The sequence below is a fragment of the Micropterus salmoides genome, unplaced genomic scaffold, assembly GCF_014851395.1.
Source record: "Micropterus salmoides isolate LMB-PRFRI ecotype aquatic unplaced genomic scaffold, ASM1485139v1 Ms_hic_scaffold_19, whole genome shotgun sequence".
NCBI classification, from domain to species: Eukaryota; Metazoa; Chordata; class Actinopteri; order Centrarchiformes; family Centrarchidae; genus Micropterus; species Micropterus salmoides.
The window spans coordinates 20415718-20487806 of NW_024041039.1; the positions used below are offsets into that span (position 1 = coordinate 20415718).

General features: G+C 43.2%; 2 protein-coding genes across 2 annotated transcripts; one reads left to right on the forward strand and one right to left on the reverse strand.

Annotated features, from left to right (window-relative positions):
- The first annotated feature begins 1626 nt into the window (after window positions 1-1626).
- eif2ak4 (eukaryotic translation initiation factor 2 alpha kinase 4) lies at window positions 1627-26776 on the forward strand. The gene is given in 40 exon segments (XM_038728156.1): window positions 1627-2025; window positions 2156-2271; window positions 4611-4713; window positions 4816-4989; window positions 5365-5445; window positions 5575-5726; window positions 5823-5923; window positions 6026-6183; window positions 6348-6886; window positions 7868-7983; window positions 9076-9230; window positions 9349-9794; window positions 9875-9947; window positions 10036-10125; window positions 10204-10326; window positions 10545-10649; window positions 10832-10895; window positions 10994-11073; window positions 11199-11244; window positions 11247-11299; window positions 11404-11454; window positions 11564-11800; window positions 12370-12445; window positions 12780-12901; window positions 13161-13210; window positions 13580-13748; window positions 14374-14490; window positions 14632-14697; window positions 14803-14973; window positions 15065-15199; window positions 15588-15695; window positions 16085-16213; window positions 19035-19121; window positions 20269-20381; window positions 20472-20530; window positions 20979-21082; window positions 21815-21883; window positions 22770-22814; window positions 23853-23968; window positions 26293-26776. Coding segments are annotated over 40 exon segments (4989 nt in total). The 5' UTR covers window positions 1627-1893; the 3' UTR covers window positions 26351-26776.
- A 744-nt stretch (window positions 26777-27520) lies between these two features.
- Window positions 27521-59333, reverse strand: crim1 (cysteine rich transmembrane BMP regulator 1 (chordin-like)). Its single transcript, XM_038728157.1, has 15 exons — window positions 58589-59333; window positions 54326-54487; window positions 53845-54018; window positions 47089-47331; window positions 43554-43733; window positions 40150-40353; window positions 39134-39262; window positions 38702-38855; window positions 36143-36264; window positions 34353-34571; window positions 33101-33316; window positions 31773-31994; window positions 30827-30949; window positions 30267-30445; window positions 27521-29937 (listed from the first exon to the last, which is right to left on the reverse strand). The coding sequence occupies exons 1-15, from the start codon at window positions 58884-58886 to the stop codon at window positions 29743-29745; spliced, it is 2820 nt and encodes a 939-aa protein (XP_038584085.1). The 5' UTR covers window positions 58887-59333; the 3' UTR covers window positions 27521-29742.
- Between the last annotated feature and the right edge of the window lie 12756 nt (window positions 59334-72089).

Genomic DNA, 72089 nt, shown 5'->3' on the forward strand with positions numbered 1-72089 from the left:
TATGTAGGCTTATGGTATAACACTCAGTGGACATTTTTCTGAATTGACATTTAGGTTTTAAAAATACTCCCCTCCCTTGAGTGCTCCCTCAAAAGCCATGCCCCCTTAATTACAAATCTCTAAAGTTTCCCCAGCATTGAAACCTTTTTTTATGCAGTCTATGGTTGAAACCAAGCGGGAACCTCTGGGTCTTAAAAGTGAAGCCAATGCAGAGGTGCCATATACCTGCATTCTTTCTAACTCCTAAGGTCGTAAAAAGAAGTCCATTAGAAATAATGACAAAATGAGCCTCCTTCCCACTTGATTTATTACATCGGTAAACACTTTCGTAATGAGTTTAGTTTGAATTAGTTTCAAATCTTCTTCAATACAGCATTATGTTAATTTATGTTCATTCAGTAAATTAAGGTCCCATTTAGAGGAAAATAGAAAATAAAGCAGAGTATGCTATAGGGTGGGACTACCTTGCGATTGACAAGTTGCTAACATGGCAACCTGTCAATCAGGCTAGAGGCGACTCATATCCACGGCACTGTGTAAATTTAACCAGTGCAGTTGAAAAAACTTATTAGGAGTCGGCTGTTCATTTTTTCCAGTAAGCACATTTTGTTTTAAGCCTGTTTTGGCTAGCCTAGATGAGCATCCTGGTTAAAATGACAGTTAACGTGAATTACTCCCTGCAAACATGCTAGCTAGCGATGACCAAAATGGCAAACTTTAAAATGGTAGTTCACAAACCAATAGGTGGCATCACAGTCACTACTTCCACTTCATGGTTAAAATGCCCTCACACTTGCCCTGTCAAATAACTTTCTTCTCTGTTTGTACTCTTTAGACCTTTTCCTCTTTTGCTGGTTCTTGGCCATCTCTCCTTCACAGGGCCTGGAGTCCAGCATGTTTGAATGTGCCAGTGTATAGAACTCTCTCTCCCACTGCCCCCTTCCCTTCATCATGCCACCTGTTGCTGATTGGCTGGAACAATGTTGGTGGAAAGGTCCCATACAGTCTATGGAAGGTCCACACCACTTTCTTTGTTTTCCATTTGGAAAGCCAGGGCTGTGTAGGAAAACCAGATTTTTTTTGAGCACACACAAAACGGAGAGCTAGCGAACCACAAGGACAGAAAATTTTTAATTTTTGAAAGAGTTCTTTATTTAGATTCACTGAAACGGATTAGATCTGCCTTTTATTTCTGTCTGTGTATACATCCTTACATTTGCACTCTCCATTCTTTAAGGCTGTCCATTTCTCTTCTATACGTTTTAACATATTCACTTACATTGTATAATAAATGTGCATGCACTGTACATAAGATATAGCATAACTGCAGTCATCTGTAGAAACAGTATAATTCTGCCCTTCTGGTGAGATGCTGACTGCATTTCATTGCTCTGTACCCATACTGTGCATAATGACAGTATGCATTGTATTGAATCTAATCTAATCTATTTTTTAAATGCATACATTTCTTTGACCTTTTATTATTTTTGTACTTGCACTTGTAATTTTCAGCTTGACTGTATTTGCTCAGTTGTAATCTGCAATATAAGTAAAATAAAATAAAACATTGGGGCACTTTACTTCCCTCTAGAGGCCATTTTCGAGAAGGCAACGTGATGACGTTTCACCTGCGACGCAGCTTGCCACAGCCATGCGCCAGTTTGCAGCGTTGTTGTGGTCGGCTGTGTGATAAGTTAACGTTTACTGAGTAGTTAAATGGCAGCGAGGTGACTTTCTGCTAAATTCAAGTTGACAAAGTGACGGGGGTGGAGCGGAGGGTGGTGGTGAGGGCAGCGGACGTGCTGAGACTGGAGCAGACCCTCTTCCTCCTTCTGTTTGACGGCTGTGAGTGTGACAGGACAGGACGGACTGCCATGTAGCTGAGGCAGAAGAATGAGCAGTCAGCAGCACACTCCAACAGACGGGACAGACGACCACACGGACCAGCAGGAAAATGAACTAGAAGCTCTCGCGTCAATCTTTGGAGATGATTTCCAGGATCTACGGAACAGGGATCCGTGGAAGGTAGCTAGAGATGTTAGCAGAGTGCGTTGTCTTTATAGTGAGCTGATGATGGGTAAAAGTTGACGCGTAACTATCTACTATTACCTGCAGATCATCCCCACCAATGAAGATTCGTTGACTGTATTTTCAGGTTAAAAGGCCCCCAGAGGTGTATCTCTGCCTGCGGCCCAACGGGCTGACCACTGGTGAGGAATGCTACGTGACTGTGGACTTGCAGGTCAAATGCCCACCGACATACCCAGACGTGTGAGTACTGACCTCTGACCTTTGCCATGTTTTCAGTATGGACATTATTGCCACTGTACTAATCATAGTTACCAGCTGCTCCTAAAAAGTGACTATAGTGATTACCCCTGTAATAAAGCTGTCTCTGAATACTGTCCTTATGTATATTGTGGAAACTGAGTTTATAGTGAACTTATTCTTCAGCTCATCATGCTGACAAAACTACTCACAGAAACTCACTGTTGAGAAAACATCTTCAAACTAGAGCTGAGACTAGAGATTACTTATCAACTGTTTTCATATTGGGTTTGCCTCATTTTTTAAGACAAATTTTCTGATTCCAGCTTCTTAAATGTAAACATTTTCTGGTTTCTTTACTCCTCTATTACAGTAACGTTAAACTGAACAGATTTGGGTTGGGGACAAAAACAAGAAATTTGAGGATGTCCGGCTTGTACCACGAGGGGAGTTCAACCTACTCAGAGTTAACTCGGGGTTATCAGGTAAACTCAGGGTTGACAAACTGACCGCTTACACTGGAGATAAACGGTACTACGAAGGTGGATAAGATGTTGGTTAGTTGAGTCCGTGTTAACCCCGTGTTAACTTAATCAGAGGTGGTGCGCGTTCGCATGAAAGGGGTGTGTTTGGCCGTGCAGGCAGAGTTTTTTCGCAACGGCGCATGCTCCGTATTTCTCCAGAGGAATGCACGTTGGTGGTGTCAGAAAATGATGATTGTAAAGACACGTTAACGGCTACATCTAATATCGTGGCGGACGACAAATCCAACGAGGCATTTTGGCATCGCATTGTGTAAATTTGTAGCCTAATTATCTTCACAGTGTTCGTATTGTAGATCAAATCTCTATTAGCCTGTGTATTTTATGGGCTCTTCTTTTATGTGTAATATGATTAAGATGTAAAGGTACAACTGCACATAAAGTCCATCGTAATAGAAAAAAAGGAGCCAGCAGAGAGGGGTAATAATCCGAGACAGAATTTTATTATTAAGATTAATCTACAAGTAAAAAACTTGAATATTCTCTGATATTATAGTCACACATTTATCAGAGAAACTTCACTTTGCAACTCTGCAACATCACACACACGTCTGTCGTGCATGCACTGGAAAGTTATATTAAACTTTGCAATGGGATTTAGCAGTGAGGAAATACTCCTGAGTTTAGCCCACATTCACTATTATGCACCTTAGAGACTTTGCCTTGGATTGGCGTATTCAGAAGAAAACACCAGAGTGATTTTCGATTTTTTATGACATTAATTTCAGGGAATTTCCGATTTTTCTTCTTGTAAATTTCACACTTTCATCTTGGATTTTTTTTTCTCTGTTATTACCCCTCACCCTGGCTCCCTATTTTTTGGACACTTAAAATAGTCTATATAAAGATGTGAAAACACTCAGGAGAATTCAGTTATAGACTACAGATGGGCTACATCTAAGAAACTATCCCGTTAATTAATTAAGATTCCTCACAGAGGCTGCGGGGCTCCTAATGCTGTTGTGTTCAGAACTTCATTGCAACTGCAGTGGAACAAACAGGATGAAACCTAAACACATTTTATGAAGTGGTGTATATTAATATCCTACTTTTCATCATTAACACTGAGTACAGATGTGGTGTGTAGCCCACGTGCAGGGTAACCTTGAGTTAACCACGAACAAAACCTGCTCGGCAAGTTTTCTATTTATAAATAGAGTCACTTTTTAGGGTCAGCTGGAGATGCTCGGGACACTTATCTTACCTCTGTACAGTTTCTGTAAAGAAACGATTATAAAAAGCAAGAGATATTTATGTGAATGTGGGATTATAACTTTGTGACACTGCAGGATTTTCAGTTAGATTTTGTTATAAGAAACTACTTCTGGCAACCTTGTTGCCGACCTCTTTTCTACAACTCTTAATTGGTTTAATTTCTTTCTTTTAGGTTCTTTGTCCTGTACACATATTCGCAATATTAATAATACAAAGAGAAAAACAGCAGCTTGGAAGCAGTAAAATGGCACAACAGATGCATCAGCATTGTCAAATATATTTATTTTTATAGTTATAGTCTAAAGATAGCTTCACACTCACATGATTTAACACAAGAAGCAAAGTACCCCTCAGCCTAAGAGCCTAATGTTTTGTCTTGCATGTGAAACAGGGTTGTCTTGTGACAGATTTCAGAGGACTCTTATGTTAGTTGTTATCTAATCAATAAATCCAATCTAATGTAATAACCAGCAAACCTGCTTGATGGTGATCCAGACACAGTCAGTACAAAGTTTCAGTGTGTTGTTGTAAGAGTCATATCATTGTTTAGTGATCATGGTCACTAGTGTGTTGGGTCACCAACAGGCCTCCGGAGCTGGAGCTGAAGAATGCCAAAGGTCTGTCAAACGAAAACCTCCAAAACCTTCAGAGTGAACTCACCAAGCTGGCAGCAGTACGGTGTGGGGAGGTGAGGATGCATAAACACACACACACACACACACACACACACACACACACAAACGCACACAGATACATAGACTACTTTTAACCTACCTACTTGTCCACCTAGGTGATGATTTATGAGTTAGCAGACCATATCCAGGGCTTCCTGAGTGAGCACAACAAGCCTCCATCACGCTCCTTCCACGAGGAGATGCTGAAGAACCAGCGGCGACAGCAGGAGAAACGAGCCCAGGAGGAGCAGCAGAGGATGGACCAGCGGCGCAAGCAGAAGGAGGAGATGGTTAGGAAGAGAGACAAAAAGCCATTCATGCTGGATTCATGTCATTTGGGGTTTTTGGGGTATTTCTAAGCGAATTGTCCGGCCCATTCACAAATCCTGAATTTCCTCTTGTAGGAGCAATAACATTTAGCTTATCTTTCTATGTAATTTCCTGTAAATCATTAGCACTAATACTGTGAATAAGAATCAGCTAATTAATAAGTGAATGTAACTGATCTAACTATACACAAAGTGCCGAGTAACTAAACATCGGTGTCTGTTTGAACCGGATTGCTTTTGCTGAAAGACCTCTGAGTTTGGGAAATGATAGACCCAACAGCTGACAGAAGCTGTAGTTGAACAGGATATTGACAGAAGGATTTTCCGTTCTTGCAGGAAAAAGAGATCATGGCTGAAATTCAAAGAAGAGAAGAGGAGAAACGAGAGGAAAGGAGAAGAAAAGAGCTAGCCAAACAGGTGTCTGTGCTGCACTAGTTCTACTGATCTCCATAGAAAAGCTTAGTTTATGTTATTTTGCTTGCAGAAAAATCACAGGAACAAAAACGGTGTTGTTGTTGACCTTTTTGTGTGGCGTTCTATCCTCAGGAGCGACTTGAGAGCATGGAGCAGCCAGTCCCTGCCAACTCCTCCCTGTTAGGGAAGAGCCCGCCCAGCCCAGGTGGAACTCCTTCTGAACTGACAGAAGCCAAGAAAGCAATCGGTAACCGACGTCGGACTACCTCGAATACACGCCACAGGTATGCAGCAAACCAGCTGACCACTTTGACAAATACAGTGCTTCTCACATTAAAGGAGTATTGTCATTATGCTAAGAGTTGGATTTGTTTTCCCAGGCGAGAAACGGTTAATGAAGACAACCATCGCTCGCAGGAGCTTCTTCACTTCAACAGCAGCACTTTTGGAGAACTTGTTGTCCACAGAGGGAAAAGCTTAGGTGAGAGCTGTCTGACGACGCAACTTGTCAGGTGCAAAAGTCGCGCAGTCCGCCCTAGTAACCTGTTTTGTGCATTTTTGTCTGTGTTCATGATTCTGACAGGTGTGAGCGAGAGGCTCGGCCGTAACGTTTATTATGGATTTGAGGCAAACTCAGGAGACTTTGCTGTGATCTACGAGTGGTCGCTGCACTGGAACAGGAAGATGGGCAAGTTCTTCACCAGCCAGGAGAAAGGAAAGATTGATAACTGCAAAAAGCAGGCAAGTAAAGAAGGAAGCAGTTATTACTATTTTGACTTTAGTGGTTAAATAATGTATGTTGTTTGTTTTTAGAGCATGAAAATCTGTAAAATACTTACACTAAACTCTATAACTATATATTTGCTTAAAACAAATTACTTCTTGCAACATGAATGTCTGTGTAGATCCACGGAGCAGAAAATGAGTTAAACTCCCTCCTGCGGCTGGATCACCCAAACATGGTGCACTACATGGCGCTGAGCTCTACCGAGAAGGAGGACTGCCTTGTGGTTAACCTGCTGGTGGAACATGTGGCCGGCATCAGCTTGAACCAAAGCCTAATCTCCCACACTCCGGTCCCTCTGGATAAACTGTGCCATTACACGGCCCAGCTGCTGGCTGCTCTCGACTACCTTCACTCCAACTCTGTGGTCCACAAGCAGCTGGGGTCTTCCAGCGTGCTGGTGGACTCAGAGGGCAACATTCGATTGACTGATTACAGCTTATCAAAGAGGTTCGCGGATATCTGCAAAGAAGACATTTTTGAGCAAGCCCATGTGCGTTTCTCAGAGGACACAGTGATGCCAACAAAAACGGGCAAAAAGGGGGACATTTGGAACCTGGGGCTGATGCTGCTGGCTCTGAGTCAGGGGAAGGAGGTGAAGGAGTATCCAGTGACAGTGCCAGCCAGCCTGCCTGCTGAGTTCCAGGATTTCCTACACAAGTATGTATGGATGGATACCTCACCAGCTTCTTGCATATACCAGTGTTTCAGCCCATTTACTGTTAATCATATGCTGCATAGTTTATATTGGTGCCGTGTTTTAGATTTCTGTTTGTCGGCCATGGAACCATTTTTGTTCATCTCGCCAAACTGCCAACATTTCTACTGCTTTCATTGTTGTCAGTCCTGTTATCACTATGTGGAAATGAGAAAATGTACCGAAAACAGTGAAAAATGTCCATAATATTCCAGAGCCTGAAGTGAAGTCATCAAATGTCTTGTCCAACCATCAGCCCAAGCCCAAAAACATTTAATTTGCTACAATGTAAGACCAAGACAAACAGCAAATCCTCAAATTTAAGAACCAGGAACCTTTTGCTTAAAATATGACTCACTGACTAAAATAATTGCGGAATTGAGGAAAACACATTCAAACCTCTGAAACACTGCAGAGGATTGTGTCCTGGAAAATGGTTGGCAGTAATGTGATATATAGTTGTTGTAAATAGGCTAAAACATTATGTTTTATAGGCTATCTGTCAGTTTGCTTTGCTGGCTGTTTAAACATGGTTTTCAGATTAAGCTGTTTAATAACAGTGTAATAGAAGCTAACTAACCTACTCAGACATTTTCCTTGTTTTTAAGTCCACTTTGTGTTGTCAGCAGACTGCCAGCACAATGTGGATTAGTTCAGTAGACTAGATTGTTCTAGCCAGAGATTGCTGCACTGTCGAACCATCTATTATATGCATGTGGTGGGGGGTGGTGATGGAGCAGTGGATAAGACACATGCCTTGGGTGTGAGAGATCTGGGTTTGAATCCACTGTGAGACACCAATGGGTCCCTGAGCAAGACACTTAACCCCTAGTTGCTCCAGAGGTGTGCTACCTCTGATATACTGTATATAGCAATTGTAAGTCGCTTTGAATAAAAGCGTCAGCTAAATGAATAAATGTAAATGCATGTGTTTTTTGTCATAGGTGTTTGTGCCTGAATGATGCTGAACGCTGGACAACCCAGCAACTTTTGGACCACTCCTTCCTCAAGCCACCATCCCCTAAAAACCTGCTGCAGTACCAGGATGCCAGCCCAGAAGGTGATAGTCAAACGGGACAAAATATTAGAAACACTTTTTGAAAACTCAGAAGAACAAAACCATTAAGTACAACCCAAATATCCTAAAACTGAGTCAACAAACAAACACTTACACTATTGGTCAAAAGTTTTAGAACACCCCCATTTTTCTAGTTTTTATTGAAATATAAGTAGTTCAAGTCCAGTGAAAAACTTTAAATGGTACAAACATAAGCAGCAAACTGACAAAGTTTAAAACAATGTTTATGTCACTAAAACAGACATTTTCAGAGAGAGATAAAAATTAACGATTAAATAAAGGAATTGTGTTCATCATTTCACTGTAGGATCAGCTGATGACTATCTGGTATGTCTTCCTTCATTAACTGCCTTTTTAGTTGCAATTTTGTACAAATAAAGCTTCTGAGGGTGTATTAACACAGGCTGTTCCAACTTGTTTACAAATGGTGACACCTGTAGAAATTTGTTTTTGCATCAACTGCATCAAGGCTTCATTTACTTCTATTGTTGCAGAATAACCAAAGAAAGTAATGGCAAAGTTTTTTTTATTCTCCTTAATTTAATTTGTTAATTAACAGTTAATTGACAGTGTTCAGTTTAGGTGACGTAAACGTTTTTAACTTTGGCAGTTTGCTGCCAACATTTAAGGTTGTTCACTGGACTTGAACTACTTATATTCCAATAAACACTAGAAAAATGGTAGTCTTAAGTTAGAGTATTTATTACAGCTGCAACTAATGATTATAGTAGATTCTTTATTTGTTTTGTTTTTTCAATTATTAATTTAGTGACTAAATTGTTTAATGTTTGGACATTTTATAGACTTTAGTTTTAGTCTATAAAATGTGCAAAAATTGTGCGTCCCAATATTGTTACAGACTAACTTTGTCGATTTTAATTGACAGATATTTTCAGCACTGGTATTTATTGCAGGGTTATATTTATTGTATCTGGTCAGTAAGTGTATATAGTGTAAATTAGTGATGCCATGCTGTTTTGCACATAATTGACAAAACAATTAGAAATTTCAACTTCGACAAGACAGCCAGTAATTGGTCACATATTTTTATTTATTTATTTTTTGTCATCTCAGATCTTGCTGTGGACTTTGCATCATCAGTCATCCCACGGAGCCACATCCTCAATGCTCCATTCAGCACAGGGGTGCAGAGGGAGTTTTCTCGCTACTTCAATGAGTTTGAGGAACTCCAGCTTCTTGGAAAGGGAGCCTTTGGTGCTGTAATTAAGGTAAACTCTTTTCTTTTTTTACAGACTAGCTTTAAGGGAGATGATGTTACACTGGCAAGAAAGCTGGCTGTGATTTCTTTGTGTCCACATTTCCACTTTCCCTCTCTGGCACTTCCAGGTTCAGAATAAACTAGACGGTTGCTACTACGCTGTTAAGCGCATCCAGGTCAACCCAGCCAGCAAACAGTTCAGACGGATAAAAGGCGAGGTGACACTGCTCTCACGCCTTAACCATGAGAATATCGTCCGCTACTACAACGCATGGATTGAGCGGCACGAGATGCCCTCGGCGGGGCTTCTGAGCAACACTGACAGCTCTGAGCCATGGAGCTCCGCCGACAAGCCTCCTCACTGCAAAGAGCCTCCGCGGCACCTCAATGAGCTGGGCCTGCCTGATGACGTGGAGGCCGTCGCACCGCCTCCGGCCCTGTCGAGCTCAGTGGAGTGGTCCACCTCCATCGAAAGATCCTCCAGCGCCAAGTGTAGCAGACACCAGTCAAGTGATGAAGAGGACGATGATGATGACGACGACGACGAAGAAGATGTGTTTGGCGCTTCTTTCCTGTAAGTTTTTTTTTTTTAGTGGCAATCCAGAAAGACTTTCTCTTGCACACACTTTATCCATCTCTTTTTTTTGCTTTTAGGCCATCAGATAGTGACTCAAGGAGTGACATCATCTTTGAAAACGGGGATGAAAGCACAGACGAGATCTCAGTGGTTTGAATATTTACACATCATTATTTATTGACTTGTTTGTGTCAGTGTCGAGCACAGCGCCACAAACTGATGGTGTTTCTTCTCGCAGGTTGAGCCTAGCAAAAGGCCAGTGATCAACACAATAGAGAGCTCAGACTCTGACCGACCTCTCCTTATAGCGCATCGCTTGTACATACAAGTAAGCTTCCCCTCCATGCTCCATTTTTACCACTAGAGGCCTCTGCCTTTCAACTAATGCATGTTCTGCTCCTGACAGATGGAATACTGTGAAAGGAGCACTTTAAGGGACACGATAGATCAAGGCCTTCACCAGGACCAGAATCGGTTGTGGAGACTCTTCAGAGAAATACTGGACGGCCTTGCTTACATCCACCAGCAGGTGTTAGTCTGTGTGTGTTTATGTGTTTGAGTTCACACCCTCCATTTAAAGCTAATTCTCCTGTTTGCCACAGAAGTGTAAAAGACCACACTTAGAGATCTGATCTGACCGTGATTTTTTTTCATACTTTAGTATCTATTGTTTTTTGACAAGAAGGAAGCTGTGTTTTCCGTTCCATGAGGGAGCAGATCGCTTCATCTGTCCTCCTCTCTTTTTAGGGCATGATTCACAGGGACTTGAAGCCTGTCAACATCTTCCTTGACTCGCAGGACCATGTGAAGATTGGAGACTTTGGCCTGGCTACAGACCATCCCGCTAATGTGGTAAGCAGTTAACAGCTTCACCCTGCTACCAGGCTGCACTGTGGACTTAATGAGAAGGACTATGTTGTGAAATATTGAAACTGTAGCTGTGTCTCATTGCTTAGCTTAACAGTTAACCACATTGCATGTTTCACATTATGAAGCTGTTATGCACTTATGGAGACACTGTTTATCTTTTTCAGGCTGCAGGTAAATATGAAGTGGAGGAGAGTGGCTCAGCAGTGGTGACCAAACCAGACCCAACAGGTATAAGAGAGTTTTACAACATTCACACGGCATAACTTTGTCTTATGTACATGTTCTTCCCTGACACTTTGTGTTGCTTTTGCATCACTATTATACAGGCAACATGACAGGCATGGTTGGTACTGCCCTCTACGTAAGTCCGGAGGTTCAAGGAAACACCAAAGCCACCTACAACCAAGTAAGATGTCAGATTTTTATTAAAATAGAAATATTATTGAAGCTTGTGTGAGTTTGCTGTGCTCCTGTTATACAAGAGTTCTGCCACTGCGTTTTTGAGTGTCAGTCCACTCTTTCTGTCCTCAGAAAGTTGACCTGTTTAGCCTGGGTATCATCCTGTTTGAGATGTCCTACCGCCCATGACTACTGGGGCCGAGCGCATCACCGTCCTGGGCCAGCTGCGTGTGGTACGTCCATGTTCAGAACTGGGAGCAATCTGTATAGGTAATTTGGGCTTGTGTGGGGCTTTATAACTGGCTTGTTACTTACCTCATCTCTTTTCACGCTGCAGGAGCCCATCATCTTCCCTGAGGACTTCACTGCGTATGAGCAAGGAACACAGGTGAGCACACTGAAGCGCAGCGTTTGATATGAAACTTTCTCCTCTTGTGTTTTAAGTCCCAGCTTAACAACAAAACGCCAAATCTGTGTCTCTTCTTTGTGTCTGCCAGAGGAAAGTGATCGAGTGGCTGTTAAACCACGACCCGGCCCTGCGCCCCACCGCCCAGGAGCTGCTGAAGAGTGAACTGCTGCCTCCGCCACAGATGGAGGAGTCAGAGCTGCATGAGGTGCTGCAGCACACCATGGCCAATATCAACGGCAAGGCCTACCGCACCATGGTGGGTCAGCTATTCGCCCAGAACACCTCACCGGTCATGGATTACACATACGACATAGACCTACACAAGGTATGGCTACTGCTTGAGTTGAATTATGTTGTTTATGTTTAGTTATTTGTTTTACTTTGTACCAGTTCTGTGATAGACTATACGTAGGACTGATTTACATAATACATGCTTGGTATATCAGGTACTAAAAATGGAATTTTTGAGAATTGTTACCTGCTGATTGTTGAAACTAAGCCATATTTTCTTTGTAGGAAAAATAGTAGACATAATTTACACAAGACCAGAGGGGAAGGTCATGTGTCTGACATTTGGAGATTTAGGTAATTTATTTAACGTGCTGTTGTTCTTAAAGATGTAAGGATGAGTGATTTTGTTTATTAATTCTAATGAGAAAAGTATGAAATGAATGAGAATGTAAGCGTAAAGCCATTGTAAAGGCAGTTTATATACTTTGCAAGTAGCTCCCTTCTCTACCTGAAGATGTCACTGCAGACATACGAATGGCGGCAGCAACCACTCCATGCCACGTCACTCAACTGGTCCATATAACCGACCAGCAGAAGGCCTGCTAGTGCTTAATCGATGTTTCATGATCCCTAACAGAGGCTGTTTGTTTGGTCTCCCTCCAGGGCAGCTTCAGCTTCAACGCTGCCAAATTGCAGCAGTATGTGCATGAAACAATCACCCGGATCTTCAAGAAGCATGGTGAGTACACTACGCTTGTTTGGTGTGCGTGTGAACATGAGCCTTTGATGACTCTCCACTGCAAACCACTTGGACTCCTGACCCGCTGTAAGCCCGTTTTAGGGACCCCAACATCTGCTCCAGAGAGTGGTTGCTGAACAATAAGTGCACTGTTGGGCAGCGCAGATTCCATGCAGGTGCTAGTGTTATTTTTTTGTGCACACTGGTGATGATGTCCAGCTGTTCTTATTTGTTTGTGCTCAGTTTGTATCTGCACACATACATCAGCTCTTTTAGTGTGAGGGTTATATTATCTCATGCAGATGTTGCAGTAATACGTGATGTTTGCTTTCAGGTGCGGTGCGTCTCCAGACGCCGCTGCTCCTCCCCAGAAACAGGAAGTTGTATGATGGCAGCGAGCTGGCCTGCTTCATGGACCACAGCGGAATGCTGGTTACTCTACCCTATGACCTTCGGGTGAGCCCAACACATGCACACACATGACATGTCGGCACTTGCACACCAACACTAATTATACAACTATTTGCATCTGCACATGCAAACACACACACGTAGTGTGAGGCTGCAATCAGCAGCCGCCTTAAGATCCTGCTACCTCAGGAAACCCTGCGGACTAAATGGTTGTTTCCACACTTTGATTGATTACAGCCTGGTATGCAGCGACTTCACTGTCATTATACAAATGCACCCAGTGTCTCAACTCTGTTTACTTTAGATGGCGTTTGCAAGATTCATCGCTCGCAATAATATAACACATCTGAAGAGGTAAAGTGAAATGATTTAACACATTTACATGGCAGTAATCCTTTCTTATAACAGTAATAATGGTCATTTGTTAGCTAAAATCTCATTTCAAAATGGTTTTACAAAGTTCTCTGCAAACAAACTAGATGCAGATAAATTTTTTTCTTTAAGTTATTACTGATAACTTATAAATCGCACTCTCTACTGTCTCATGCTAGGAAACTATGTTTGCAGCAGTGCATAAAGTTTCTTGTTTTCATTTACTTATAAGATCTTATACCTAAGTGAATCAGTTTTGCTCATTCTGCCTTATCACCAGTAGACCTGCTGTTTTTGAGTTCCCATGGATGCTGACATTCTGAGACTTCGTATCTCTCTGTCTTTCTCAAGGTATAGCATCGAACGCGTATTCCGGCCCAGGAAGCTGGATCGCGCGCACCCAAGGGAGCTTCTGGAGTGTGCCTTTGACATCATCACACCCGTCACTAACAGCCTGCTCCCTGATGCCGAGACCATTTACACCATCTCTGAAATAGTCCAGGAATTCCCTGTTCTTCAGGTTATACACACAAACTCTCTGTGCTTTAAATGATCCGGTGTGCTGACCGTTTGTACTGCACTGCCTCGTCTTGATACACTTTCAGACAAGGCAGTTTATTATTCTCTGGAAGCATCATTGTTCTTTATTTTTCTTACGGATGCCATCGTCGCAACTAGTCCTGTTGTTGTTTTTTCCCTTTTTACTTCCCACTAACATTCCTTACATACCAAAGTGTAAGCCTGACAGATTTACCCTGGATTTATTACTTACATAATAAATCTGTTATGCGCAGCTCTTTCCACTTCCTTCCCTGCCTCCCAGTACAATCCATTTCCTGTCCACACATCCCAGTGCTGCGTCAGTCTACAGTCGTAGATCTTTTTGCATGTTTCACAAACCCAGTCAGCCCAGGGTCTGGCCTCTGGTTCATCCCTCATATAGATCCTGTTTCTGATCCTCTTCCCCCACCCTGCTCTCGGTGTGAAAGCTTTTAAGAATATGTGAGTCAGACAGAATGAGAGGGCAGCCGGACACAACAGTCATTATTCACTAAGGCGCTCATTGTACAGTAGAGCTCCTTCTTTTGACTGTAATTGCAGCTGAGAGGGTCAAAGGTGTGTTTACGTGTGTTTTGTGACCACAGGAGAGGAACTATAACATTTACCTGAACCACACCAGCTTGTTGAAGGCCATCCTGCTCCACAGCGGAGTCCCTGAGGACAAACTGAGCCAGGCCTCCAACATACTGTGTGACGCCATGGTTAGTGCAGGTCACACGTGCGTCACAGATGTTGTCCACATCGCGTGTCTGTTGCTGATATGCTGCCATGAACATATATAGTAGTGTTCTTCCCAAATGGTGAAGTGTTTCTATGGCCCTCTTTTTCTGTGTTTGCTCCAGAGCGAAAAGCTGACCAAACGTGAGGTGGAGGCAAAGTTCTGCAACTTTTCACTGTCAACCAACAGTGTAAGTGTCCACCGGGTGCGCAAACCCTCTGTATAAATAATCAGTCCTAGCAGCAGCTAATTTGTTCTCACTGAAACACTGAGATCCTTCCTCTGTTGCATCCAGTTGCAGACGCTGTACAAGTACATAGAGCAGAAGGGGGATCTGCTGGACCTGGCGCCACTGCTGACATCACTCACCAAACAGAAGACTGCTGTCACCCAGCTGGCCAAGCAGGGCCTCAAGGACCTGGAGGAGCTCACAGTGCTGCTGCGCAAACTAGGAGTTAAACTGCAGGTGATTTGGATTCTGGGTAAATGAATGTTTAAAAGAAGAGCCACTGTGTATGTTTTCTCCCCTTCTTAATGCAGATGTATCCTCTCTCTAGGTGGTGGTTAACTTAGGTTTAGTGTACAAGGTGCAACATCACTCTGGGGTCATCTTCCAGTTTGTGGCTTTCATCAGGAAACGCAAGCGAACTGTACCAGATATAGTGGCCGCTGGTGGACGCTATGACCACTTGGTAGGTTTTCTGCCGTTCATCCACATTCCACTTTATTTTGTCATGACTCAGCTATTACAAAAATAACATGACATCAGTTAGCCAGTTAGCTCACTTGGTAGAGTACACACCTGTGTACGAAGTCCTTGGGTTTGAGCCCAGCCCGTGGCCTTTTGCTTCATGTCGTCTCTCCCACATTTCCTGTCTCTCTTTAGCTGTCCTATCAAAAATAAAAACAGCAAAAAGCGCAAAGGTTTTCATTCCACATATGCGATTGTGTGAACCATATTTTTTCCATCTCAAATATAGCTCTTCTGTCTTTCATTTATTCTATATGTATATATATTATGCAGAGTTTGTGATGCATTCTACGTGGTATCTTTATGTGCTGTCCTCTCTGTGCTGCTAGATCCAGGAGTTTCGAGGGCCAGCTTCCACAGTGCCAGTGCCCACTGCAGTGGGGGCAAGTGTTGCCCTGGACAAAGTCTGTGCTGCTATAACCAACATGGAGGAGCCAGTGAGGGAGACAGACATGCACACACACACAGACACACACACATGCTGGGATCTGACATTCCTAATTATTGTAATGAAGGAGCTGCAGACAGAGCTACATATTTAATGATGCCTTCTTACAGCAGACGGCCGCCACACAGCCACTTTTAGAAACATGTTAATAACTATGATCACTGTGGCTCTTGACGCTGTGAAATTATTTTTGGAAGTGCAACATTTTCTGTATTTCAGATTCAGAATGTGAAATGTCCAGAAAACTGCATGTAGGTCTGAAGACAGAGAAAAGCATTGAAATGGCTCCTTTATTACAAACAAGTTATTTTGCTACAGTTCACTGCATCTTTCAGTATTTGACAGTGTTTAACATTCTCTGTTTTTTCTTTCTATCAGCCGTCAGTGAGCTCCTGCGATGCGCTAGTGGTCCCAGTGGGACATTCTTCACTCTCCAGAGCCATCAATGTTGTCCAGAAGCTGTGGACCCTCGGCATCTCTGCAGACATCGCCTATGACGTCTCACAGGTTAGCGGCCTGCCTGACAGACCTGCATAAATTGTCTGAATCGTGTCAAGTTGGAAACTCAAATTAAGCCAGTTCCGGTGCTCTGTGGAGTTTGCTTGTATACAAAGTTTACACGCTGTGTTATTCACCAAAATGCATTGTGTGTCTTTGAGGCAAAAGTGTTCAATGCATTTCCCTCATCATGCAGCATTTGCAGAGCCAATTTTTTAACATTTTGGAACCTGTCTTTGCTGGTGCGTTGCTGTATTTAATGCCGCTAACACCACCTGTAGATCAGTGGAATAATGTGAAAACATTGGCAGAACTGTGTATACTGTCAACAACACGTGTGTGTGCATGCTTCCAGTGGTCGAAAACTCCACATGGTACCTTAAGTTCAACTAAATATCTTCAGAACATGCGCTTTGCCTGCAATTACAAATGACATGACATAATGTGAAGTTCATCATGAGAACCAAAGATGCTAAAAAGGCATGTAAGCTTTCTGATTGACAAAAATATGGTTCTTCATTTGTCGTGGAGAAAGAATAATTGAAAATATCAAGATTTGACAGATAATCGATACGTATATAAGCAATAAAGACTACTTAAAACTTGGTCAAGCCAGAGCCATTAACACCCAAGCCTAAATATATCTCAGCTAAAGGAAACAGAGTCTTCTTCTCAGTTAGTCGCTCCCTTACTGTTGCTTCCGGACAAGCAAGAAATCTGCAGACAGGATTTAGGTAGAGCAGCGCTGTACATGTAGTACATGTGCAGAGGGTGGCTCCAGAGGCATGTGACCTCTGACATATATAGCAATTGTAAGTTGCTTTGGATAAAAGTAAGTGTAAATGTAGTAGTTTAAGCAGGAGGATTTCTGTGAGTTTTCGTTCATACACTAATACCTTTGTAACTGTGCCCTCATGTTTGTTGTATGTTCCAAATTCTACCATATTTTGAGTTTGGAGATCCCTGAATAAACAATGGGCATTAGCCATTCTTGTCCTGTAGTAACATCATCACTGCCTACAGGGGGCAACACCTTACTTCTTACTACCCCTAATCTGTCACCAGCAGACTTATTGTGACAGTATCAGAAATACTAAACATCCCAGAGAATGTGCTGCCTTTGTGGTTTTGTTTGAAAGGAAAGACATAGAGTCATTTCTGCATTTATTTACTCATTAATTGTTAGACGAGCTTCCAATGAAGTTGAAAGTACCACGTTGATTCTGCATTCATTGACTCATTCATTGTTGGACGAGCTTCCAATGAAGTTGAAAGTACCACGTTGATTCTGCATTCATTGACTCATTCATTGTTGGACAAGCTTCCAATGAAGTTTTCTGGCTCTCGTTAGGGATACTCGCACTGTGATTGGAGAACAGACAAGCTGAGATCAATCCCTTCAAAGTAAAACTATTTATCCTCTGGTCCGAAGCTCCTGATGCCCTGCCTCTGTCGCATTCTTCATGTTTATGTGACAAACCGATCTCAGCCTTGTGTTTATGGGCTGGTGTAAACGCCCTCCCTGGTACATTGCTGTTTTGTTTTGTTTATTTACTCTTTATGACCTATTGTGAGTTGTGTATGAGTGTTTGCTCTAATGGTCTTCATTGTCTTTTGTACTGGCGCAGGACATAAGTGATTGGCCACCTTCAGTTCCCCTGGATCCTTAGAAGCAATTAGGAAAGGTTGGGTTTGGCTGAAAACAAATGGGACTATGTCCAAATTGTCAACAGTGTTTGTGTGCATGGATTTGTTGATTATGTATGCAGTCAGTGCCATGACCAGTGGCGAGATGGTGAGAACACCTTGTTTGGACCTCCTCACCCATCACTCCCCCTCGCTAGGCTTTTGTTAACACCTTTCACATGCTGGTCTCTTAACAGGCCCAAATTTGCAGCTTTAATTCATCCTTGGGAGACAGTTCCTCTCTTTTAGCTTTTATTGGCCAAATATGGCAAACAAATATGGCCCTTCCACATGTGGTCAGCTTAGGCATATGGCACAGAGCTGCCCACCAGCCTCCAGATGAATGGCTTACCTTTGACTTAATTTGTTCTGTCAATGAGAAAGTTGCAAGAACAGGAAGTTTTAGTACTTACATGATGACGAGGTGAAATGACACGTACACACACAGAAGGGTTTGTTCTGCACCACCCTTAGCTTGTCTGGCAGAGCAGCCAGATGAAACTCTTTGGCTGGAGAATAAATTGGGTTGACACAAACGTTTACCTGAATACACGTCGGTTTGGTTGTGAGTCCCGGCTCAGTGCACACTCTTCTCGTTCAAAGCAAAACTCTACGTAAACTGACTGACTATAGAAGTGTTCCCCAGTATTCCCTGCCTTACTGCTTTAGCCGAGCAGAATCTCAGCCATGCCCTTTCCTTTCTCTTTCAGCAACCACATCAACCTCAGTGTAGAATGGGCAGCTATGATTCTTCAATTATAACATTCCTGTAATGTTGTCAAACTACACTCATGATTCTTTTTAGTAATTAATGGAAGAAAACATTGAGCGAGGCAACACTCTTTCAGGAGTCTGCAGTTTTCAGAAATTCAGCTCTGAGCTTGGTCCAGTAAACACCTCCCTTTAAACTCAACCCACACAGGCCCTCTGGCCAGCGTCCTCAAGCCCTTACAGTGAAACATGGGGAAATCATCAAGCCCAGTGCTACAGGAAATCTAGCAGTGAATGGTTCACGTGTGCAATATGTTATTATATTAATATTCTTAGATGAACGGCTGGTTCTGTTTATTTGAACCTTAAATCACCACTCACATTGTGTGTGTGTGTGTGAGGAATTCATTCATTCATTCCTTTGTGTGTTTAGTCTCAGGATACGTTGTTGGAGCACTGCAGGACCGCTGGCATTAACTGCATGGCCCTGGTCTCTGACAAGGAGGGAATCTATGTGAAGGTAAACTAACGTTATCCTTATAGTGCAGCAACGTATTGTCCACTATTTTCCAGTCTTATCTAGAAATCCACTGACATCTGAAGTAGGGATGCACTGAATGTTCAGCCACCAAAATTAATCAGCTGAAAACTTTCGGTGTTCGGCTTAATATGTCAAACGGCCGATTAAATTTTACCAAACAATTACGTTGACATGTCAGCAGTGTGGAAGCATTTGAAAGTGTCCGAGAAAGACGCAAAAATCGCCGTTTGCAGACACTGTTGTATTGCTGAATTGTTACCTAGCACATCCACTCCATCTGTGGTGACTTCTTATAAAAGGAAACAAACGGTCTGACCCGCTTTGAGTGTTTCTATCACTCGTTTCTGAAAAGGCGATTAAGCTAGCCGCACTTACATTGGAGTGCACATGTATTCAAGCCTTTATGGTATCTGAAACACCAGTGCGAGCTGACAGGCAGGTTAGTGACTCTATCCTGTCATTTTCTTTACAATACAATAATACAAGTGTTGCCGTATGAGTGTCTTACCTGAAGAGAGGCTGTGAAGTCTTCATATTGGGCAACACGAGAACCATCAAATCGGACTTGATCAGACTTGGGTCAGACTTGATGAATTTAGCGCGAGGATACACCTGACAACGTCCGGTTTTCAAAATAAGTTGACTATACAGTATGGAAATAAGATTAATTGGATTACATTCACAGAAAGTATAAAACAAATTACATGTGTACTTTAAAAGTAAATCGACAGTAAATTCTTGGGCCTCGGACCCACCAGTCTCTCCAAATCCTGTGGGAAAATTAAGTAAAAAGCACATTTTTACTATTTAATATATGCAATGGTAAAAAAAAGGCAAAAATGTGAATGTACTTGTTCTGTGTTCGGTATTCGGCAAACCTTTTCATTATATTCGTTTTCGGCTTCGGCCAAGAATTTTCATTTTGGTGCATCCCTAGTCTGAAGTCTAAAATGTGTACACTACGAACTAGACTGCAATACATTTTGAGAAAGCAATGTATTTTTATTTAAGGAAACAGCTTTTCTGTGAGTAGCATTGCAGATTGTGGTGCTTTCCAAACTGTTTTGACAGAATTATGGGAAGGTTGTATACAGCAGCACATGTTAAAATCATTTTCTGTCTTCAGGTCAAATCCTTTGAGAAGGACAGACAGTCAGAGAAGCGGATCCCTGAGTCGGACTTGGCGGACCACATCATTCAGAAATGTCGGACCAAATTCTTTGAGGAAAGAAACCTCAGGTAAAGAGATTTGGGTTTACCGTGCTGCTCAGATGTCAGAATGTTGTAAGAGAGTTGTTCTTATATAATGTTGTCCTTGTGCCCCTGCAGAGAAATCTCTGAAAGCATGTCTCTTCAGAATCCTAAAGGATCTTTGCTCAACACCACAGGTACTGTGCTCAGTCCAGTCTGATTACCACCTGCTCTTTACAGTCCGCCTCTGTATACAGCTCAAACTGTATATTTATGACCTTAAAGTCTTACTGCAGCATGAAACAGTCAAACCTCTGTTTCAGACAGTTGTGCTTTGACTCCACCAAAAAGCTGCAAGTTAAATTTTCAAACAGAATATTGTGATCAATGTGTAGCCTGACTGAACCTAGTGTTGCATTTTCACTTCTGACATGCAACTGATTTGTTACTCAGAGTGACAATTTTTGCAATATGAGAATAAGAGTAAGTATTACATTTCACACCAACAAACTGTCTGGATTAAATTGAATAAGAGTTAAACAGAAGTGTTTGTGAGATTATGATGTGATTAACTGTTGGATATTATAAATGTAAAAGGTCTTGTACTTGGATTAAATGTGGAAATGGTCCTTTTTCTGTCTCCAGGTTCTTCAGAACAGCATGGGAGCAGCAGCGCGATAAATATGAATGTGAATGTCATCAGCCCGGAAAAAGTTTCCTCCAGTGCCAGACGGCGCTATGAGACTCAGGTTTGTAATGCCTACACACACACACACACACACACATACACACATACACACACACACACACAGACACACACACACACACACACAGACACTCACAGATACTCTCTGTCATGAACAAGAGAATTTGAATAGATTTGAACTATTTAGGCTTTCACTTTCTCACGCACACACACACTATTTTCTATTTTCTAATATTATCTAGTTGTTTGTTGTTTGATTATTTATACAGCCTGGGAGAACGAGCACTTGTTCAACCTGCAGCTTTCAGCCTTCAATCACAGTCGAGTGTAAACCTCCTATTGGCATTCACTTCATTGTTTTCAAACAAAATAAATGTTTCTCTAAAACATTTACTTGTAGGGTGTGTTAAGCACAAGCATTTTTGAGCCTACAGGCCCACCTGTTCAGTTTGTTCTTTTTTCATTTGTGGAATCACTGACCACCTTGTTTAGGAACAAGTTCTTGCTGCAAGGTTTCAGCTTACGCTGACATACTGACCCACACCAACAGAAAACATGCTTCTTTTCCCAAGTTTTTACTGTGAAATTACTATAAAAGTATTTGTCATTTAGAATATGGCGCCTGTAACTGTAGTCCAAGCTTGTTTGCTTATAAAATGATTGCACATACAGATTGTTTTTTCCCTGCTGCTATGTTTTGATCATGGGAACAACTGTTATTTTCTTCTACCCTTTTGCATTTCTTGCTTTCTTAATTTGTTTCTCTCTCTTCCAGATCCAGACCAGATTACAGAATCTCGGTAGCAATTTGCAGAACAAAAGCAATGACATTGAGGTTCTGGCAGTAAGTAATTGGATTGTTTATCCCTCCCAATCCCAGCACCCCAACTCTGCTCACTAACTTTATCTCTTGAATTCATGTGTGAAATCACAGAGCGAGGAATGTGCTTTTGATAGCTGAAACAGCCAACACAACTGGCAGCAGCACTTTTATAATGATTTGCCATGCGTTAAAATCCCCTGCTGGAGGTAAGATGGCTGTGAATCCATTCCAGTCGCAACAGAACAATGGACACTAAACAGAAGGCAGCGAGAGTGTCATTTTGGGGGATGTAAATGGCTGCCATACTGAGTTTATTTGTGGTTGCGTTGTAGATTTATGGCCAGATATTCTCAAAGTAAATCAGCCCTCCTTGTCTTGTTTCCCATGTTGCCGCATATTCCAAATACATTTGTCACCCCTGTTGGGGTCTGGATTCCATCGACAACGCAACAGCGAATACAAATTATTGAAACATAGCAGGCATAATAACAGTGATTCCGGTTGCACAGGCCTGTAAGTCTTTGTTGTTGCATGTCAGCAGCTTGCTTGTCTGTCAGACTGGAACACAACAGTACTCATTTTTCCAATGGTAAATCCAGGAGGCAATTAGCCCCTTCCTGTAAAAGGGACATGGCATTCTTTCAGGCCTGGCAAGAGAATTGTGAAAGTGGAATTATGAGTAATTAACTGATGGTAGATTGGACTGGATTATCTTGTGTTGAAATAATTACACAACCTATTGGGCCACAGGTTGATATTTTTAGCTCAATTATAAATACAGTATTTGACAGCACAAGTGGCCACTTCCAGTCAAAACATGTAATATTTGGTGTTCTATACGTTTGTGGAACATGAGGTAAGGCTCTGTTGTGTTTTTGTGTAACCCTGCTTGTTTTGTGTCCCACAGGTGGACCTGCAGAAGGAAACACTGATCAACTTCCTGTCTCTAGAGGTTGGTTTCAAACTGGCTTCATCAAGACCGCTGCTGAGTTAATAAAAGGCTACATCCTAAAAAAGGGTGGGAGGGGGAAGTGGAAAGAACTGCCAACAGAGGTCAAGATCCGAGGCAGGAAGAGGGGATCCCGTCTCCTTCCTTAAAGTCCTGTCTGATGAGGAGTGGAGTGAGGGAACACCCCTGCCTTTTTGTACAGCGAGGGAGAGTCTGAAGAGTCGAACTTGCACTGCTTTAACAAGGCTCACACATGGGACAGACACATAATACAGTTAACAAAACGCATACTTGAGAGGTGTTAATATTCACATTCCAAACTCGCTTATTGGCATGACTGCTTACAATATAATGTTGCCAAAGAATATTAACCAGATTTAAAAACTCTGTTATATTGACAATATTGAGAGATTTAGCAGGCAGTGATAGGCTTAAACAGCATTACGTGAACTTGTTTGGCAAGTGCTTGAATGTAACGGATATTCATTTATATGTATAAGTCCAGCTTTACTGCTTTAATTATGTTGTGCTAAGAAACATAAAGGAAGCTGAAAAATGCTCTTAAAAGCCTCTACTCCATAAGTCAATGGACCCACCTATACTGTCGGCCCCTCACAGCACATGTGTCAAAGAAAACACATTTAGTATATAAAAGGTGTGACAATACGCAGTGGGTATAGCCAGGCATGCAGGAAAGGCCTGTTTTAAATATGCCAAATTACCCCAAGTCACAGAAGGAACCAAGGAAATCTATAAAAACCTAGTTTAGCTTTGTACCTTCACTACCTCGCTATACTTGACATGCAAAAATATACTCCAGTGCTACAGATGAAACACCCCATTGATCCCTCCAAAATGCTGTCTACTTTTAAATCTGTTAGTGTGTTAACAAACAACAAATGTTTGATAGTCGCTACAAGTTTTGACATAGTAAAACTAATCTGTACCAGGCTTTGTTTGATGGCAGTGAGCTTTTGTCATCTAGCACTCACTCTTTCCCTTTTTGTCGCTTTAACCCCCGCACTTTCTCTTCCTTTCCAGTTTGATAGCGAAGAGCTGTTCAACAGCAGCGTGAAGACTCTGCTGTCTCATCTCCCCAAGCAGCGCTACCTAAAATCCATCTGCGATGAGATCCACCATTTCAAAATTACAAAAAGGTGCGTTGGGTGCTTTTGCCCGTTTGTGTAGTCCTGCACTGTTGAGTTCATTGTGGTTTTATAGTCAAAGCAAAACAAGCTACCCTGCAAATTAAGTATATAAAGTAGTTCAAATTAGCCCTACCTTTACCAATGTACACATTAATGCATCAGTAAATATAATCCAGTAATAAAATATATATTGTTCTGAGACAAGCCATTCTGCTTGTGTAATGAGTAATTTTATTTTGATACTTTAAGTATATTTTGATGTTCATATGTTTATACTAAAACTGAATGGATGAATTTTGCTTAAAATTTACTTAAATTTGTTTTAAAGACATTATTAACATTTGATCATTAGCATGTATATGTTTACCATGTCAGCATGTTAACCTGCTAACATTTTCTGATTAGCTAAATGCAAACTTTAGCATACTAATATAACAACGCTAACATGCCAAAGGTTAGCAGTTCACCCTCTTAGTTTGATGTGTTAGCATGGTAACATTTGCTTTGGTCACAAAATAGAATATTGGACAAATTAAAATTGATGATGCCACAGCATTTTCAGCAATCTCAATTAGAGAGTCAGTCACATCCAGGGAATCAGCCTCTGACCACACCAAGTTCCTCTCTGCTGTGCTGGATTTTAAAGATTGAAAGCAATTATTTGAATAATTAAATAATACCTAAATGAATGTGGAAAAGTCTGGGAAAGCAGAAACGATTGGAAAAAGAGAAAGGAGAGTGAAAAGTCTTGCCACTTCTGAAACACTGTCAAAATATTTTAGCTTTAAAACTCCATTTTCACATGCAAAGCCTTGTCCCCCCAAAAGTAAAGAAACAGAAGGAACTTGTTACTGTATAGACATTTCCCGAACAAACAGTTGTAGACGTCTTGCCTCAGCGGGAGCCCTCGTGGAAGATGAACCAGAGACCCCACGGCCTCGCCTCTCTCCTCGCACTCACATGTTTCCATCCACTACTGACTTGTTATTTTTATTAAAATGAAACCTGAGGCAAACAGTGGACTACATTAAAGACCACTTAAAAAGGGCAAAAAAGGCAGACTTCCTTTTATGGGGCGGCTGCCACTCCAAAGCTCAGATTAAGCCCACACACTCCAGGTGTAACAGTAACAGTCAGTCCTTCAAAAGGAGCTGTTAGACAGATAACTACTGCCTTGTTGAACATAAAATCCTCAGATGATCCCATTTCCTGAGGTGAAATCTGGAGAAGGATTAGCCTTGTTTGGTCTTCTGATGTATGCCTCTTAACACCCAAATTGATTGACACTGAGATTGCAGCACGGGGTGGGGGGGTTAACTTAATCCATTACAGTGGTTGTGGATGAAGTTGTTAATATTCCTAAGATTCCCAGCAGAACATATCAAAGCCCAGGCTAACTCCTCAGTGTTTAAGCTTCTAGTGATGTGGTGCTTGTGAATGCACGTAGAGAGCAAGTCTGTGAGGGATTCAGATTTCTCTTTCATGAATGAGATGGTAACGAAAAAATCAAAGCATCTCTTTCTGGGTTTCCGTCCGCCTCTCCAGAGCAGTTGGTTTTAATTTCCTGTCTCTGCTGTGCGTCTGATTTGCCATTTGTGGGATGGGGGGGGGGGGGTCTGCTGATAAATGAGCATCACAGAGGCAACAAATGGATATGTTCAGCATGTGTTTTTATGTGTTTGTTTAGTTGTTTTCATCGAATGCGGGGCACAGGCAACTGAGGCCAGATGAGTGGGCCAAAGGCCTCATACAGTCATCTGGCTGCAGCAAGACCATAAATGTAACTTCGTAGTCACTGAGCTTTTCTTTCAGTCAAAACTACTGTGGGCTAGACCTGTATGTAAGATCTGTATGTCCAATGCTGTTCTAGCAAGCCATGCCATGCTAGCATGAGTTACATGCTAACATTAGCATGCTAACATGCTCATGTCAACATGTTGACGTTAAGCAGGTAGCTTAGCAAATGTTAGGAATTGTTAGCTTACTAACTAGTTAGCACTTAGCACAAAGTAAATCTGAGCTGAGGCTCATTTGATTAGCTGATATTTGGTCATAAACCAAAGTAATTGGCAAATTGAAATTTTGACCTGATGATTCGCTAAATAAAAAAGTGAGTTATGGGACTTTCTTAAGCTGGACATGGACACTTGGTTTAGTTGAATCCTGTGTTATTTCAACAGGACAAGCTATTGAAATATAAGCTCTTGGAAAGCCTCCTTGCTGAATTTCATTGTCCTGATTTTGAGATGTCCCATTTGGAAGTTGCCCATAATGTTTTGAATATTCTTTTGAATCTTAAATCTAAATAACTGACAGATGTTGTCCTCTTGCAGGGTGGCTGTGGTGGTCTTGTACAGCTACAAGGACGACTACTACAAGATCCTACTCTGAAAACCAAGGGGTTGTACTGGCCTGGGAGAGATCCCAGTTTGCTTGAGGCTCAGAAGACTCCCAGAGACTATTGCTGTCCTAAGATATAAAGAATCTGCTTGAAGATTGGCAGATTCATACCTTTTCCATTTGGAAAGCCAGGGCCTAGAGGACAAGTGATTTTTTTTTTTTTTTTTTTTCTGTCAAATGGTAATTCAGCTATTTGACTGCAAATCCATAACTTTCCCAAAACTTTCCAGTGCTTTGTGATCTTTCTCTTTCTCAGACAAAGGTGGACAATAGGTTCACTGAACTTTATTGCCTTAATAGAACTATAGAAATTGAAAGAGGGCTTTTTACTGAAGTTATTGTGTCATAAATACAACAATTTTACATTTGTATTCAGCAATGGGATAGGTGGTAGAAATAAATCACTTTTTTCCCACATGGAGTTGTGATTTCATCTGTTTTAAGTGTATATGCGAGTATAACACACCATTTGCAGCCATGGATCCAGATGATTAACAATCTGAATATTGAGTATTGCCACATTAGCTAATGCTTATCCTTGTTGTAACAGATACTTATGAATCCAGTTATTGCGCAGTTGAGACAGAAGTTGGGAATGTTTGGGTAGTTAAAAATGTCAGTCAAATAGTGCTGCTTGTGAAGTGTTTGTGTTGCAGTATTTGACTATTCAAGGTCTGGGAAAATGACCCTAATGTTTGCTTTATTGATCCTTCCGGAGAAGCTTCCTCACCTTGAAGTTTATGAGCAAGCTTTGACGGACAAGTCGAAACAACAGCCCCGTATGCACTGAGGATTGTCCAGGTTTCCAGGTCTACATGTTTTTGTTTCAGTTTTTTACTAGCCCACTGGATAGATGAGAGGTCTACTTGCTCTTCGCTAGTACTTAAATCTCAGAGACACCCCTCTCAGAAATAACTAAACACATCTGGAAGTGCTACTGAGATAAGCGAACACCCATAGAAAGCAAAGGGAAAGCGATCAGATTTAAAGCCGCTAAGAGAAGATAAATTCCCATTTGGAGCAGAACTCCAGGACCAGATGTGCATGAGCCTGCAAATCTGCGAGTGAAGTAAAAACCAGTAACACATACCATCTTGGTTGACATCACTGCACTTTAGGGAACTGTTCCTCCAACTCTGTTGAAGTATTATCAGTGCAGGCTACTTTGGTTCACACATTTATTTTTCAAAATAAGTGTAAATGTTACAGTTCATCATCTAGGAAACATATTTACAGGGTTTGCAACAGTGAAATAAATAAGGTTGTATAGAATATAGCAGATAGAAATGGTAAATAGTCTACAATGTACAGCAGCTTTGGCTACCAAAAGTTCATTTTTCAAAAAAAAAAATCTCACTATAGTATTAATAAATAAAGCTATGTGAAAAAATAAATAAGGTACTCTTCTGTCCTACTAATTTAAACTATTTTTTTTTGTACACATAGAAGAACAAAGAATTGCGTAAGCTTTTACAATCGCCTCTTCATTTTAAAGCACATGGTCATGATTCAAACAGACACAAATCTACTGAGTTACTAAAACACTTCAATATAAATTGGTCTCCAACAAGTTTTGGCATCAGAATGGTCTTTGTATTGAGAAATTGGCAATGGGTTGAGATCTACGATCCAAAACCATTTTACTATGAAATCCTGGTTTGTTTCATAATGCTTCTCAGATTCTGTCCTTCTCAGTGCCGATCAGACGGGTATGAAGCCTCTAGCTGCAACAGCATGTTCACTTGAGTGATTTAACATCTCTTGTGTGCTTAATATGCCTATCAAATTCCTGATTAGGGCCTTTATCCCTCCAAGAATCCTGCAGTGAGCTTTTGAAAAAACACTGGCTCCAAAGAAAAGTGCAAAGTCTCTTCAGCATGCTCTGATGTTGAGGTGTGTGCCACTATGCACAGTTACTTACTCAAGCTCCCTTACACTCTTAACGTCTCCACATCACATAATTCACTTGTATATGAAGAGTTGATGAGAACCATAAGTGACGCTGTACAACACAGTCTGTTCATCTTAACATTGGGTGAATATATCGCCGTTTTTATATTCCTTGATATGGGCTAACAGTTATTAAATGAAAACAAGGTAACGACAAAGAAAATGCATTAAGGCTATAGAATTATGGCTTTAAAATAAACCATTTCTAACTATTGCTAACACTCAGTGTGAACAGTAGCTACACACACACACACACACACACACACACAGAGCTGTGAATGAGGTTATGAAGTGAGGCATGGTATCAAAGACATTCCTCATAAGTCTAGATGAAGCGTCTGGCACCATTTTGTCTCCTCTGCAGTCAGTAAAATGACAATTTTCCTGGATTAACATCACTCCCCTTCAAATCTGCGTTTTTTGAGATGATGAAGTACGACTGATTGGCCGAATCCTTCTGGAAGAGCCGAGGTCGGACGAGGCTGAGTAGAAAGAAGAAAACTATTGGCTACTGTATTGTGGACAAGTTCCAGGGGAGGGGGGGTTCACATATTTCAATTGGTGGTTTGCTGTTGGAGTTTTCTGAATGGAATGGCTCGGGTCATTTGAAGGTAAAAACAAGGCTATTATTTGGGAAGCGTGTCCTTCCTCAACTTGATCGGGGGAATGTTTAAACTGGCATTTTCAAAATGTTTTCAATCTGGCCCCACGGAGACACCCATAATAAAAACGAGAGGTGGCCAAGAACAACACTACAACATGTACAAATACTGTAGAAATATACAAAAACTAAGATGGAAACCACACATTCTAAAGCAGGGTTAGGATCTGGGGGTCTGTATAAAGCCTGTTGACTTGTTATGATTTGGCTGCTGAACCCAATTTGATCCAACTGGATTATCAGTTCCTTTAGCCTCACTGCTGATGAAAATGATTACATCCATGAAGCACTGCTGAACCCTTTAAACTACAGCCCAAACCCCTGTCCTAAAGCTTTTTATGCTCCTCTTATTGCCGCAAAGTTCCAGTTTCAAAAAGAGGCAATAATAAGCAATAATATTACATTGTTCACAGTCAAAGTCTGATTCTGACAGAGGAGCCTCTCTGGCTGCCTCCTTCTCCGTTTTAAAGCAGAGCCCAGAATGGCTATGTCCTTTATATATCCACCCAGTCCATCCACCTCCCAGCGTCTCACTCCACCCAAAAATCCAAACACAGAAGAATATGGACACATAATAAAAGAAACAAGAGGTCGCTTGCATTGTCTCTTGTAGACCATCCTCAGTTTTGTGGTTACACAGAGAGATTTGTTGGAGCAAGGCAGCGCCCAGGGTGTGTGTGCACACTGTTGCACTTATCACCTTGGATACAGCAGTAAGAAAGAATGGGAGGTGCCGGACAGCTCTGATCTGCAGGGTTTTGTAGCGGGTGTTTTAGCGCGGCGTCCAGTCGTTGCCCATGCTCAGCTTGGCCCTGGGGATGGTCATCTTTTCCACACAGGGGGAGCTCATTTCTGGAGAGAAATTGATGATGCCGCAATCATTCTTCACGTTCTGAAATTTGTTCTCCTTGGAGGGCTCCATGTAGACCACGGAGTTCTTGTTTACATGCTTCTTTAGGATCACCGTCTAAGCAGGAGAAGGAAGAACAGAATTCCTTGTTGTTAGATTGAAGCCATAATTCAGGTCCTGACAGCTAGACATAGGTGATGAAAGCGTACTCATTTATGTCAGCTTGCACTTCTTTGTTCAAAATGATTGCATCTGATAATACCCTCTGATGAATTTGCATTCTCTGACTGTACAATCTTATTTCATGGTAAAGCTATAGATTTTATAATGGATGTGACCTTTTTCCAGCTGAAAGAGCAGGACAGCTTTAGCACTGGTTGTAGCAGAAGCTGAAAGTGCTTCAAAATTATCACCTGATTTAAGTGATTTACAGAAAAACGTCTCACCTTCTTTGGTGCGCTGTAGCAGGACATCTGCACCCACTTCTTTTTCTTGTTGATGAGTAACGCCACAATGAGGAAGATGATGATGGCCAGGAGGAGACCTGCCAGGATCCAGGCTGCCGATTGGTAGATGAGGGCCATCTCTGTTTGGCTAGGGTAATTCTCGCTCAAACCTGGCTCATCTGTGGGACACCAACAACATCGATATCGGAAATCCGTCCCACAGTAAGCTTTTTTTATTACTGTGCATACCCTATTTATTAAAATCAAAATTAAAAACAGCTTATTTCTTCCGTTTTTCCTGGCTCAGTACTTAACACTGAACATTTCTGGGCGTCTCAAGAGAGATCATCATTAGTCAGTGTCCACACTCTGTTTTTGTTCAGCATGAGTTACTCATTTATCATAAGTATAAACATTTGCAGAGATTCGCAGGGAGAGTGCATACATTCATGCCAATAAATGGGATACTACTACATAGTTTATTAAAAGGAATAGCGAGGGGAGTGATTGAGTGATTGTGGAGGGACGGCTGAGTATGTGGGGATTTAATGAGCAGGTACCTGTATCAGCAATGATTGGTGGTACAGTGACAGTGGTGATCCATACTGCACTCTTCACTGTAATAGTGCCTGTTGTCTTGGGGGCGTTGGTAGACACCATCACCGGCACTGACGTTGTAATCTCTGTTCAGACAAGAATAAAATCCATTACCTATATCACTGGTGTAATGCGAAACATCCCAGGCATAAACATGTCTAACTCTGAGTTAGTGTATGAAATCCCTGGTGTCTCAGTTGATAAGCTGTGTTTATAGGAACTGTCCTCTTAACTTCCACCGTGCCGCTTTATAAAGACATTACGTAAAAAGCTCTGTTTTCCACCGGGCAAATAACAAAAACAAAGGCCTGGTGAAACGGCTACATGTCAGGGTGAACAATGGGAGCCTATGTGGAGGTTTTCCTCTATAGGAAAAGCTGACATGGAGCTTTGCTTTCCTGTGCCGCCACAGAGAGTGTGTTGCAGGCCGATTCAACTGGGGACAGGAAACACGTGTGAATGTGCGGATGCTCGAGGAATGTTTTTGCTCTGAGTGGACTGTGTGTATGTCACATGGAATGTTGTTGCGAATGATTGTGTTTGCCAGCGCCAGAGTGGCTCTGTCTAATGAACGAACACATACGCACACATTCAGTCTGGAAACCGGCATTCCCTCCGTTACGCCCTCTTTTTGACATGTAGCATTATGAATTATAACTTTCCCCACAACAGGCTGTGCCTTGTTCCAGTGGTACCACTTTAAATAAAAAGGATGGTAGTTTTGCACAACTCTTGTTCCGAGTTTGTAGAAGTGTTACATAAACTACATTTTAGTGTTCAATATAAACCACATTTTGAATGTATAAACTGAGTGTGCAAAAGACAATACTCGCAGTCTTAAAGCATCTTTGGCACAAAGTCTTATAAAAAGGCAGCTTTCTCTTTATTGAGATGCATCTACATACTCACCGAGACAGTGTGGGCAGCACTGGCCCTTGCGTAAGACGGGCACCCTGCAGTTGGCAGCCGGACAGCGCTGAGAGAAACACTGAATGGTGCCGTTGTTGCAGGTGCAGCTGGTGCAGGCGTTGGCCTTCCAAGAGTCTCCAGCCAGCAGCACGTCTCCAACCCTGGTTATGCAGTACTCCTGCTGGCTGCTATTCACTGGCAGCAAGGAGCTCAGCGGCTCATCTGTGGTTGCACACAGGTATAAATAGCGTTAATAATGAAAATACCCAAAGGTTAAGGTAAGACATGTGGCTGTGTGCTGGGTCATGTTCCAGCCTCTTTCCTCACTTAACATGACTTGGCACCGTAAGGTTAGAGCCTAAGTTAAGCTTGAAGACAATTGCCATTTTTGCGTACAGTATAACTACACGGAGAGGCCTACTTCTACATGACTCCTGCATTAATCCCTGCCATGTGACATATTAGTCCACAAACGTTATGGGGCCTTTAGGGTTCCGTTCAAGATAAGATGCTTTGCTGTGTGTTAAACACAAACACAAGTGACTCCATATGGCAGATGTCAGTTCTAAGGCCTTATCTCTTTGTCTTATCAGACCCCGCAGGCATGAGGTCGACGGCCTTCTCATGACCAAAGACTCGGTTAGCATCTATACACTGAACTACCCTACACATTCATCACATGGCCTGTCAGTGAGATGTGTATTATTCCCACATTCCTGGTGACCAGGCCCATACATATATCAAAGGCTGGCCTCTGACAATCTGCTTTTGTGAAGGGAGATGCAGCGATAAGGTGGACCCGCATTCTCAAGGAGCAGCTCTCAGGCGCAGTCATGCATTGCTGATTTGTGGGCCTCCTGCTTGGGAATACTTGGGATATGTTGATGCTGTGTATGAGAGACGCTTGACTGTTTGGGCACAGTTGTAAATAAAATTTGTGTGTGGTTTTGCGTTTGCCTAGAGATTTGTGTCAAAGCTTATTCCCATAACCAGAGATACAGCACAAATTAATTTTAATTAGTTACATTATTGGCCCTCCAGCTATAAGAGAGTTAGATGAACCTACAGTGTGGGCCGCTGGGTGAAGGAAATCCACATGTGGTACTGCCTGTCTGGAGGATCACTATATAAACCCAGCCGGTCTTGGCTGGTTTCTTTATGAGTCTGTGTGCCTGACATAAAACTGCCCAACAGAGTGCAACATGCAAGACCTTAAAACCACATGCTGATAGCACATTCAAAACAGCCTTATACTTCTCTTGGCCCCCCGAGATTTTTTTTTTTTGTCTAAAATTACCCCTGCTTTCCTGTATCCTGGCCTTTTTTACCTGTGCATACGTGGCAACAGGTGTCCTTATTCCTGATTGGTGCCTGGCAGAGTGCTGGGGGACACACTTCTGTGTCGCACAGGACACGTCCCTTCCTGCAGGTGCAGCGTGTGCACTCGTCCAAGTTCCAGGTCTCCCCCTCCACGTAAAATTCCCCCCCGGGTGCTCTGCACACCACCATGTCCATCCCCTCTAGCTGACCGCTGCCAGACTCATCTACAGTAAAGGGAGAGTGAAGAAAAGAAAGGAAACAGTTGTGTGTGTGTTCTGCTACCATATTCACATTCTGGTCAGTGCCAAACAGACATTCATTCAGCCCATAACAATAACTGCTACACGAGTAAGTGGATCCTTGAGAGAGTAAACGGAGTCAAAGGTTTCTATAATAAGGATGCATGGGAAACCACTATCCAATGAAAAGACAGCCTAAGGCAATTTAGGGTGGTGTCCAAGTTGTGTTTTGACACTAGTTTAGTTGAAAACATCCTTCTGTACAGCAGAGAAGTAGACATCTGCAAAGAGTTAGTGTGTTGTTCCCTCACTGCAAAGTGTGTGTAGCTTCTGATAGTTGTAGACATTCTTTCACTCCTAAATATTTGAACAGTCAACTGAGTCACTCCTCCATAAATATCCCGCATGAGTCGTGGATAAAAAAAGTGTGGGTGCAGATCAGTGTGCCTTCCATTTTTAGGGAAACAGACAGACAGTGTGTTTGAGAGTTTAAGTGGGCAGCAAGTCTAAGGCCTAAAAGCTAATGATCCAAATGACTCTCGGTTGAATGAGCTGTTAGGGGGCTTTATTCTGTGTGTTGCCATATGTGTGTGTGTGTGTGCGTTTGTGCGCACATGCAAGCATTTTTATTAAATGCAACAAATTTTTAACAAGCAATTAAGAGTCTAAGTGAGTCCTAAAATGGTATTTAAATTTTGACAAAAAGGTGACATATTGTATATTGATACATGTGGAGCGGCGACCTTGAGTCAGTGTTTTGTCAGTTGCTTCATGAGAATTTTCAAGACGTAAAACAGCACAAGAAGCATTCAAATTGATCTTACGCCAGCGGTTCACATATCATGTCATCACATTCACAGATCTCAGCAATTAACTTATACAATATCATTTTTACCAATACAAAACCAACCAAAACTTCAATAACACCCAAGTTATAATGACCAGGAATTATCCTTTAAAACTACACAACTTAAACCTGGTATTATCCATTAAAGCTGGATATAAAATTGCAGAGATATACCTTCACACGTAGGGCAACAGTGGTCAGGCCTCACAACTGGATGAGAACAGCTGGGCACGGGGCAAGATATGAGCACACACATCTCCCGTCCCGAGTGGCAGTAGCAGTCACGACAGCCGTCGTGCCAGCCGTCACCTTCCTCGTATTGGCGCCCGTTGGAGGTGAGGCAGTAGCTGGGCATCGGGGCCGGGGCAGTGGTGCTTGGGACATGGCCACTTTCTACAGACACAAACATGAAAGGCACAGACATCAAAGGGGTGGCTAAGGACTTGTGGAATAGCTGTGCAAAAAATGGCACATAGCAACATAGCCTGCTCCGGCAAGGAACCTTGTAAATTCACTCTGGAAATTTAATTTAGTACATTCATGATTTACCGTAAAAAGGCCCAGTATTATTGTCTTAGGTCCAATTTCATTAGAGGCTAAAGTGAGAGCTAAGTGGCTATGGTGCTATATACTGAATCATTCATCGGTCAGGAATATTTGATCTTCCTTTATTGCATATTTAGGTCCCAATTATGAATTGATAATCCAGTCACAAAAAAAATTCTAATGAATTTCCCACAATTTTTTTCAACTGACAAAAAACTTCCAACACATAGCTAGGGGACACATAGACCGATTTATCGTTATTAGTTAGTTAGTTTTTAAACACAGCATGGCTCTTAAAGCTTGAAGGGAACTACTGGGATCTGGAATAAAGCCGAACACAGTGAAACGTACAAAGTTGTGTTGAGTTCAGGCAGATGTCTCTTTTATTTAAATCTTCTTCCAAAAAACCTTTCCTATCCCTAAATATTTTAACAGCCCACTGAGAGACTGACACACAAGTTTCAAAATCAGGTAAACAGCAGTTTATTTGCAGTAGGTACTGGTCTGTGCTTGTCCCTCTGTTTGTGGAGATCAGAAGCCAGCTGCACCGATCACCTCATCATACAGGAATACCATAAGTATATTTGAGGCTAAAATATTTATAATACAGCTAAATTGGCTAAATAAACACACCACATAAAAATGTGGCAGAGCACAAATATGGCATCTGCATACTTGCTTTCAACTTTGGCGATTAAGGGAATCTAGTTAGAGTTGCACACACAGGCCCTGGATAAAGCCAAACATCAACAAGAACCAAAACAAGCAAATATAAAAGTACCCACAGTAGAGCAGCAGAAGGTCACAGGAAATCAAAGCTGCAGCTTAGTGGCAAAAACTCTGCTAACAGAGCTCTCCTATCTCCATCAAATCTTCTACCCTTTATACTGCTTACAGTTAAGAACATGTGGTGGAACTGTGGTTATGTAAATAAGAGGTAACTGATAAATTTAAAGTATGGGTAATTTGTCAACATATCATCTTGTATATTAAAAGTGCATTTCAAGATAGTTTCCCTATTTAATACATACTGGTAGCAGAGGGAAGGTCACGATGTTGCACGGTTCATCCTCTGGGGAACATGAATATTCCCTTATAAGGTCAAGGGGTCATCAAAGATGTAAGGAATCATCTTCTTGTGAACCATGCATGTAATAATACTATATTTCATGGCCAGGAGCTCTTGAATCTTGCAAAAACAAGCCATGATTCTTCCAGCTGAGTAAAAGGAACAATGAATTGTTTTCATTTATTGTTCATTTTACTCCTTATGTGGCAATCACAATATTGGCAAAATCACCAGCAATTGGCCCCAAACTATTGTCACATTATTGCTATGGAGACATTACTCATTCAGAAATATTGCAACATTGCACAGCATTTTGCAGCACGTGATATCTATTCCCCAGCTCAGTTACCTTTACACATGCAGATGGAGCAGCCCTTCCTGTTCTGTCGATAGCCGTCACTGCAGTGCTTGTCACAGGTGAAGGGAGGACACTTGACACAGCGACACATCTCGCAGCCATGCTTATTCCTCCTGCAGGGTGACAAACACACGCATGTTGAAGAACACACACACATGAAAAACTCAATTCCTTGAAGAATTTCTTCACATTGAGAATATCTCGGAGATAAACAAAGGCCGATGGAGCAACATGGTGTTGTGATTGAGTGAAACCCAGATGCTCAAGTCTGGTATAATCAACATCTGGACCTGCTTTCCCCTCTCTATCTTAGCTGCCAAATAAAAGGCCAACATGTGAGATGCCTGTGGTTTGCACATCATACCAAACCAAAGACTCTGGAAGGAGCAATCTAAAGCCATTTCAGATGCTTTCAATTCACCCTGTTGCCATCCTTATTGCCCCAAAAGCCTTTGGCGGACCTATAGAGCACCAAAGAGCAGCGGCCAGACAAGAGTTCACAAAGGAATGTTGATTGGGGAGTACAGAAAAAGAGATGGCCTTCTGATGGTCTGGTATAAGCTTTTTGCTGATTTGAAAATGAAGTGACAATTGAGAAACGAAACTCAAGTCCAGTTGTAAGAACAAAGCAACATTAAACTCACGTCCTCACAAAAACAAAGAGAGATGAGCAGTATGAAGTGCAGATGCTGCAGAGGCTGGATATAGGCCAGTTGGATCCAATTATCTGCCTAATAAAACATGGATGAGCTGCAGGTTGAGAAATTGTCAAAACCCAGATAAAAGAATGACCTGTGCCTACACTTCTCTCGTTCTTGACTCCCATTTTTATCACACCCAGTCTGCATTCATCTTCTCTCAACCAGCTAACCTCCTTCCCCATCTCTCCCTCAAGGTAAGTGATGAAACTCATTTTATGAAGCAGGAGCCTCATTAGGCCTGGGTAATTACTCTATTAATCTTTATCTGCCAGGGCATCATAAATAAAAGAAGCCCTCAAACCCATGGATGGGTGCCATGTCCCATAAAGAGGACAGAGCATGCCCGGCTCAGCAAACAGAGGGCCCTATCTATGCTGAAACAGCAATAACAGCTATTGAAACAACATTGTGAGGGTTTGGCCAGTGCCTCACTGTACAAATACAGAGACAGAGAGTGCTGCGACCTTAGAGCAAGGCTTTGTTTAAAGATGGTGTGTGGAATGCCAAGCAGCACTTTGGGCTCCAGGGGGATAGAGGGGCTTGGGGAGGCCCTGGGGGCCCTAGCCCTGGGACTGCTGGGTCGCACAATTTCCAGTGTGCCGCAACCGTGATGGCCAGAAGAATGCCATTCATGACCTGAGAGTTCACAGTGATGATTTTGAGCTATGAAGGATGGAAAACACAACTTTAGTCTTAAGAACTGCCCTGAAAATGTCCTTCATCCAGACTATTAACACAAGAGCAGAATGTTCAATACATGGTTACACATAGTTTACAAGGTTTACATTCATCCTGCTGTGGAGGCCTGTGCCTTCAGTTTTGGATATGTAGATTATAATACAGGATGTCATCAATACAACTAGTAGAAACACAGAGATCCTTTGTGTCTTTTGTTTCTTGTGTGGTGGCTGCATGCAGGGGTCCTGTGTGAGAAGACAGATCTACATTGTAAGGCTGGCAAGCTCTCAGAGGATTTTCTAACTTCTGAGGATAGACCTAAACAGCTGCTTATGAAGGATAAAGCCAGGACTTCCTGCTTTTCTTTTCCCCACAGGGTCCCCCTCATCCCCTCTCCTCTAGTATCCTGCACAGACATATCGGGCCCATCTTGAGCTGTGGCTCCACACAGCATGGTTGAGATACCAGAAGAATCCCAACTGTATACATTTCATAAAGGCCGCTTTTGTCCTGATGTGTTTTTGATCGTTATTTTGAGACAGAACGATGATTTATGAAATGAGAGTGGTGCCTGGGGACCAAGCGTCCTGGTAGAGAGCACTTCCAGATGTTTGATTAGGTTAAATGGGATTTTGGGGAAAAGAGTTGCAGGGGGCTGAGAGGGTAGCAAGGACCTCACAGTGGATTACTCACACAAACATGCACACACACTCTCACACACAGATTTAGAGACCTGGAATTGGCCACCAAGTTAGGCCCTTTGATCTTGGATGCCAAACTACTGTCACAGCCTGTACTACTTCCTTTTGACCAAGAACAAACAGGCAATGGCTCTGGGCATCACTTAGTAATATAAGTACAATATAATAGAAGTAATTTGCTTCTAATTCAACCAAACCAATTCAAATACAGGAGATGACTGGGGGGAAATTACTTTAACACACATTGTCAATTATGAAACCGATTACCTCTCACTCGCATAACCAAATTCCTAAAGATAACTATCAACTTTTTTGTTTTCTGTTTTATGAATATGTAAGAGCAACGTGTCTAGTTTCCTCATATATGTGCATGTCACATCACTGACAGCCATAGATTCTTGTTAAAAAGGCTGAAAACACAGATGACAAATGAGTGTGGCTGGGCCCATGAGGTCACTGGGTGTACTTACACATATCCATAGGGGCAGGTCTTAGTGCAGGTTAAAGGTCGGCACTTGGTCATGGGGATGCTGCACTCACACACTTCACAGCCAAAATCATCCCTCTCGTATCCCATCGGGCATTGCAGGGAGCAGTATTTTCCCAAGTCAGGACAGGAGTCATCTGAAAGAGTTGAGGGAGAGGTCATCTGATCATGGGCACAACAATCATTCAAAAGCAGAGGCATGAGTTGCTATGGGGCTGCTCACAGGGTCATTCTGGTGATCTTCTGGTGCCTTGCAAAGACTTCATGGATGCGAATAAGCTGTGATGATTATGAACATGTCGGTGTGGCTGTCAAAACCAAGTGGTTGCCAAATTTGTTTGACATGCATGTGCAAATGCAGTCCCTGGAACTTTAACCCTTTAGGTTCAACACAAAGTGAGGGAAGTGAACTTACTATTGAGACACTGGCAGAGCAGACAACCATTTGGGCCTTGCTGGAAGCCATAGAGGCAGTCATTCCCTGACAGGGAACAGTTGTCCAGGGGAGGACATAGCATGGGGCTAACTGTTTCATAAGATGGTTCTAGAGAACAAAAGAGAAGGTGGAAGATAAGAAATTTGCATGAAACCAACAGTTTTCAAAGTGCACAACAACAAACAGTGATTTCTTTTATGAATTTCTTTCTGTTTCTTATATGTGTGCTAGGATACCCTCAGGTGTAATACCTCATCTCCGCTTTTTGTGCCAACTGTAATAGGTACCTATTTACACTGTTCTTATTTTGAAGTAAACAGTAATTACAGATAAATGTAGAGCAATTACACCAGGGTGGGTCGCACTGCAAGGGGCATTATACCCCTCTGTCTTATAGTGTGAAACTGTCTCACTTAAGTAGAATAAGTCGAATGTGTATAAAGAGCATGTTTTAGATCCAGGAATACCAGTGAAGATAATAGGGTGTCCTCTGGACTAAAGCCAGACTCTAGCACTACCCAGACCCTCTTGAATCGGGGCCAGCTTTATTGTGAAGCCACAATGAATGAGGATAAACCCCGCATACATGCATCATAGCTATTCCCGTCAAACGTCTCTTGCCACGTTCAGTGGGAGGAGCCGCCCAACGAGCTGTAACTAATTACGCTCACAAAAAAAAAAAAGAATCCGCTTCAATTATGCAGTCTCCTGTGTTAAAAGCACGGCCCAGCCTCGCACACACAGGTGGGTCTCATTTTGGCGGACACCGGTAATAAAGGAACACAAAGAACCCCGCAGCTTGAAGAATGCTCCGTGGCCTCCCCTTTAATGAGCCCATGCCGATGTGGCCTCTGTAGCAAAGCTGTGGGGGCACAGGAGCCACATGTGGTATATGGGCCAATGTGTACCACATATAGATATGAACTATATATTAGATGTGAATAATATAAAACACAAATGCTGTTTGGTTTGAAGACCAACACAACTCACTATACCTTCACAGAAGGGACAGCACTCTCCGGGGATCTTGACAGGGTTTTGGCAGCTCTGTTTGCAGGCCATGGCCGTGCAGTGTGGTTCTCCATCCACACACTGGCAGAAGGTGCAGTCGTCTTCTTTCCACTGCTCCTCATGGGCTCGCAGCTTATTATTCACCCAGCAACTGGCCTTTGTGCTGTCCATTGACAGTAACTCCACATCTGTGAGGTATGAAAGAGTGATACACATTGTGGGTTAAGAAACAAAGTGAGTCTTAATAAATCCCATGTAAAGTTAAAGGCTACCATGAATGGAATATGAACCAAAATCTCCAGTCCAATCCATCTTGTTCTACACCCTCTACTGTAATTGAAGTAACTGGAGCAGGATACTCCATGAGGGAGCTAAAAAGATATGGAAAATGGCTTATCACCAAGAACAATGGAGAGCACACTGTTCAATTTAGATGACTTAACTACATTTATAAGTGGGAAGAGGCCCCCGGCTTTTCGACAGCATATATAGGGATTTAAGATGAAATGAGACCGACAAGTTTTAGGGTATTGCTGTGTCGTCATGAGAAAGATTTGGTTACTGGAAACACAGTAAGGGTGATGACATGCATAACTGCTGGTCCCCACAGTGTCTCATCTTCTGGCAGAAAGTTTCAGCACGTCCATAGGTCCATTCATCAGAGTTTCAGCTGTGACCCCTAAGGTCGAAGGCTAGCTCACCATTTGATACCATAAATTGTACTCCAAAGCAAAAAAAGATTTTAAAGAAATTCTGATCTGTAGCCATTAGTTTCAAGTAGGAATCATTAAGTTTGGGGGAGTTTAACAGCCAATCTGTAAAGCCAATCTGCTCAGCTTGAGGTGATGCCTGAGCCCAGCTATGGGAACCAGGAGCTTTTTTCCCCATCTACTATAAATAGTTTTAATCGTTTTTGTTACACTATTTATTGGTAACAGTGGCAGGTTAAAAAGTGGTCTTCGCATTTTCTCGAAACAAAGGTGTGTTCATTTACGCGTTTGGTTCGGTTCACTGACACTTCGATTTTCAGCGGAGGCTCCTGTTTTTCATCGCCCTCTTCCCATTTCCTCCATGGGTCACAATTCTCCAGATTTCCCGTAATTTTCCTAATGTATGACAAATGTTTGCAACATTGTGTCCTTTTCATTGCCTTCATTACTGTTTCTGGCATTGTACAGCGTGTATAAGCCCTCCAACTCTCTCTCTACTGTTTCCACCCAGACAATTAGCATGCATGTGATGCAGAAGAGAGCTCACGATAGCGCTGCTAAGGTTCCGTCCATCTGGCAGCAATTAACCTGAACAGGATGTATTTTTCTCTCCCCTATTCTCTTTCTCTCTCGCTGTGTACACCTCACGTATGCTGTTTCATGACCCTTTTAATGAAACTTTAAAGGGTCCCTCCGGGATTTTAGCATTTCACTTCCATTAACCTGTTGGACTAGTGAGTGAAAGTAATACAGCACATTTTCTGCCTCCAAGCTCCAAAAACCTGGAAGCCAACACTTCCCATAATGCAATGTGGTAGCATCTTTCGGTTTGCATTCTGACCTTCAGTCCAAGCCGAGATGACACTTGTCATTTTCACACACTTCACAAAACTGTTTTTACAGGCTAAGTGGTACAATCTTGTGTGATGCTAGAGTTTTCAGTGTAAAAAAAGGTACATATGGGCATGGTATGGTACTTCTTAATTGAACCTGTATTCATTGATTTTTTGGTTACTTAAGATAATCTGAAAAGACAGAACTGACCTACTATTACCATAACACATTTTATCCAGAAGACATCCAGAAGGCAAAAAAAAACATGTATTTAGAGTTGTGTTTCTGCCCACCCAACAAATCCATTATTCACTTTCCTTTTAGCTCTTTTTTTGGTCTCCACCAATCATAACAAAAATATCTGCCTCTTTAGCTGCTAAATACGGTACTATGTTCACCAGCTAGTCGCTAACTTTGTCTGCTTTCCAAGGAAGGTTAAAATCAAGGGCAACTGGACTTGATAGAGGATGCTTGAACACGTTTCTTCAGTTCTGACCAAAAGAATTAGCTGAAAGACGCTAAAGTGTTCTGTAGAACTGAGGGAAATTGTAGAGACTGGTGATAATTCTCTGTGGATTTATCATTACAAGCAACCCCTTCACATTACACAGACAGACATTTGGTCTAATGTTAAAGGAGACCTATTATGCTTTTCCACATTTTATGACTTATCTAAAATTTTGGAACTTAAACATGGCCAAAGTTTCAAAAAATGAGGTTAAAGTATTTATAAGAAATCCGTTCTACGTAATACTGAGCCAGACGGAGCCTGTGTTCCATATATGGTCATGTACTCCCACACTAACTGCATGGCAACACTCAGTCTGCATGTTCCATCCAACAACAGCCTGGTAACATGCTTCAGGTCTTGGCCAATCAGAAGACAGTGGGCTTTGAGAGGGGGGGCCTTAAAGAGACAGGAGCATCTACAGCTTCAGACAGAGGCTGAAATGAAGGCCTACATGAAGAATCAGTATAAAAAAAAATATATATTTTTTTTAACTTTGAATCATGCATAACGGCCATACAGGAGTCACAGAACTACAATATAGGACTGGAAAAGCAGTTTAATAGGTGTCCTTTAATACAGAAATATTGATTAGTACATATTTAAGTACAATCACAACCAGCAAACCTTAAATACATCTCCTAATCCAGATTAAGAGCATTAAAGTCAGTGTTCTGTGCAGTGAGTCTTCTAGTAAGTAAGAGCAGTTTCCCATAAGAAAAGATGAAAGCATCCCATACCATCTAAATGCCTGCATATTCCAGGTGTACTTCCAACACGGACTTAACATGATCTCCTCTTTGTCTTACTCTGTGTGTTCTTCACTCTCTCTCATGCACCGGATCAACTGTAGCCAAGCAGACAGAGGCCAAAACTGTATACCATGCCATATGCGCTGCAATCCCATTTTTTTTAGAAATCCCAAGTGCACATATCAGAGCTCCCTACCTGGCATTGAGCATGTGTTTTCGTGAGTAGGGCCCCACCATTAAGCCAGAGCCAGATATTACAAAGCCAAGTCGTACCTACTGAAAAAAAGTTTTTATGTTCTCAAGTCTCCCCAGTGAAATGAATCCCTTGCTGGCTCTGTAGTGCACCTCTTGTATGCCAGGTATGTTAACAACTGTGGAAGCCGGTTATATGAGGAAGCCATTAGGTAGGGTCACTGGAGGTAACTGTCGGGCAAGGTGGATTTTGATATCATCTCTACCTCACCTGCATCAACTTTCCACTTTTCCAGCTGGCCACACAGGCCTTCTCATCTATGCTACATCACCAGTGGGTTAAACCTCAAACACACAAGTGTAAATCCAAATAACAAGGTAAACTCATGTACCTATACAGACAGGGCAACACTCTCCCTCAGGAATGTAGAAGTTTTCACAGTCCAGCTCGGCGCACTCTGCCTTGGAACAGAAGGAGATTCCTCCCCGGCACTGACACAGCCAGCAGGGGTCCATGCGGTACACCTCTCCTTCGGAAAACTCCTTCCCATTGTGGACACACTTGGGAGAGACTAAGAAAAAAAATATGAAAAAGAATAATCAGATAGATGCTGTCAACCTTAAACTGAACACTATGTGGGGATGATGATGCTTAACACACTGGGGTCGATGAATAGAGCACTGTGGTCTGTCAGGTGTCCACCACATTTGGCAGAGATTAACACAAGAATTTTCTCCCTGTGACTATGTGACAGAAAGAAATTGGGTTTTATCACAAATGTCAAGCTTGATCAGTGAGAGACCATCGCAAATGTATGCAATCAATTACAAATTCATAAACATCCATTTATTTTCTGCTATCGATGGAAATGTTTATCTGAACCAAATGGCGCTGAGGTAGACACTGATGGCTGAGGTTAAGCCTGTGGGGTGGAATGGCATTTATCAGACAATGAAACCAAGTCCATGAGGAGGAATTTCACAGGGATCTATCAAGTCTTGAAAAGGCTTTGGACCCTTGCACTGCAGAGTAAAAGAAAACAGTAGTGGGTCTGAGGCTTTTGGCAGAATCTGGGCTGAGTGTGCTGGTGGCAGGTGGAGTGAATCAATGCTCTGGCCTGCCTTCCCCAAAAGCATCCAAGCACTTAAAACCTCTTTTAGTGGTGTTCCCTCCATTATGAAATAAAACAAGCTTGGTTACAGCACTGTTGGAAAACCCAGGTCTGGTCTTTTGTGAACAGGCCCAGTAAAGCTAGAATTTGTATTGGAAAACCTTGAGCTGCTCATTGCACACTTGGCACTTCAAGTGTCTGCATCCATGCATGGACATGTGTATACAAGAGAAAAACAAAAACAAAGACTAGCTGAAAAATAACATTAACATCCTCAGTAGTTCCACAGAATGACACAAATAGTAGTTTTGTAGCCAAAGGAACAGGAAGATTACAGAGTGGCATCTCAATGGTAATACGAGATTAAACATTCAAATGTAATGTTGGGTGACTCATCAATCTATGATCTTATCTAACCACACAGTAACTTTTCATCAAACACACTACATGAGGGAAGTGAGGCCATGTGGTTATGTAAGAAAGACTCTAGACACTAGTTAGACACTAGTTAGGCAAGTAAATGTATTACACAGATGCAGGCAGATGTGGGGCCATGGGATTCCATAAATGAGAACAGAGGTTACCGCAGTATCTGTATGCCATGCCTTTGAGTGCAGACTCAAAGTGTCTGCGCCAGTGACCCCATGCCTCCCGACAACCAGCACTGAACTCTAACACAAAGCAGGTGGGCCAACTGGGTTGAAAGTAGAGTGGGGATTTGTTGATTTTTTAGTCTCTTCCTTGCCACCTTCCTGTTCCGTTCTCTTTGCCTTTCTCTCTCTCAGTATTCCTGCCAGCCTGCTTTGCGTGCAGCAAAACCAAGCAGAGAAATGCAATAAGTACTTTAGCTGGCCGAAATCAAAAGGCACAGCAACGTTCTTTAACGCTCACAGAAGCAATAGGAAGTCACATGAGAGGATACTCACATGTGATTTCCGCAGTGTTTGTTAATGGTAATCCCTAAAACAACTTGCGGCACAGAGTCTAAATTCCAGTCATGCTTCTGACTTAGTCTTCTCTAAATTGAGGTGAGGATTGTATGGGCCATAAAATATTTGACCCTAAGCCTGTCTAAATCATTAATAATGGACTGTCATACTGGAGTTTCTTGTGGTTTACAGGCGAATAAAGCAACACCACAGAGAGAAATATGACTTTTCCTAGAGAAGAATAATGATGGGATTTCAACATTACAGTGATACATTTGATCAGCTCAGAATATCGAATGACAATGACTCATGTCATTAACACAACCACTCATCAACTTCTGAAGACATGGCTGTTGCATGTTTATAACAAACTCAAGCTGCGCTCCCTGAGAACCATTAGTGTGGTGATCTCAGCCTTATTACTTAACACTGGTGTAAATCTCAAAAGAACATGCACAGTCCTGAACCTACTCTGCATTCGGGACTGACTGAAGGTGACAAATGCACAATGTGTGCCAGCTAAAGTGTTGATAAACAGCAGACCACAGCTAAACAGGATCAAACAGGATCATCTGTAACATCAGATGACATCAGGTCAGGACAGTGCTGCCAGGTTTGCTCTGCCACCCAGTTACAGACATTCTCCAGCCAACAGTGGAAAGAGTCTATTGTCGGCAGAGGCCAAAACACACAGGTGGGATTTATTGTCACCGCACACACTGACCCTGACTAAATATGAGCCCTCAGCCAAGTGGGCAATGGAAACAAGTTAATCAGTCCAAGCCTGACACATAGAGACAATGGGGGCTGTGCTAAAGTGTGTTCCATTAGAGAATAGGTATGGTATTTGAAAGCAACTTGTATACGACACATGTAGCCAGTGCTTGGGGGCCTCTCCTGGACTGAGGAGGTCACTAGGGGGCCCAGTGTGTGTCCTTGTCCATGTCCCTGTCTGTGGAGCTTTCTAAAACGGCGCGCAGTCATGCAGGCCTAACGGACGGTAGGGGCAGCACAAAAGGCATCAAGCCCCAGGCCCAAAGAGCAGCAGACACTTGTTATCAAAACACTGATCCCATGGCCCCCACGACTGCCATTCAGCCCCCGCCGGCCTGCCGGACTCGATTACCCTCCCCGCTGGCAGACTGGAGCACATAAAAAGCATTCCCATCAATGAACTGTTGAACCTTTTCCCTTTGGACGTGTGACCAGACAGGAACCCTTTGACACTGCACTTCTGTTGAGCAAATTGGTAGCCTAAGCACTTTTCTGGTCACTGGGCTTGTTAAGTCCATTAATTCCAGGACACGGCACTCATTTATGCATGTGGAGGGGCCAGAATGGGAATTTGTTCTGTTGGTAAAACAGCGAATATTTGTTGGGAGCGCAGAGTAAACAGACCAATACCACAGGTCCCCTCCCTGCCTTCCTGACTCTCCTGGCTGCCTCTGGGCCACGTCAGAGAGACTGTGTGATCAACATCTGCTTTCTCTTTTGCTTTGCTTTCCCTGCATTTCCTCTGTCTCTTTCTCACCAGGTGAGAAAATGGCGCATGAGCGTGCTTTAGACTAGAAATCTGGTTTACATAATCCATTATATTTAATATCCCTTCATGCAATAGAAATATCTGTGGATACACCTCTGAAAAAATGTCTTTGAATGATGGCCTTAACCCTGGAAGGCATCGGCCCAGCCTGATAAACAGCTGTCCAACAGCAATTCTCCAATCAGCAACTGTGGACATGTAGTCAGCAGGGAGGAAAGCCTTACTCTGAGAAAAATAATTGCTCCCTCAAAAGGCGATGAATCTCACACCAACTGTGCAATTGCTACCCCCAGTGGGAGACCAATCGAAAGAGATCGTTTAGTGTGCAGTTCAGTGCACTCACCTTTTTGGCATTCAAAGACATCACAGCAGTCTCCTGGATGACCGCTGGCCTGGCTAAGTGGCACGGCACGCTGTCCATTCGGGCACTGGGGTTTGTGGCATGCACGGAGGTCGCAAGTGCACTGAGGCGGTATGGAGGGACAGCAACCAGCAGGGGGCGTGTAACTCTTGGTCAGGACTGAACCCTTGGGGCAGGAGGGCACCTGTAGAGCGGGACACGTCACCCCGGCACACCTCAGCTCCTCTGAAACACAGACACGGATGCACATTCATGTTATGATACAGTATATGCAAATAAAAACAATGAATGGGACAGACACTATCTTTGGCATCTTTTTCATTTTAAGACATTCTGTAACACCACTTTCAGCTGCTCTTGGCTCTAACAGAGCCCACACTGTTCTCCTAGAGGAAGGAGGGGCTCTTCTCTGTGTGCTGATGTGCCTCCTTGTAGTGTCAGTTAAGCCACATTAGGACAGCGCTACTCGTGTTAAGGTCTAAAAGCTGAATTCACACAGTCACCCAACACAAACTCCGCGCACAGTCATCAGATCCCCACTTCAGTCCGTGACAGCTTCACAGCATCCTGTCAGAGAAGTGAGAGCGGCACTCTAGACACGACAAGGCTCTCTGCATGTCCTGACTACGGGCCTCTGATCCCACCCAGCCTGGCTCAACTGGCTCACAATCCAAACAGCCTCTCACACTCTAAAACCAGTCATTAATAACAGCCAACCTCAACAGAGCTTTTCTTCTTGCCAGTTTAGAATCTCCCCTTCACTTAGCATACCACGATGTGTTTGTCTATTCATTTGCTAAAGCCAGCATAATAGCTCTGATACCCCTTGTTAGGGGGGAGAGACGTGCAGGGGTACTAAAAATCTGGGCAAAGGGCTCAGGGGTGTATTTTGGAGCCTGTTCAGGAAAAGAAAAGTGGAGCGCCCCTCTGTACAGACATTGTGTGAGAACAGTAGCTACCTTACAAAGATTGGATTACTCAAACCATAGGGACGTGTTTATTTTGGTTCTCAGTGTCACTGTAATGTATACATTGCATGCAGAAGAGACTGAGAAGAGCAGACTCAGGTCCTGTCCTATGATTGTCAATTGCTAAGTAATTTCCCAGATCCCCTGCAGAAAGCACAGTAAATACACACTTTGACAGCTGAGAGGAAGAGTGAAAAGGCAGCATTAGGGATGAGATTAGGGATGAGAATGAGGAAAATCTGGTAATTGTACATCTAGTTAAAATCATCCCTGACATTTAAAAAGAAGAAAATGTGTCAACAAACAACTGCCTCATAAGAAAGTAACATTAAGCGGATTATGATTTAGATGTTATGAATACTTGGCAATCTTTGCATTCGCATGGTTTGTGAGGAGAAGGGATGATAAAGGCGAAGGTTGCGTAACAGCGCTTAGGGTTTTCTTAGTGTTTCCAGAAGCTGAGTTTTGTTGATGGTCTTCCCAGAGTGGTGCTGGCTCAACGGTGCAACATGAGTCTCTCAGAGGATGTGCCTCATCCCTGACATTTGAAGACCTGTAAGTGGATCCCTTTGGGCTTTTGCAACAACATGGGGAAACTAAACCAGTGGGGGGGTTCAGGCTTCAGACCCCCTGATAATAGTTCTGCTCTGCTCGGACCAGTGAATCATACTGTATATTCTCCACCTTTCCCGCTCTTGAAGAACTCTTTGGTCTGACCTGATGCATTGCTGGCATTGGGGTTAAGAAACCGTTTGATGTCTACCTGACATAGAATAAACATGCTGGAGAGGGGCGGAAAGACTGTGACTGCTGTATTTTGGCGGGTGGGGGTAACATTTCTGACAGATGAAATTGAGAATAAGGGAAACATTGAATTTTTCTGGCTGCAGATAAATAGAGCAGGAGTGTGAGGTATCTGTACTGTACTGTTTACTCAGGCAACCTAGGAACAGTGAGGACTGCCACAAAGCTCTCATTGATAAACTTCTTAGCTGAATAGTGTCATAGAAAATGAGGGGAAAACCCCCAAATTAAGGGAGGCTACAACCCTTTTAACGGTTTTTGGCCCAATTCCTATGCTGGAGTTAAATAAACTTTACTTGGAAGCTCTGATAGGTGAACATTTTACTTTCAATAAAGTCTAACGCAGACTGCTGCTGCTCAGCTGAAGACTGGTTTTGCATATGAAAACCTCCCACTGTTTAAAGCCATAGAAAATACCCTGGGACGATCCCAGAGAAGGCTGATTACTTCTTCAGTTGTGATAATGGCTGGGGTTAGAGTGCGCTGAGAAAAGCAGCTGGCAGACATACCATTGTCATTCAAATGAATAGAATTGTAGCCATCCGTGGAAATTGTCCAACCCCTGCAGGTCCAATTAATATAATTTTCTAGCTGGCACATTTGTAAGCACAATAGGCAGACAGAGAGGATGGAAAAAGTCAGCAGCAAATGGATTTTATCCTGTACTGTTTGTGTTCTATCTCTGAGCATAAATGGCTGTAATTAGTGAGTCAGCAACCACTGAACCAATCTTTGCATCACAATGGTGGCCATACTCCAGTTTGCACACAACACAAAAAGCCTGATTTGGTATGCTTGATAAATTCTCAGCAGATTAGGCTACATGTGCTCTGTAAGATAGCAAAACATTAGAAAACCTTTGACCTCCATGCACAGCCTGCAACAACAGAGTCATACACAGACACACACACCTGATGCTGGTCTGGAAGAGGTGGGATCCGGAAATTGCTTCATTACCACAGAATGGTCTCTTTTGTTAACAATGCACATTTCTGGCATCTCAGCAGCTCATTGAAGAAAGAAAAACACCTCCTATCTAAATGGGTTTTTTCTTCTCTTCAAGCCCGAGTACAAGGAGCGCAGTATTTCCCCGAACCAGAGCGGCTCGACCAGGCAGAGGAGGCTGTGTTGACAGCCTGAGTTTACTCATGGAAAAAGCGCACAATGTGAGTTCTGTTCACCGACTGACTTTGGAAGCAAGTCAGGGGAGAACAAAGCTGTCTCAGTCCAGCTGCCCTCCGTGGGTTTCTGGTCTGTCCTCAGGTTTTATAAAGTTGCTCCGCAAAGGGACACATCAGGGCCGTCTCTCACGTAAAGCTGTGGGGCCCTGGCCCAGTGCCCACCAGCAGCTACAGCTGAGAAAGTCAGCATTGTTCAGTGTGTGTGTCAGCGTGAGTATATGTGTGAGGACCACGGAGCAAGTCTGGGAGGGGGTCTGGACCAAAAGGCACAGACCAGGTCACCAGGAAGAAACACTTGGTGGGAATTTCACACCATGGTCAGAAGCTCGAGGTAGCCGGGTGTAGGCATGCAGCAGCCAGCAGGCCTGCATCTGCTGCCTGCACATCTTACTCTCTTCGGCTAAATATTTGCAGATGAAAAACGTGATCCCAGTGTCCGAAGTAACACCACTGCAGCTGGGAATGAGCATGTTTGGGTGAGCATGTAGGTGCGCATTTGCACATAGATTTTTCATGTTTGTTTGTGTGCACTGCAAATGTACATAGCATGTGTGCATTCCATTGAAACACACCCTTTCCTTACTGCCAGATGGCCAATAAGATAAGGCCAATGACAAAGAGTGTGAAGGACTATCTGGCTAAAGGGCCTGTCCCTTAGATGGAGATCAGCACCTTGCATCGTCGTCTACCGTTATATCTGGCACAAAATGCATAAGAAAAAGGGTGAACATATTCTCTTCCAGGTCACTGGAAAACATAACTGAACAGTTGTCAAGCGTACCACCACGGTACCACCCAGACAATATAGCTAAAGAAATAATGGCCATCATATGTAGCAAATTTAGAAAACATGTCTATGGGGGACCTGGGGTGTAGACAGCTGTAGAATACATTGAGATATTTGAGTTATGTATGGATTTTGGCTCTTTCAGGGAAAAAAGCAAAAGAATGGCTGATGATGGGAGAAATGCGCCTGGGAACAACAGGAATTGGCTTAGTTCTGCAGTCGGGGTGTCTTTGATTTGTTAATGGTTATGGTTGGATCAATGAGCTGAGGTTTTAGGTCTAAATTCAGTGAATGAATTGAGGGTTAGAGCCGGACATGCATGAATGGTCTACTACTTTATGAGTGTGTGTCTTGGCTTTTCCTGCAGGCCTAATTCTGGCTGGTTTGGTTAGCGGCTGACCATGAGTAGTGAGTGGGTTGACAGCAATCCCAACATGCCTTTAAGGGAAGTTCTTTGTCTCAATCGCCACACAAGGAGTTTTGTTTCCTCCTTGAAATCACTACCCCACACATAGAAAATATGCACACACTGGGAAACGAGCTGCTTGCAGGGTACAACAGGGGCCATAGCTTCCGCAGACGACACACAAACACACAGCGTTGAGACGTCTGGCACGGCCAATAATAGCCCTGCCACAAAGAGGCTGCAGCCAAGCAGAACTAACAGCTTTTTTAAAAGAGCAGAGCGAGGCAGGATGGACGTGGCATAGGTGGGCAAAAAGATTTGTGGGAGCAAGGTCAGTTTGTGCCATTGCATAATAGTGGGCACTGCCTCCCCATCTGATGAAGCCCATGAACTTTCACATGCCACTGGTGGACAAATTCCATTCTATTTTATCCCCATTATCAGTTCACAAGAGCAAGTAAGTAAACAACCTGACTTCTTCAGCACTGGGCTTTCAGCTACCACTATTTCTGAGTAGATGTTAGTATTAAGTGATGCCAGTTAAACAGGCTGCTGTTGCTTGTTCCTGTCAGTGAGCAGCATCAAGGGAATTCCTCTAAAATAGCAGTTAGAAGCCTTATCATGAATGAAATATGTAAACCATCCTAGAGTGTAAAATTTCCAAACACCACCCTACAAAGACCCTGGGGGCTCTACTTGACACAAATACCTCAACAAAACGGTTGGCCTCAGTTGTGATTTCCTATCTTCGTGCGTCTGCCTCCCCCCATCACTCTGCTACACTTATCACATCCTCTTTCCCTGACATGTAGGTAATACGTCTGACATGCCATGTTGCATCTGATTGAACGTTTGTAGCCAAATTACGTCAGCGTCTTGTATACCAGCAGAGAGCAGGATCCCCCTGAAACTACAAGAGGCAACCTTAGGTGATTGAACACCAACAGTGGTGAGGCAGAAAATATTTTGAGTTTTAACAGATCACAGTTAGCCACAGCGGAGGGAGGAACTAGACCACCACTAGACAAGACCACTGAGTGAGTCAAGCAGAAAGTGAGAGGCCAAAGAGAGCCAAGCAGAAAGTGAGGCCAAACCATTACCATGTGTGAGCCTACAAAGAATCTATGTTCGGACTGTCTGGTTTACAGGATATATTTGCTGTCACCCGCTAACAGGGCATGTTAACACACTTAATAAACTGCTTGTGTCTATGGACTAGGAGGGGTTGATAGACGGCAGTCACGATGGAGTCCAACAGGACTGAGCAAATAAGATCCTAACCACAGAGCCCTGTTCTGGTTGCAGAGGAAGCGCTTGCTGATGACAGACAAAGGAAAATCTCTGCCGAGACATCTACACAAGCAAGATAATTATCACACGCAGACACATGCACACACACAGATGCAAACACGCATGCTCGCACACATTTATAGGCACATCACACACACACGTAATGGCATATTTCCACATGCATGTGTGCATATTACCACATGCATATTTACATACAAAACACACACACACACCCTTGTTTCTTACTTAATTAGGGGCCATCAGAAGGGTGGGTGTGTGTTACAGTAAGAACTCATAAGCTGCTGAAAAATGTTGTTTACAGTTTTCACTGGCGTGAGTTTAAACTGTCATCCGTTGGGCTCAGGCTTTGAGATGAGGGAGTTTCAAAACACAGAAGACTAACAGTACATCTTTCACTGTAACACCAGACTGCAATGATAATACGTCTAAACAATATAATGTTTGATGAACACACTTCCGTTGGGATTTACTGAGTAAATGGCTCAAGACAAACATCCACTGTACTGTAAATGTTCTGTAATAACCTGTGTTATTTGCAGACTAAATAATCTCAAATATGCTTCCATGGCACGGTGCCAGCCACAGTGATGGATATCTTCATCTGAAATGTCAGCAAACTGAGAGAGGGAAGAGACGGAAAACCTTGAGTATGAAAGGACAGCGACATGTGAATAAAAACACAAGCAGTCACAGTCACATGTTTTGGACTTTCGACCGTTTTTCCTTCCAGTTTTCTGGCTTTCACAAGCTTGTTCAGAAAGATGAGGTTTACCCAGCATACGCCGCAGTTCAGTGAGTTCACTCCTGTCCTATTTTGCAAATGTTACTCAGGAGGCAGCCGCCACTTTGCGCCTGTCTATCTACACCTCGCAATCCAAATGAGGAAACTAAACTCTGTGGCAATGACATTTTTCACTTAGAAGTGTCAGTCAGAGACTGCTAAGAGTGGAGGGAAACATACATTCTTGTATTCTCTTATATCATTGCAGAGATGTTCTTTTTTTACTCCCCATGCAGGACAAGCATTCATCTTACACTCTACATACATACATTTAAACCTTAAGGAATGTCACTTTCCATCATCCCTCTCGGCAACTCTTTCTCTTATAATGGACACTTTTTTCCTGTTTTTGCTCAGATTCACACACTTTAGTCACTCTCAGCATCTTTCCTTCTTGTTCTTCTACAAGAGAAGGGCAAAAACTTTGGTACTACTAGTACTAGCTACTGGTCGGCTGCTGTGTGGCTGTCAGATCTAGTTGCAGGTCATCTGAAGGTTACCTGCGGCTTCCTGGCACTGGCTGCGGTTGATGTAGGCAAAGTGGTGGTGGCAGCTCTGAGACTCGCACACACATCCCTCAGCGGTCAGGTTACAGCCAGAGAACATGCAGGCCGGGTTTGATGGTCCCACATACTTCTCTCTGTGTCTTTCCCGGTGCTCGTGCCTACGACCCTCTGAAATCAAGCAATGGACACACATACACAAAAACCACAGTCATCAAAGATTCACAGACAATGGCACCACTCAAGGGTGAGGGGGGAACCACTAGACAAAGCCTTACCATGTGTGTCATCCCTATGATATGCAAGTAGCATTAGTCACCTCAGAGCCACATCTGTTATGGATTAGCTCCTCTCAATGGGCAGCATTATTCTCTCTGACTCGGATTCTGTGTGTGTGTGTGTGTGTGTGTGTGCGTGCGCGTGCGTGCGTGCGTGTCTGTGTTTCAACATACGTGTGTGATGGAAGGAGAGGGCTCACCTGACTTGCTGGCCTTCATGCAGGTTTCTTGGTCTGGGTAGGTGAAAGAGCCCAAGCAGGAGTGACGGGCATCACACACACACTGACCTCCAGCTCTTTCGCAGCCTGTCATCAGGGGACAGCGCTCGTCCTCCAGGCCTGCCTCGGCATGGTCAGGGAGCACTACGTACAACAGTGGGGAGAACAGAGGACATTTAGGATAGGGTACTAACATGAATTTCTTGCTTGGACTAGTTTGTCCATTTTAACTGGGAATAAACAGACATTGGGCAGAGTTACAGATAATGTGTAATCACAAGGCAAAATGTACCAGAAACCAAGATTTGTTTCCAAAAAGTGCTGAAGGGTTAGCCAGCTTGCAGCCTCTGTTGCAACACATTGCCCTGGCACCGCCATTACTGAAGTGACCAGTGTATTCTCTGGGCTGCCATCCCTCCTCCCTCCTGGTCGTGCCACGCTACTTCAGCCATTCAGCCTATTTGTTTGCTTTTGTTCCACAGCATGGGGCCCTCCCAGGGTTTCCATCTCTGCTGGCTGCTGCTCCCTCTGTACCAAGGCCACTTACACCATACCCAAATTTTGTTACTTTGCCTAGTGAGTTTCACCCCCTGAGATGGCACCTTGAGGCTTAGCCCAACTTGGACAAAACTTTATGATAGGAAGGAAGGAATGTACGACGGAGCGATGTGTCCTGTTGGTGCCATGTCAGCTGAACAGTCACCAAAACCCTGGGATTAAAAGGGCCCCAACATACACCCATAGAGTTCCTTTCACATGCATGTATGAATACACACACACACACACACACACACACACATATATATATATATATATCCCCAAATTATCATCCTTCACAGTTGTCCAAGTGCACAAATGTGGCAGCAGAGTAAACAGGATGAGACAAACTGTAACACTGAGTTCCCCCTTCCCAAGCATTTAGCTCCCAGGCCTCAACCAACAGTGTGTAAGCGTGATTGGAGCTTATCATAACACTCTGGCTTTCTTCTCCAAACAGCTACACACCAGAACAATGCACCAGAGGAAAAGGTGAAAAGGTTTAACTATCCAATATAAACACAAGCGCTTCATAGTATAGCCTATTAACCTGACTACTGTAGCAATCCTACCTGAAAGGCCCTTAAAATGAAAAATAATTTTCATTCTCAGTTAGGGGTCAGGGAAACAACAATGGGATCACTCAGAGTAGGTGGAAAGAAATGAAATTCCATGACTTTGCTTTTAAATGCTGTAAATCATAATAAAACACATACAATAGTGATCAAAAAGCTCTTACTGTAATACTTTTTTACTGTTGAAGTGAATCAATGTGACATCAGAAGAAAGCATCTTTGCAAACCCTCTCCCCAAAGTTAAGGCTGGTTGTGTGGATGTGGATGACTCATTGGTGATGGATGATGCTCACAAGCACTACAGTAAACACCGGCCAATGGAAGAGGTGAAGGTAATACTACCTGTAGCCTGAGCCAGCCTGTGCTGTTAATGGCTCTCCCAGATGGCCAGTGAGACTGGCAAAGCACAAGCAGCCTTTTCAATAAGCCGCACCAAAAACTTTCCTTGTGATTTCCTTTCACCTTAAAATGATCCTCAACTCCACATTTTTTCCATCCCGAGGCTTTCCTGTGCCTGGGAGGGTATTTTAATTTGAGGTGATGGTGGCAGGGGTGCCTGTCTGTGTGGAGTGCTAAATCTGGCATGTAGAAGTCAAAACAATCAATGAAAGGCTAGACACTAAAGACGTTGTCTCATTAACTGATTTTTTGCCTGACCCCAGTCAGCCCAGCTTGTTCTAAGCTGGTCTACCTCAGGTTAGGCCCCTTTAGCCCAACGCTGGCCTGGTCTGGGCTTGCTATCCTATTTATTATCTGGCCTGGCACAACTCTAGCCAAGGTCTATGGCTACATCCCAGGGGGATTTCTCTCTCAGCCACTGAGACTGCTTGTCTTGGCATTCAGGGCAAGGATGGGAAAGCTGACCTCTAGAGGCACTCTGGCTGATAGCGAGCTAAAAAGGAAGTCTTTGAAACATTAGATAATACCAGAGGAAGGAGGGAGAAGTAGAAGGCATGCAAAGGAGTGCGGTGGACATTGCGTCCCTGTAAGACAGACATTCTGTTACATGTTAAGTGCCTCTGGAGCTTTGTGGAACTTGGCGTGGGAGGACAGACACAAGAATACAATGAGAACATCAAAACAAATCATTTAGCTGGAAAGACTTAATGATTTACCTGACTTACTGGAGCAAATATGATAAGGTGCCAGATGACTTTTCCCAAGAGCAGGTGCCTGTGTACTCACAAGACGCCTGACAGACTCAACCTGGCACCTGGAGCTGATATTTCTGTCAGCTTCAGTATTTAAATGTCAAATCCCTTCATGAGAATAACTGATGTTACTATCCCAGGTATTGTTTTTGAAAAGCTACAACCGTTTCTTGGGGTTCGTGCAATTATTTTAAATTTTAAGTTATTATACTTTTGTGAGATCTAATGGCAACAAAGGCTGGACTAAATACTTCCCCAAAAACTGTTAATTTCCACCACATTTCCAATTATTTTCAGACACTAGTACCTTACATAACAATTCCAGGTGTGGAAATCACAAGTTCAATCACTACTGCCAAAGCAGGAGACCTAAAACTGTTAGAATTAATAGGTATTCTAACACGTTTTCCAATCCTATCAACAATAACAGATTAAAAAGTGAGTGATTAGGTATACCTCTCATGTAATAGCTTATGCAACATGTCACCTGCGTTTTAAGTTGTCGTCGCCTCCACACCAACAGATTTTGACCACCCAGAAAATCAAAACTGTGAGCAGAAAAGCAGGGGATCAGAAAGCGGAAACTTTTACCCCCTACTCCTGATTGCGAGTCTAATCACTTTAAGACCCTTGCAGCTTGAGGAGGGAAATCTGGGATCAGCCTGCAGCAGCCTTCCTACCGTGGCCCCTGAAAACACACTGGGAGGTGTTGATTTACCCCCACCAAGACCCTCTGGGATATTGAGACTGTGTGCATACAAGTGTCTGATTTTAGGGGTCAGCAACGTGCTCCAGGGCCCCTGGAGCCACAGAATCAGAGGAGCCATTAGGTCTCCCACTTGATTCAAAGCTTTTCATTTGCAGAGGAGATGTCCTTCAGACACCAGCCTAACCTGTATGTAAGGCACAATCAGCAGCAGCGTCTCCTGGGATGGCCTGGGGCTTGAGACCCCTGGAAAACCCTGGTGGAGCCATGACTTGGACCACCCCACAGATGGATGATGGGAAGGCAGGGTCAGGGGATCGAGACACCCACTGAGAGCTGCTTACTCTCATCTGTAGTCCTGTCAGTCCCTTTCAATCATCCGGAAACAGGCTGGACACAATGCAGGTGAAGGGGCTGGGGGGACCTCCCAGCGGTTATTTGTTCCTCAGGGGAAGGCCCTTGCTACTTACTTTATTCACTGTGAGGAACCTGACACCCTATGCATTTCTTTGAAGTTTAGAAAGTTGCTCAAATTGGGCATAAAATGGGCACATCCACAGCCTAACAGGCCAGCTCTGCTTGGCAGGAACAGAACAGCATAGCACTGTGGATTTAGAAGATTGCAAATCTGCTGGGGACTTTTTCCAATCGTGCTGTCAAACCACTAGATCTCTGAGGCACACACTGAAGCCCATGGGGTAAAAAATACAGACAAGAAGTACATTTTTTACTAAATGACAGTGTATTACAAGTTTAAAAACGCAATCATCATTGTTGGTCACCCCATGGGCAAGCCACAATTTTGCTCTCACAGAGATTCAAACAGTCATTTTTGTATTATCTCAATTCACTGCTATTTTATAAATGTCCCTTTGAGTTTTAAGGCAAAGGGAACAGAACCTGCTGAAGCTGAAGGGTAATGTGTGCCAAATCACTGCTGCCAAACCTATTGTCATGCTTTTGAGCTGAGTGAGTGAAGCTTTGAGGAGAAGAAAGAGCAGCGGAACATGATTCCTCTCCTGGCAGTCAAGAGCCCCTCAGACCTAGGGAGCTGCTCCAGCCAGCCAGAGACAAGGTAAACACTGACACTGCAGTCAGGACTTTACTGACATTTGAAAAGTGATGCTCTCAAGCCACTCCAAGGAAGGGGAACTACTAAAATACACCTACAGTTCCTTTGCACTTTTAAAGAACTCAACAACAGCACATTTAATGTCTCACTACTGCCACAAGTTCTATGATTTTCTTTTAAATGACATGACAGACTGCTACCCACCTTTACATACTCCGATTTCAGGGACTGTGGCAGCGCCTGTTGTATTGAAAGAGGCGCAGGTCAGCCCCAGGGCGCAGTAGCCGTGCGCCCAGTCCTGTCCGCCGCAGGGCTCCCACTCCAGCCGAGTACACTGGTCACAGCATCCGCACGGATCTCTGGCCAAGGTCCGGCCACCCTCGCAGCCGTGCGGGGCTTTGACGGGACAAGTCCGGAGATTACACGGCGTGCACTCATGAGCCGAGAGCGTCCGCACCAGAAAAAGGACATTCAATAACACAAGGGAGCACTTGCTGAACATGTTTCAAAAACCGTCTGTAAGTTTCCCAGAGAAATGGCCCGCTTCTGTCAGATGATAAACCACATGAACTCACCGCGATGCTATGGCCTACTACTAGACTCCAAAGTTGCAAAGTCTAATTGGAAGTTTTGTGATGAGTCTTCCCTCAGGCGTGCTCTCTTTATTACACAGCAGCTCGCTTCAACGGCAATACCACGAGACTGAAGTGTGCGGATGCGTTGCAAGTGGCAGCAATATCCAAAGGCAAAAAAAAGGTTTCAACGTAAGGAGGTAGACGCACGTCTCGAGCGTCTCATCCGTTCATGCAGAAATCCCACACCGAGGCTGAGGACTGCCGCTGCTGACAGCCACGCACGAGAACGCTATCTGACTCTTAAATTGACATTCGGGGATATAGAAATTAGCGGTGCACCCCTCCCCCTGACTGACACAGGCTCCGACCAGTCACAGGGAGCGAAAGGAGGGAGGATTTGAACTGATTTATCCCCGCTCGACGCTGTGTTGCGCAATGATGCAACTTTGAGTGCCTTGAGTGCAAGTTTTTTCTTTTGCTGTAAATCGCTGCAGTTGTGTGTCTTTAACAGCTATTTGTCACTTTGAAACAGATACAGTAGTTTAAATACTTAAAATGTGAAAAAATAATCAGCTCTAGGCTATTTTATTGTAAAAAGCATAAATTACTCAGGTTATAGGCTACTATTATACATTATGAATATAAAACATTTATACACATCAATCTAGGTGGTCAGACAGTAATTTACCTAATCAAAGTTTATGACAACATGGCAATAAAATCAGGCCTAGAAAACACTACATGACATACACTCCCTCCCTCATTAAGATCATCTTTTATGTCACAGTCAGAGTACATTTACAGTAGGGCTTCTTTCACCAGCCACCCAATCTTTCTCTATCTCTTTTCAACAGTACAGCCATAAAGTCTGTCAAAGCTCCTGTAACCAAACATATCAGGCATTATCAAGGCCATATATCATTCCACAGCTTCACCTTTTGTGCGCGGATGAGTGCGTGCCTACTTGTGTTTGTAGGTGTCCCATTGTGTATGCAGGTGGCTTTGGAAATGTAAAAGGTCATATGGGGTTTGTTGAAGCGGGGTTTGTGTGCTTACATTGGCAGATGGATGGTGTGTGCATGTGTGTGGGCAGTAGGCATAGCTGGAGGCTGACTGTGTCAGTGCCACAGACACAGAGGACCTGGAGAAAACAATACTGATTACAAGAAATTACATAGAAAACCAAACCACTGTTTGTGCCCCTTTTCTGCTCACATGGGAGCAACAGGAAAGCAGACAAAAAAATTTCCCCCCACGGTGATGGATCATTTAGTCTTCAGAACCAGTGATGGTAACACTTAAGTTTGCTTTACATGAAGCTGCCTGCCAGCTCTGAGCAAATGAAAACTACTGGAAAGTAATTGATACAATAAAAATGATCACATATCAAGTGTGAGGATGGTCCATTATTGGGGATTTTTTCCCCCCACTGTCATTGGAAACATTTCCTTTTTCAAACACCAATCAAATGTCACCCGGGATGATTTCCCCCATAGTGTCAACACACAACAGCACCTCCTTCATTTGCAACATCTGCCTGGAGCCACCCGCTCCAACACAAACACAACATCCAGGAAACCAGCCCCGCAGCACGCATAATCAGCCCTTGCAACACAACTCGGCTCTTGTCCTCTAGCTCTCCCTCCACCCTCCCTCGCTCCATCCTCTCCTTAAAGCTCTTGTCAAATGGGCCGATCCACTGACCGCTGGCCGGACACCCACTGCTGGTTGACAACAGATCAGACCAGGACCTAGGGGAGGCTTGGTTTCCTTTCACTTGCTGAGATTGTGGCACTGACCTATTTGCCTTGGCAATTGGCTTGCAAACAGAGCCAGCTAGCTACTCTCAGAGGTCCCTCATCATTTGCCAATCGAAAGGTCACCACAGCACCTTCTGGTTCTCTTTCTGTCTATGTATATTAGTAACTAGATGTATAAATTCTCCAGGGGATCATAATGGGGGCATTTTTCTCTCAGAGGGGAAGCAGCAATCAACAATACAATGGCTGAGCCCAAATAAGAATACACCCTCATTAGACTCACTCTGAGCATATGCCCTGTGTCAAATGTTGCATGAATTTGGCAACTTCCCTATTGTTAAGTCTGACGTCAAACACCACAGTGACACTATCCATCATTGTTTTCAATTTCAAACAAGTGCCAAATTACGCCCAAACAACACTAATTAGATTTGTTGAGGGCCTGCCATGTTCATTAAAACCAGTGCACAGTCTGCCAGGCCATATGTCTGGGTGTTGGTAACTTTGCCTGTGAGTCTCTGAATGGAGCAAACAAAAGGTGGGCCAGTGAATAGTAGTGTGTGCGTTAATGATGTTCTGAGTCACAGACCTCTGGGAAAATACAGCAATATCGGCCTGTCTCCTAGACTAAAGTCCCTTGTGTGATTATTGTGAGCCAGGCTTATAGAACCAGCTTCAGGTGGGCCTAATCATCCCTGGCCCAATAAGATGGAGGGGTCATGGTGTGGGATCTGTTCCAGAGATTGGATGACCTCTCTGTGTCATCCACCAATCTTGCTTCTCATCTATCCCTTACACAGACAGCTGATTTACACCGAATGCTGTGGAGGCGTCAGGCTGGTGGTGATGAGGTGTTTCTGGGATGTAGACGGGTGTGAATGATGGTTTAGAAGTAAACTAACTGGCAGCAGCAACACAAGGCTGAGGGTGACACAGGGCCCAATGTGGAGTGTGATATGGAGTGTTGAGTGCATGTCGAGTAGACACCGTGCGGCACACCTGATTACAAATCCCCAGGATGTGCTCCAGGACTTTTCACCAGTGTACAGTGCTGGTTATCACCCTTGCTTAGCTTATCTGTGGGCTCATGGTGCTGGACTGAGCCACACTTGAGCAGATCCAGGCCAAGGGTTGGTGGTGGTGGTGAGGAGTGGCGGGTGAGGGGGTATAATGGCAATGCATACTGCTAGTTGAAAGAGTATTAAATCCATTCAGAAATATGGAGCATTTTGCGTGGCGGCTAAACAACACATAGACTAATGAATGGCCTGTTTCAAACTCAGAATAGACTGAATCATTTGTTTTTTATACAGACATACAAGACAAAGAGGTGTGAACAATAAAATGTTTCAGAAAATAAGCCAAACTTGACACAATGATTTTCCTTTGAAACAGACAGCTGTAGAGCATATTGAGGTAATAATCGACAGAAATTATTATTTCTCTTTTCCATTACTTCCATCCAGAGGGACTCACACGTGCATTTGTTTCTCACTTTGAACTCTTCATTTGTTTGGACCTCTGCAGAAAGAGTTCGGAAACAGTCAGAGGAGTCCAACAAAAAGAGTAACTCATTTTGGAGGAGATGAGAGCTGATTCCCAGGTCTAGTTTACAATAACACTTAACATCATTTCTATCTCCATGCTGTCCTCCTCTCTTTCTATGATCTCTCTTTTCCTTTGTCCTTGATTTTTATTCTTTTGCCTCTCTGCTCACCCAGTCTGTGTTTTTTCTTTCTCTCTGTGAGGTCTGGTCCATTTGCTGTTTTCCAGGCGAGGACTGTAATGATGTGTTTTGACACCGTGAGGTCTCCTGCAGTCTTCTTCTCTCTGTCTCGCAGAGCCCCCAGAGTCATCATAGCAGCAGAGTACCAACAACCCCCCTCCCCCAAACCCTTGTTGTTCTGGCCCTAAGCAGTTCTGCTTGAATGTTTTAGGGTTCAGTGGGTTCAACCAGCTTCGAGGGTTAGGTACACCACTTTGGCTATGTAGTCTGTGACTTGGCTGTTTTCTGTGAAGTAATGGGGAGAGTTTGTAAATCTAACAACCACCTAGTGAGTGGTGCATCCTAAATATTGACATGTAAATCACTGCTGTTTGAGGCGACATGAACTTTGTTTCATGAAGGAGGGTAAGGCAGAAGAGATTAGATTGGTCAAGTGTTGGAGGATGAGCCCTTTACCTGTCCCGAATACTTTGTGGGTTTGATCATCTGTTTTTTAGCCACGCTAGCAGCGTTGCTCTAGGGATGGAGATGTCAGTCTATTGGTTTATTTGGTCGTCCACTTTGGTTCAGACTGAAATATCTCAACAAATATTTGATGGATTGCCATGGAATTCTCTACAGACAACTGCGGTGCCCAAAGGATGAATCCTTCTGACCTTTTCTCTACCGGCAGGTCAAAGGTTTGTGTTATCATGTGTCTAGATGGAGTGACACACAGTTTTGTATAGATGTATCTTTGATGAGATGATGTAACTTTATGACTTTAGTGATCCCCTCACTTTTCCTTTAGCACTGATAATATAACGCTAAACTCTACACCACACACAGTGTCAACTTACAACATGTTCTGTTACCAACTACTACATCAACACTTTCTAAAAGTGCTGTAATGACACATGAGGTTTCTGGGTTCGATTGGCATCAACAGACATTATGACTCAGCCCCAGACCCTTCCTACAGTCATGGCTCAACTCCTTTGGCTGCAGATTATGCCCAGCACTGGGCCTCTCCCTCTCCCTCCATCCCTTTCTACTGTGAGATCCTGTGACCTTGCAGAGCGAACGGCCACCAGCTTGTTTGACAATTATAAGTGGCATACTTTCTCACCCCGTCGCACTCCAGCGGAACATTAAGTGGATCTCTCAGAAGTTTTAATCTGCAAATCTTTGTGATGATGGGGAATTCCTGAGTGAATTGGAACTTACAAGAACCCTTGTGTCCCATTCCCACAACACCTGCCTGGAGTAATCTTCCCTTTCACACAGGGGATCATTGAGACTATTGAACAAGTGAGCCTCGGAAGGTCTACGGTTACAGTAAATGAGTTGAGGGCAAGGCTGTAACCCAGATTTTCTACCTGGTCATAAACTGAGTGGGTGTAGATTGAGATATTTGTCATGTAGATGAACTGGAACTGTCTTGTGCTTATGTGTGAGTGTACTCATAAAGATCCAATGGGCCTGAAATGCAGTGTTCACATTTACAGGCAGAGTACTTCATCATGATGTCAGACATAATCTACATTGAACTACAATAGCTTGTTATGTTACCATGCTGATACCACAAGATCCCAATCTTGTATGCATATTTTGTATTTCTAGAGGATTGTATGGTATTATATTTTATGATATCTTTGTAACACAATTTAAATTATTTCTAGAGTAAACGAAGCCAATTGTGTTTAGGTCCAGAATTTTTTATAAACCATCATTATTTGATTTGCAGTCAAATTCATGGCAGCGTAAAAAACTGTACACCCAACACTGACATATTATCTATCACATTATAAAGTTGTTGTTGTTGGCAAATATGTTCGCTTTTTCACACATCCAGTAGACATGAAGCATTAGCATTCATTTGGATTTGTCTTTCTGGCCACAAAGATAAGGCTGGTCTCCACCACAAGTGACTCATTTCACATTTAACAAATTTTTCATGTAATATATTGATTAGTGCAGCTTTAAAATACATTATAGTTAGGACATTCTTTTATTTCTACTCTGATAAGAATCTAATAATTTCTATGTTCTATATGCTGTATATCAAATTAGTCAGTTGGTAGCATAACTTTGACCTATGAGTAGGTCCACTTGTGTCATCATGTGTCACTTTCTACACAGAGCTGCTCTCTTCATCCCTGGTCCTCATACAGATTTACTAAGGGTTTAAAGCAATTAGAAGGAGTAAGAGCGGAACAGGTTGAAAGAACTGTGACTTCTTTATTTTGTGATACTATTTCATGTCTCATATATATTTTAGATCAGTCTCGGAAATAACACCATTTATTAAAAAAATTTAAAAACAAAAAGGATTCAGTCTCTGACGAAACACGTTTTACCCTGAGCAATTCATTTTTATTAACATGCTATCTGCTATCAAATGTTTTATATGCCTAAGACCTTAAACCTTACACCTTATTTTACCTAGTGAGATGTCAAATTCACTGCATTAGACTTTGTCTAAAATAATCTGCAGTGTTCATTGCTTCCTATAAATGAAGTAAATGTAATTAACTATCTCCTGCAGTCCGTCCTCTTGATTAAATCATGTCAAATCCTGCTCTCTCTCTCTGCACATATACACATGTGATTTTACATAGGTGGTTCTAGAGGTTTCTGTGGGCTTTGAGGGGAGGATCCTCAGTTAAAGGTGCCAGATTTATAGGCAGACCTCCAGCTGGCAGAGGAATGTCACAACCGGTGTTTCAGCTGTAAATTCTGACATAATTACAGTGCCTCGAACTCAAACATTGAGGTGAAACAACCACCTTGCAAGAGGAAAATGATCACCGCTTAATGTTATGTCTGGGACACAGATTTACTCCTGTCTTTGTAGGGGGAAGGACAGGCGGCAGGACCAAGAATGTGAGAAATGTGTGAGTTCTTTGACCTTTATGAAGGTGAAACAACAAGTTGACATCATTACCATGGCCAACATGTGCTTACTTGAAGTCACATGGGCCAAAAGAAAGTAGATACAGGTCAAATGAGGGGGAGAGTGTAAGTTATGTGCTGTATAAATACTTCTGTGACTCCATAAATGTAAAAAAACACGTCAGTGATGCAGTGTCACTTCCTGGCTAGAGTGAGAGCAGAAGGATGATTTGTATGGTTTTATTATAGCAATGTTCATGCCATCTTGTTGGCATAATAAGCTCACTAATTAGCATGTTATATCTCAGTTGTTAAGTCTGTACAAAAAATGTCCTTTGGACAGAGCCAGGTTACCTAGCCTTAACAACTGGTATCAATCTTCTCATCTTACTCTTGTCTCTCTGAAAAATGCATCCCAAACATTTTTTAAAACATTTACAATTATTATTGTAAGCCTTGTACACCTATAGCAAACCTATAAAGCTAATTGTATTTTGATAGAGAAGGGAGGTGAGAGAGGTGTGAGCTTGGGCCTCTCTCAAGAGAAAGACAAAGCTGTTGCTGAAACTAGTTTTTTTCTTTATACAGTGCTGCCACTGGGTGGTGTAATGCAGGATGTGCAGCTTAACTGGAGCTGCACCTCATCCTAGTGTTAGTTAGACAAAACATCAACTTGATGATAATTCTGCCTGCCTGCCAGTCAACTCTTGTATGAGAAGAAATATCTAAAGGCAGGAAGCCTTTATTCCTTCTGGGCCCAGGTTTTTACCGGCTCAGTCACACACTCTTCCTGTTTTTCTCCCACCACTAACCACCAACAAACAATTCTAGGAAGGGGCCTGCTCTTTGTCTAGACGGCAGTCTGTTAGCTGCGTCTGATGAACAGTGTGCAGCTCAACAACAGCTATGGCAACTGACCTGTCTGGCTGAGGTTTACGAGACTACTGAAGACTTCTGATGCATCCTGCTCTTTGTGAACTACATTTAAATTAACGTTGTCCAACCTGTTGAGAGGACCATGTGGATCTGTGTGCTTACTTTATGTGACAAGCGACCACTGTATTACTTTAGGTCAGAGGCAAAAATTATAAAGTGGCAAAAGTCGTACATATATGGCAGTGAAATGGTCAAATGTGAAGAAAATTATTTTAGACTAAATCTGTCTAGCAATTGCACAGTTTTATCAATAGAGGGCAGAATGATACAACTATCTAATATTCAGGGTTTCTTTAAGGCCACTGTCTACTGCAAGAAGTAAGAAAGAATTTAATTTCATGGCACATGTGAGATGATTATTGATCAGATAGGTCAAGAAAGAATACAGAATCATTTGACAGAGAAAGTGTCATAACTTTCATCACTGTCCTGCTGTAATCTCACAGGGAAACAGAGAAATGGTTTTCTACTGTTGTGAAGGCTCAGAGGTGTGCAAAAAATCAACTGTGGTGTGCCTCATTATTTAGAAAGTCAATGTAAAAAAGATTCACACTCAGATCACACCACAAACTTTCCTTGTAATTATCATCAATCAACTGCGTCCTTCATTAGTGTATCCTCTGTAGCCTCAGAACAGAAAAAAAGCACTGATCTGGAATCTGCCTACCATGAAACTGTAAATGTCAATGCTGAAGCTTTGAGGTGTGTTCATTTGCAAAACAATGAATAACTTCATATAGTGCGTGACTTGACAGATATCAGCAACAACTTAGGCTACACTTTTTGAGCCTTCAAGACTCCAGTGACTAATTTTTTTGTTGACATTTAACAAGACCCATCAGGCTGGCTGCGTGCGTGCGTGTGTGTGTGTGTGTGTGTGTGTGTGTGTGTGTGTGTGTGTGTGTGTGTGTGTAGAAAAAAGAAAAAGGGGGAGTTTCAGTGTCAAAGCAGGTATAGGGGCAGACGTTCTGGAGCCGACTCCCACATGCCCTTGGACTACCTGTCACTGGTCAGACCAACCTTGTCTCTCTGAGCAGATGATGTGATAAGAGTGGCGGGGAGAACAATATAGATAAAAGCAAAAGAGAGGGAGACGAGTAAAAAAAAAAGTAAGACTGGACAGTACAGAGCGACGGGAGCAAAAAAGATGAGAGGTGTGACAGGCAAGAGGGTGCAAAAGTGTGAGTAAGTGGAGGAGGGTGAAAGAAAGAGACAAAGGAGAGGCAGATCAGCAAAAGGGAATGAGAAAGAGAGAGAGAGACAGAGGGAGAGAAAGGAAGAGAGAGAGCAGAAAGTCTTGCCCTGAGGCATCATTTCTCTGTCTGCGCTTGATGCAGAGACAACAACAGTGTCATACACAGCTGAAGACATTCACGGGCAGCCAAGAAGCACATCTGGATTCCTCATAATGAAATGCAGAAGGCTGCAAAGTTTTCCTGTGCAAATATACAGTAGAGAGAGCAGTCACTGTGAGTGTCCGTTGTTAGGTTTGTTTTTTAAAAACTTTGCACAAGAGCTTTAACTTCATGCACATGTTATGCACAATTCAATGAGCATTCATTCACTTGTTTGAATTTTTTTTATATTGCGACTATTAGTAGACACTGACAGATCCAGCTGTCAGCAAGTGAAAGCAGTGTGTCTAATCCTGCGAATGGCTGCGCCATTGCCAGCCACAGGGTAAGAAATCTATCATTTCACGGTCTTATTACGTATTTACTGCTTCCAAAACACACCAGATACACACCAGCACACACATCCACACAGAAACTCACTGCCAAGCCGTCCAATCCTCTACATGTGCAACATATCCTCCACTTTTCCCCTCCTTTTTTCAAACAGCCTTGCACAATACAGAAGTGTTGCACTCAGGTTACACGTTCAGGTTGGACCTCTCGATTGCTCCCCAGGGCTGTTGGGAAGAGAAGACGTGGAGAAAAAAGAAAAAAAAAAAGAAAAACGGAGATGATAGAAGGAAGGCCCACAATAACAGTCTGTTTCCTTGCATGTTGGGGCCTGCAGCCTAACCTACTGCACCTGTTGTGGAGGCTCAACCTAGCTGGAGAGCGATATGTGGGGGGGGGGGGGTCTGGGTGGCGATCTAGGGTGGCACCTGTATTCTGGCCCCCAGCCAGCTAGTAAGAAGCCTGGCCTGGACACAACCCAATGAACTTTGTCAATATCAACTCACACTTTCTTCGCACTTGATGACCCCTGTAGCCTCCTGCTAATCCTGTGTGCACGTATGTGTGTCTGCGTGGTGTGTGTGCCCCTTTCCCCCCCACCTGCCCAGTCTCTCTAGGTAATTGGGTAAGTGTGTAATAAGGTTGGTCATGGGTATCTGCGACCAGGCTGGGGTAAATGTGACCCAGGCAACGCTAACGTTTCTGGAATAACTGAGGATCTGTTTATGATTTGGGGAGTGCTGTGGGGGAGGGAGGACTTGAGTGGAGCTGCGGTAGCAGTCACATTTAAGTTTGGTTTGAGCTGTAGGTTTTTAATATGAATCACTCACATCCCCCATTTTATTGGTTTCCGTGTAATCACGCTTTGTTGGAGTATGTTTTATTCAGCAGCCTCAGCAGATTTATATATGTGTTATAGCTAGTTGTAATTGTTTTAAACAGCTAAAACTGAGAGAGTGTGACTTGTTGGGACACAACCTTCGGTCACTAACAGTGTGTAGGTATATTAGAGTTGCAGCAGAGGCATCCATCTAGAACCCCCTCTACCAGAAATATGATCTTTTCAGGTTTCTGTCGAGAACAGCCCATCTTGCCAATATTCCTCAGGGGACTGCCGCTTTTATATCTGACTGGCTGTCTGTGCCACACTACACCACACTAGAAGAGTGGTTCGCTCTTGCCTTCACTTCAGACAAGAAGATGAGCGATCTCCCTTTGGTTGCATTGCATTTTGCGGTCTTGATGACATGTTTTCAACACAGTCTTCCTAGTTTTCTCCCGGGAAACACTTTGTAGCCGTCACATCCATCATACAAGAGAGGGGGATTTAGTGAGACAGCTCTCTGTCTTGCCCTTTCTCCCTAACTCGCCTCTGATTGCCGTATTAGAGAGGCTGTGCGACCACATCATCAAGAGCACTAAGCATAGCATAGAGCTTATTATCCCTCATTGCCTCCGCCAGGAACAGGAAATGAACTAAGCAAGGCTAGGGGCTGTTCCAGGGCATGAATTCTCCAAGGGTTTCGCACTAGAGTGATTACACGACATTATATACCAACTAACCAAAACACAATTACCCAATTCCCCTAAACTACATATCACATTTGTATAATAGGTTGCAGTTGGTTTTAATCTGCTGAGGTAAGTTTGTGGGGTACAGCTGAAGCAGTGTCCATTTGGAGATCTTTTAGTTTACTTACTAGCTCGAGTCTAAAGTTTTGTTTGACAAAGTAGATCAGTTCCTTTATATTTCCAAGAATATGAACTGTTGCTACCTGGGCTGTCAGCTGTCAGACAGATGCCTGGGATGATTGACAGCCACTGACAATAAGTGGGTGAAGTGCTGGGTCAAAAATGCAGCACAAGCTGCATGGCAAACCTGCCATAACTAAACATGTCCGCATGCTGTTTCCTCAGTCTGACGGGGATGTCATACGGCATTACTGCTTACTACAACCTCACCTCATTTTTCTTTTTCTCTTTTTCTTCTATTCTGTTTTCTCTCACCAGCATCAAAGTAACCTCCCCTGGCTTTTTTAAGTCCCTCCGTCCAGCATGTCAATTCCTATTAAATGCCTTCTCCTTTAGTCCATACATTTACTTTAAAGTATATGTCTCTACTTCTCAGTGTCCCTTTCAACTCTTTTTCTACCCTATTCCCTCCTCCTTACTCTGTTTGACCAAGTCTGTAGCTGTTGTCAGACAAGGCGGTCTCTGTCTGAGCACTACGTTTCTGTGTGCACGTCCATGTGTGTGCTTGCAACTGTTGATATCTGCGTGCGTGATCATGCTCTGTGCCTGTGTGTATGTGTATGTGTGTGTGTTTAAGCACGCCAGGGCTGAGCCTTGGGGGCAGTCTCCCTTTGTCCTCCCAACCATCTCCCAGAGATGGATGTGTCTCCAGGGAATTGGCCTAAGAAGAAAAGCACCTCCAGCTCGCTCATATTAAATTCTGCTGAGCAAATACAATCTACCAGCATGTTTTTTCCCCCTCTCTCCTCTCTTTCTCTTTTTGAAAGGAGCTAATTGAATGTGCCTCTTTGTGTGTGCGTGTGAGTGTGTGTGTGTGTGTGTGTGTGTGTGTGTGTGTGTGTGAGTGTGTGTGTGTATGTGTGTATTTAAGTGGAGGACAGAGAAGTGAGAAAAAAAGTAGTCAGTAGTTGAAAAAAAAAAAGATTCTTCACACATCGTATTTTATAACACTCATGTTGAGAGTTACTCCTGCTTCCCTCACACACATTTTGGAAAGGCTCACGGAAAGCATTTATCATGCAGTGGGCAAATATGTCACGGCTCGGAGATCTTTAGAAAACGTTTCAGTTCCTTTTGTTGACACATTCGGATGTCACGCTATTCTCTTATAGCCTTTTCTGTCAGAGGCCTTGGCGTGCTGTTGGCCTCCTTGTCCTGTCTTAGGCCATTTGCTGTTATGGAGTCATAAAAACATGTGCTGGAACCTCATTTGCCCATCCTCACAGGAGAATAACAGACCAGGGGAAAAGGTTTGGAGGGGGAGCCCCGGGCTCCCTCCCTCCCTCTCCTCTCCTCTTTCCTACATCCACTTGCCTCTCCCTGATTTTTTCTTCCTTCCACTCCTCCCCCAGGCTTAAGGCTCGGCACCTGTGGGCCCCTCCCCCACCTAAACTTTTTCACTCCCCCTCACTTTGGCAGGACGCCCGATACACAGACACAATCATGGCTCTTTGCGTGAGAGGGAGTGCCTTTCTCTCCGTGCCTCGCTGATTTGTGATACACATGCATTTGTGTATGACAGTTAGGGAACACATATAATTACACACATCGCCGTGCAGCTAAGAACTCAGACAAAGAGTCAAACTTTTAGCTGAACAACAGATAAGTTTTTTGAACTTGGGGTGATTCAACTCTTGCAGCGCTAACCCCTAACCCTCAGCTATTACTCCTCCACTCCTCCATGCTTCTCCCTGCTTCTCATCACTTGCTACTGCCCTGCTGCAAGTCCTTATTTGTCATTACACAGGCTGGCTGTGCAATTCATTTTGATGTGATTTTACTAGTAAAGGGAGATTTGAATAGCCTTGCACCTGCTCTCTCATAAATGGCACTATAAAACAGCTGGGGATGTAAAACTTTATTTCCACATCCCCATGACCAAAGCCTGCCAGGCCGTCCTCCCCCCATGCGTCTCTCTTAATTCTTTGTCACTTCTCTCCCTGATTGAAACCCTGAGCCAACGTGCAGGCTTGCAAAATCACCCTGCCATCTCTCCTTCCTGGCACCCGCGGCTGCATGGCACTGCCCCAAACACATGGTTTTAATAGCCCTTCCTCGCTCACTCTTTTTTTGATTCACTTGTTTTGTATTTCTGTTGCAGCGCACATGTGTACATTCATATGCAGTAACCTCATATCAAGACATTTCTTAACAGAAACATAACTTTAAGAGTGTCTTGTCACGGAGATGTGATGGATTCCCACTCTGCATGCATTCGCTCCTTGCAGCATGTGGCATTGATTGCACTATTCTGATCCCACTGTCAGCCAAGCAGTCCCTCAAGGTTAGGCAGTAATGTATCACTCTTTGCCTCAGGCTCATTTACTGTTTCCACTGAACATCTTCCCCCTGGCCAGAGGAATTGTGTATGGTTTTCATTAGCAGAAATACTGCCAA

Bases quoted from the DNA above. Each gene is read 5' to 3' on its own strand.
- crim1 (XM_038728157.1), bottom strand. From the start codon at position 58,886: ATGTTCAGCAAGTGCTCCCTTGTGTTATTGAATGTCCTTTTTCTGGTG. The intron at 39,263-40,149 runs GTATAGTGAGTT...TTTGTTCTCTAG, and splicing joins GTGCTGTCCCTTCTGTGAAG to AACCATCTTATGAAACAGTT. The intron at 30,950-31,772 runs GTGAGTATGTAG...TTGTCTGAACAG, and splicing joins GTGCTGCCCACACTGTCTCG to AGATTACAACGTCAGTGCCG.